The sequence below is a fragment of the Canis aureus genome, chromosome 17 (assembly GCF_053574225.1).
Source record: "Canis aureus isolate CA01 chromosome 17, VMU_Caureus_v.1.0, whole genome shotgun sequence".
Classification (NCBI taxonomy): domain Eukaryota; kingdom Metazoa; phylum Chordata; class Mammalia; order Carnivora; family Canidae; genus Canis; species Canis aureus.
Window position 1 is genome coordinate 41,272,215 of NC_135627.1, and position 64,270 is coordinate 41,336,484.

At 34.9% G+C, this 64,270-nt stretch overlaps 1 long non-coding RNA gene across 1 annotated transcript; it reads right to left on the bottom strand.

The window, feature by feature from the left end:
- Positions 1–26,501: 26,501 nt before the first annotated feature.
- Positions 26,502–60,320, bottom strand: LOC144287541 (uncharacterized). The gene is made up of 4 exons (XR_013355325.1): positions 60,241–60,320; positions 57,559–57,649; positions 37,950–38,059; positions 26,502–26,653 (listed from the first exon to the last, which is right to left on the bottom strand). It is a non-coding gene; the product is annotated as an uncharacterized LOC144287541 (long non-coding RNA).
- Positions 60,321–64,270: the final 3,950 nt, after the last annotated feature.

Here is a 64,270-nt window from a genome sequence, read left to right on the forward strand (position 1 = left end):
TCCTTTAAGCAGTGCTTTCACAGAATCCCACAAATTTTGATAAGGCTGTGGTTTTCATTTTCATTTAGTCCATTAAAAATATGTTTTAAAAGTTATCTGGAGATTTTTTTGACTTAGTGTTATTAGAAGTGTGTTGCTTAATCTCCACTTATCTGTGGAATTTCTACTTAATCATTCTGTTATTTAATTCTAGTTTAATTCTATTGTGGCTTGAGAGCAGACCTTGTATGATGTCTATTTTTTCAAATTTGTTAAGGTATGTTTTATGGCCCACTATGTGATCTATTTTGGTTAATATTCCATTCAAGTGTGAAAAGAATGTACATTCTGCTGTTGTCAGATTAGTCAACAGATTGATGGTGCTATTGAGTTCAACTATGTCTTTTCTTATTTTCTACCAGCTGCAATGGCCCATTTTGAGAAAAGGGTGTTGAAGTCTCCAACTATGATAGTAGATTCATCTATTTCTCCTTATAGTTCAATTGGCTTTTGCCTCATAGTGTGATGCTTTGTTGTCAGGCATCTACTTATTCAGAATGATGTCTACTTGGAGAATTGACCTCTTTCTCATTTTATAATGCCTTTCTTTTTCTGATAATTTTCCCTGTTTTGAAGACTTCTCTGTCTGAAATTAACATAGCTATTTGTGCTTTCTTTTGGTTAGTGTTAGCATGATATTCTTTTCTGCATCCATTTACCTTTAATATATATGTCTTTATATTTACTATGTGTTTCTTGGAGACTATATCTATATGGTAACTAAATCTATGTATCTATGTATCTATGTATCTATTTGTATTTTTTGATATGGTGTGACAATCTCTTTTATTTATTTTTTTAAGATTTTATTTATTTATTCATAAGAGACACAGAGAGACAGAGAGGCAGAGAAACAGGCAGAGGGAGAAGCAGGCTCCATGCAGGAAGCCTGATGTGGGACTCGATCCAGGGACTCCAGGATCATGCCCTGGGCTGAAGGCAGGCACTAAACCTTTGAGCCACCCAGTGATCCTGTGACCATCTCTTTTAATTGTTGCATTTAGACTACTGACATTTAAAATGATTATTGATATACTTGAATTGATATCTACCATATTTGTTACTGTTTTCTATTTGTTGTCCTTGTTGTTTGTTCCTATTTTTGTCTTCCACTTTTTTCCTGTGGTATTAACTGAACATTTTGTATGAGTTCATTCTTTCTTCTTTCTTAGTATATCACTTATTTTTTTTTTGAAACTTTTTTTTTTTATTGTTGTGGTTGCCCTAGAGTTGGCAAAATATATTTACAATTAATTCAAGTCCACTTTCAAGGAATACTATTCCACCTCCTGGGTAGTGTGAGTACCTTATAATAACCAAATCCTAATCCTAATTCCTCCCTCCCATCCCCTATATCTCTGCTGTCTTCATTTCACTTATTTAGAAGCATATGCTAATTTTTAGTCTGAGAAAGTTTTTATTCCTCCTTCACATTTAAAGAATAATTTTCAGGTTACAGAATTCTAGCCGGTGATTTTTTTTTCCTCAATATTTTAAGTATTCTACTCTATTCTCTTCTTGCTTGTATGGTTTCTGAGAAGACAGGTATAATCCTTATTTTTGTTCCTCTGTAGGTAAAGTGTTCCTTTCCTCTGACTTCTTTCAGGGTTTTTCTTATCTTTGATTTTCTATAGTTTGAAATGATCTGCCTAAGTATATAGTTCTGTTTGTCTATATATTTATTGGCAGTTATCGTGAGATTTCTGATTGTTGGTTTGGTGTCTGATATCAATTTGAGAAAATTCTCAGTTATTGTAGTTTTATATGTTTGATTCTTTTTCTCTTTCTTCTCCTTATAGAATTTCCATTACACATACATTACACCTTTTCATAGTTATCCTACAGTCTTTGGATATAGTTCTGGGGGTTTTGAGTTTATTTTTATGGTCTGTGGTCTCTTTGCTTTTCAGCAAGTTTCTACTGAAATGTCCTCAAGTGCAGAGATTATTTTCTCAGCTATGTCTAGTCTAATAAGTACATCAAAGTCATTGTTGTACTTCAGTTACTTCTATTACAGAATTTTTATTTTCTAGCACTTTTTTAGTTCTTTTTTGTTCTTAGGATTTCTATCCCTGCTTATATGCTCATCTCTTCTTGCATGCTATCTACTTTATGTACTAGAAATCTTTCTCATTCATTATTTGTTGTTATCTTCCTTCACTTATCCCATTAAGCCACATGGCCTCCTTGGTATTTCTAGAACACACCACATTCTCTCCAGTTTTGGAGACTTCCCACTAGCTCTTCTTTCTAGTTGGAATTTGGTTTGCTAGGTGTATATGTAACAACTTTTTCTCCTCCTTCAATGAGTATCTTCTCAAATACCTTCTTTTTTAAAGATTTTATTTATTAATTATATGAAGGAGAGAGTACAAGTGGGGTGTGGGGGGGCAGAGCGCGAGGGAGAAGCAGACTCCCCACTGAGCAAGGAGCCCAATGTGGGGCTCCATCCTAGGGCCCTGAGATCATGACTTGAGCCAAAGGCAAGATGTTTAACTGACCTAGCCGCCCAGGCTCCCCTCAAATACCTTCTTCTTAATGATTCCTATCTTAGCCACTTTTTTAAGATAGTAGCCTGCCAAACCTGTCTTCTAACACTCCTGGCCCTCCTTACCTAGGTCCATTATTTTTTTTTTCCCCATTGCACATATCACCTTCTACCATACTCAATGGCTAATTTATTCAATACATTTATTTTTTTTTTTATCTACCCTAATGAAGGGAAAAAGTCTCTTCCTTGCTTTTGTTTACTGATGTTTCCCCGGAACTTAAAACAGTGCCTGGCACACAAAAGTTTCTCAGTAAATGTTTGTTGACTGAACAAATTAATATTTTATTCTATTTCATGTGGGCCCTTTCACAAAGCACCAAAACTATGCTCACTGACTGAGAGACTACAGATTGAGACAATTTATTCCTTACCTTATGAAACCATTCTTTTCAAAATATTTTATTTTATTGGTTTCATAAACTCCTTACTCTCTTCAGTTTTTGTCTATTTTTTCCACCAATCTCCGAGCATATACCTACTATGCATATGCATTGCTTCTAAATTACATATATCTATATATATATGTATATCTATATCTGTGTACTTACTAAAAAATTACATATATACTCTTTATCATAGAGCCCTGAGTCATCAGTCCCCTAACCAACTCATGAGCTTCCTCTCATGTTTTTGCTTCTTTGGTTTCATGTGTTAGTCAAAATATCAGACATTGGCCATCAATTCAATAGTCTCCATTTTGAGGGGCAGCTCCCCAACTCCACAAAGTATTGTCCTCAAGCTGGCTTTTAGCTGAGCCTTAAACAAATTATTGCACTATTTTATCAAACTGGCTGTTTTAGAATGATGATTCATTTCATAGTATCATGGCATCATGTGGTGATTTTCTTTTTAAAGGCTTTCAAATCAGCTAGCAACAGCCAGGCTATCCCTCAATATTTATACTTATTCTTTTTATATTTATTTATACATATTGATGAAGTACCATAGCCACTGCAAAAGGCAACACTTCACCTTTCACCTGTACCCATCCCAATCAACCACAAATGTAAGCATGCAAGATTATTCCATATTGCTTCTTGCCAGGAATCATCACTTCTGACAAGAATTATTATTGCTATTTGACTGGTGAGTAATTTTGTTTCACAACCCCATTCTAAGTGCCTGCTATTTCAAAGTATTTATGGTGCTCATTATCTTAGCCTGGGTTTCCCCCAAGAGCAGCACCTATAGTAAAGATTTATGTGTATGTAGTCTTTTTGCAAATGTTATCCTGAAGAGCAGGAGTGGAGCAGAGTCAGGGATGGAAAAAAGGGAAATCATTATTTATCAGCTTATATCTCCTATTGGCCACAGTCACCCCAATATTGCTCCCTATCTCTTAAGACCCCTTCGCTTTTGAGTTCTGCATATATAATTGGCAGATGTGTTTGTGTACCTGTGATGACAATAAGACAAAGTTAAGCAAGTCGTGGTTGCAAGACAATCAGGTTGCACAAACACAAAGCTGTGGTGTATAGCCTATGTGGAACTAGACACTGCAGCAGTGGCTGCCATAGGATAAGGCGTAGAGGGTAGGATACTGTATACAAAAAAACCCAACAACAATAACAACAAAAAACCAATGCACTGCTTACTACAAACTCTATTAAATATTTAGGTGTTTTATGTTTTGTTCTCCAACTCGACATATTTCTGTGAAGTTTAGGTCAGCCTTGTTCACTGCTATTGTGTATTAATGCATAGCACAAAATATTTTTTTAAAATATAGTTCTGTTCAATGATATTTTAAAAGAAAAATAAAACAACAAAAAAAGACAACAAAGTTAGTTTTATCCTAAATTCTCCAGTATAACTGTTCTTAAAAATATTTTCTGTATTTATATATAAGATGTAGTTTCATTTCAAAATTTTCCTAATTTAACCTCTAATAATACTAACTAGCTATTCTCTGATAGATGTAAAATGTTAGATTCTACACAAAATATCACATATTCCATAAGGAGGAGGTGTGGAATAATTTAAAGTATTTTAAGCTTGAAGTACTATAAATATCTTACAAATATGCACTTACAGTGCTAGTTTAAAAAAATTAAAAACCTAAATTTTATCTCTTATGGGCTCTCATAGGTAGTAATGATAAATAATACATGTAGTCTCACTTGAATTTCCAGAATTTCTCCAAGGAAAGTAAATTATGTTTTCTTAAGGTATAGTGAATGCATTTCAGGTTCCAGAGGCATCTTAAAAAATGTACTTAGGGGACAATTTTATTCATGCATTTATTAGAGACCAGGATGTTTGATTTAACCTCATGACTTTACATATAGCATATTACTATTATCCTTTGTACTCTTTGTACAAGGTTCTGTATAATGGGGTTTTGTTATGTCAACACAGTATATGACTTCTGCACTTCCACAGGATATAAAAAGCTTCACTCTACCAGTTGCCTGTTATCTACTCACAAAATGAACATTCTGCATTCTGCTGTGCAAAGTTATCAATATTTAACCAAAATTGACAGGACACTTGAAAACCAACTGAACCAAGACTCATTGCGGGCAAGCTGAAGGTCTTCTTTACATGACATACACACCATAATAACCAGTGATCTATGTAACTATAATGTGCTTGGGTCACTCAAACAAATGGGGACAAAGTTTTGGCTTTCATGGGTAGAAATACTGCTTTAACTGAAGGAGTTTGAACCAGAAAAGAAGTTAATTGCATTTGAAAAGAGTTTGAGAATTATATTCTCCTGTGACCTTGTGGATTTGCACAATGAGGCATTATTTCTGTAGAGATCAGTACCACAAAGGACCTCGAAAGACTTTACTTCATAGTAAGTTTAAAATCATATAAAAGTAAAGCAGTCAAATTTATGCCAGTTTAGCATTCTGTTAAGAAAAGTTTCTATAAAATCTCACCTCCTTTATAGGCATAAATTTCCAGAAGAACTAAAAGAGCATGTAAGTATATGGGGTAGGCTAATGAATATGTGATATGGATCAAAATGCACTGAATTTGACATGCTGGGCACTAGTTTTCCAAAAGAAAAAATGACTCTACCAAAAAATATTTCCAGTCTAACTAGGTAATGGAAAAGCAAGGACATAATGCTACTAAATGATCTGTAGCCCAAGATGAGCTACATAAACCTTCCTCGTTTACTTTTATTTTTTCTTCCCTTCAATCAGTCACTGATTTTTTTTCACTCATCTGTTTACTCTTTCATTTTTAAAAGGGGAATTTAAAAAGCTGATTTAAGACACACAAGTCTCTTGCCCTCTTGAAGTTTTCTCATGTTCTTACCTCTTTCCTGTAAAAATAAACAACCACATATGTGCCTCAGTCCCATCATTTCAGTGATATCTAGACTTCCTAGATGATCTATTAGATTTTGATTTAAGGTCTCTTCTCTTGGCAGAGTTTGCCCTTCTAGTTTTGTTAACTCCTTTGATTTTAGTTTAACAACAAAACAAAACAACAACAACAAAAAATCAATCATCACTGTAGTGCTAACCACATCCACAGAAATCCGACTGGCATGTGTTGCTCTCCCCCAGCCAGGGCTTTATGGCATCAAATATTGAGCACTGACTATATACTAAGCAATAGAGTTTGTATTCATTCTACCTACATGTCAATTTCAGAAGCCAAAATTTATTGGTCTTAGCATTACTTTCTAGATAGACATACTGATTGTTTTAATGAAATATCATGGTCAAGGGATCCCTGGGTGGCGCAGTGGTTTAGCGCCTGCCTTTGGCCCAGGGCGCGATCCTGGAGACCCAGGATCGAATCCCACATCGGGCTCCCGGTGCATGGAGCCTACTTCTCCCTCTGCCTATGTCTCTGCCTCTCTCTCTCTCTCTCTGTGACTATCATAAATAAATAAAAATTAAAAAAAAAGAAAGAAATATCATGGTCAAGTAATAATAAAAATAACTATGGCACTTCTTAGTAGGAAAGAAATTAGTGTTTCTTCCAAATTATTTCTTGACCATTTGATTATTTTTAGAACTTATTATCAAAAATGCACTACAATGACAATATATTTCCATATTATGGTGAGATCAGCTTTTCTCTCCTCTGTTAAGCACTATCAATATAACGCAATTCACCTTGTTATTTCTTTGCTTGCATGTTAAAAATATTAAACAAAATATAGGCTAACAAAACTTACAAGTGTCCATAGTTGCAGTTTTATTCTCTCACCATTACAGAACAATAGTGTTTCAAACCTGCAAACAACTTTTCTTCGTGACTGATGTCACTACTATTTAGCCCTTCGAGGTTAGCATTTATTGATTTTGCTTTTACTTTGATTGGATCTTACCTACCTCGGTGCTTCAGTAAATTGAAACCTTCTGCAGTTCATGGAAGAAAGCTAAGAGCAAGGCTATGAGAAAATGTACACTGACCTCAATTTGTTTCAGACTATATTGGTAAAATCATTGTCACTGTGTTGCAGAAGTGACCTTAACTGAATTTGTGTAAATTCAATCCACAATATTCTAGACAGCTGGTGGAAGATTTACCTTAAGTGCAAGAATTAAGATAGTTTTAAAATTAAAAATACAAAAATATTCATGGTTGTTTTATCAAAATATTGTAACATTTCTCACATACATTAACTTTTAAAAATCAATTCAAAAATTTATGTAAGGATGCCTGGGTGGCTCAGGGGTTGAGCTCTGCCTTCAGCTCAGGGCATGATCCCAGGTCTGGGGATTGAGTCCTGCATCCGGCTCCCTGCAAGGAGCCCACTTCTCCCTCTGCCTGTGTCTCTGCTTTTCTCTCTGTGTCTTTCATGAATAAACAAATAAAATCTTTAAAAAAAAAATGTAAATATCTATTGTGCGTTGGGCAATGTGCTTGTTGTAGGGGTTACAAAAAAGGTCATGTTTACAAAATAGTAAAGGAGGCATTTTAAAGTTATTTATTAATGGATTTAAGGTAAAGTTAATTAAAACCATGATGTAGTATAACAAATTACAAACATCATGAAAACTGTAGAAGCACAGATTAAAAGGTGACCATATAAATTTTGTGCAAGCTAAGGCTCTTTAGGGAGCAAAATGGGAGTCATTCCTGAGAATTATGCTGGAACAACAAGGGGAAACAAACTGTACACAGAAACTGAAATAGTGAGACACTAGCCCTAGAGAGGTAAAAGATCCTACAAGGAACTTATTCTTGAACTGGGAGCTACTCAAAGAAAGAAAGTGGGCAAAAAGGAAAGGAAATTCAAGGTATATAGCACCTAGCTCTGAGAAAAGTTGAGAAGGAAAAGGACTTGGGAAATATGATGAATAGAGTAAAAATGTAGAGGCAGATACAATTTGGGAAAAATGAAGTCCAGACATTGAAGTTTATTTTCTATTATGTGTATGTGATTTGATATTAATGCTACCCAAGTACCAAAGATAACTTAAAGCACAACCAAGCTGCCAAACCTTGTTGCCCATAAGAATCAGTTGACAAACTTTAAAAAACTCAGAAGCCTAGACTGCAGGGCATACTAAGCCAGGATGTTCACGGGTAGAATCCAGACATTAATGTTTTTAAAGACCTGGGTTATTCTAATTTATCCACATTTGGGAATCACTGGCAAAAGCCAGACTGTAACATATTACAGGGCATCTGGTAACTTCCTGGAAAAATTTCAGAAGAGTATCCAATCATATGGGCCTTTTATATATTCCTCCAAAAAGCCAGACAAGAATTTGAACACATTTATAAAGCCTATTTATTGTAACTGAAACAATCTTTAAGAAGATATCTTGCATGAGACTCTCCAACTTTATTCAGATCTCTGTTCAACGTTACCTCTCCAGACAGAAAATCCTGACCACCACATCTAAAATAATCCTTTTTTATCCAATAATATAAATTTGTCTTATTACTTAGTGTTACTTGATATTATACCATGTATTTACTTAACTATTTACTTTCTGCCACATATATTACTAGAATATAAGCTCATTGATGGAAAGGATAACACAGACAAGTTTATTTTCATATCTTTAAACAGTGGCTGGCACATAGTAAGCACTCAATAAATTCTTGTTAAATGAGTGAATTATTATGAAAGTCAGGGAGAGTAAAGCAGCCATCCTGAGTCTTAGGTGTAATTAGAATGTTCCCTTTTTCTTAAAAAAAAAAAAAAAAAAAGACAAACTCTCCATCACTTAAACTTGTGTTTTATTATCTCTTTATTTGAAACTGATGTGAGGAAATAAACTTTGTTTTCTTCTTCTAAAAGGATTGTGTTAAATAGAACTTTAAAGTTATAGAAATAATCTATAACCCTTGTTCGACTTGCTGAATTTGAGGCGCATTGTTCATTTTTACCAAAAATTAACTGAAATGAAAGCTGTATGACCCCTAAGTGATAAGTACTGCCCCAACTCATGAATCTGCTGTTTTGAAACAATGTGACAATCCTGTCCACAATTTTTAATGGGTATTGCAATTTTATTTATTTAAAACTTCCAGATCTTGAGAATTCAATATAGCTTCTGTAGCAATAAAATGAAAATTAGAAAATCAGAGACATACAAATCCAGTTTTTATAATTTACTGTTTTTCTCCCTTTATGAATTTGGGTGCTCTGAGATCAGTTGACCAACTCAATACTTTCTTCTCAGGATTTTCCCAGTTTTAACTTTCTAAGTACCATGTCTAGCAAAGCTTCTCAGCTCTGAACAAGATGAAATTATTGATCACTCAATACTTTAGACATGATAGAAGCAAGAAAAAAATGGCTACTATTCAGGTAACATCAATTTATTTTCCTTGCCTCTATAAGTGAACACTTTAATTTGAAAGGTTTGGTTTCATAAGCTCTCTAGGTCAAAAATCATCTAATTCAATAGTACAGCTTCAAATATTGGTAATACGATTCACATGCAAATACTTCCACTTGTAATGATAAAATATTCTCTTAGAATATGAAGTATTATAAAATGGTATCATAAGGAGAGGGAAATGGTGACATACTTGCATAGATATTTATATTTACTTGTGAAAAAAATAAAATTTTCTGTCAGATTGAGAAGTAACGAGGGCTCTGAACAGAGGAGAATTAGACCCAAACCAAACAATCATGGGCAGGACAGTCAGCCATCATCCTATCACTTCAGCAAAATCTTTTAAGAATTACAATTACCAGAATTGTTCTGGACATGTATTAAATCTGCCTTGACGACTGAAGTCAATTTTTGTTCTGCATTTTACCATTTCTCTTTTTTCTCTATTTGAGACAGATGTGAAGGAAAAAAATTAGTATAAATTAAGTGAATTGTGAAATTCATTTAAAAGGTACATGTCTATATGCATATAAATAAATGGATGAATGCATATGTACATATATATGCATATATTATTTAATTAAACATCTTTACCCAATCCTAAATCTCACATATTTTTGCAAACCATATACAAATTTTGGTTTCTCTGAAACAACTGAATCACTATCTCTAGAGATCAACTTCTTTCAAAGTAATATGATTGATCTACTCAATATCAGTAACTACTTCTAGTAAAAAAAGCTCAGTCCCATATGTCTTTACGATCATTATCCAAACAAAATTAAGTGAACACACCTTCTTTTCTGCTCCCTCAGGAAAATGGGAATGCTGCTTTTATTCTCCTTAGACATTGTCTAACTTCCCTTTCCATTCCTGGATCGAGCCTTGCAGTCTTCATCAGGTGTATCAAATTCCACTGAATATTTTCCAACACTTTAAACTGAATTTTATGGTAGATTTTTGGAAGAAAGATAAAATCAGAAAAAGAATGGATAACCTTTCTACTGTAGGGAAAGTAAAATTATTGATAGAACAATAATATAATTCTAACAATTGTTTTAAAAAAGAAATCTTATGGATCTATATGCCCAGATTATTAGAGATATTTGTTTTAAAAATATTTTCATTAGTGTTCATAGCACTTGCCAATCTTTAAAATGTAGTTAGTTTTATATAGTCGAAACATGATCAAAACTTGAAAACCATCCCTTTCATACACACAATAAAAAAGCTAAACACACTGAAAATCAGCCCTTTTTGCTTAGACATAATGGAATTGAGGTCTCAGGGCAAAATTTTTGCCATGAAAACTAGAAAAACAGATATATACAGAGAATCACAACTTACCAGGAGTAGAAGTTGCTCATCAGCAGAAGCCTGAGCTGCAGTCAATATGAATAGGAACCTTTGAACCTGTAAATGACAAATAGGGAGAGGCTCATTATAGATTCAAGAGTTTAAAAAAATCTAGTAGGACCCAGTCTTAAAGAAGCCAGAATATCACCGTGTGTTTCACTTCCAGGAGCTCTAGCAAAATTTTAATGTGAGGGTTGGGAGGAAAAATTCTGGTGCTTCCCAGCAGTATGGGAAAAGTAACTCTTTTGATATAGGCTCATTCACAGTTCTCTGTTTAACAAGATGTGTACTCAAGAGAAACTATTTTTCTAGAGCCTGGGAAAATGGAAGTACCCAATCCTAGACCCCTTTAGCCTTTCACTTGGGGGAAGCAAACTTGGGCTCACTAGAAGACTGCGGATGAATCATAAATCTACAGAACACTTTCTCTACCTCCATGCTTTACCACTGCATTGATGGGACTTCTATTTAATTGCAGGATATTAGACCTAAAAGAACTGCAAACTTCAGACCCGAATTAAAAATTCTCTAGGAGGGCAGCCTGGGTGCCTCAGAGGTTCAGCGCTGCTTTCAGCCCAGGGCGTGATCCTGGAGACCCGGGATAGTGTCCCAAGTCGGGCTCCCTGCATGGAGCCTGCTTCTTCCTCTGCCTGTGTCTCTGTCTCTGTCTCTCTCTCTCTCTGTCTCTCATGAATTAAGTAAATAAAATCTTAAAAAAAAAAAATTCTAGGAAAACCCAGACAAAGGGAAAACAAAGACACCATAGGAAATTTTAGCCTCTGACACCACAGCTACAGTAAATAGTAAACACACCATAACTCTGAGTAAGAAAAACATAAATGTCTCACTAAGGCTTGTCTGCCTTAGTTCCATTTACCTAATGCATCATGTTTGGTTTTCAACAAAAAAATAGATGGTATGCTAAAAAGGCAATAAAACACAGGTAATGAGATACATCATCAAAACCAGATTCAGATATAGCTTATATTTTAGAATTATCTGGATGGAAATTTAGAATAACTATGTTTAATATGCTGAGGCTCTAATGGAAATGGTGGATAATATGAAGAACAATGGGTAGTGCAAACAGAAGGATGAAATAAAAGAAATACTAGGAAAAATTGTAATAAAAAATACTGTTGATGATTCATCACCTTGGACACAATGAATCAATGAAGTTGAATATGTCACTAGATATTTCCAAAACTGAAATTCAGAGATGAAAGAGTGAAAAAGAATATTGGGGAGATGAAAGAGAATATTCAAGAATTATGGGACAATCACAAAAGGTATAACATACACATAATAATAATGCCAAAAAAGAGAAGAAAGAAACAGAAGAAATATTTGCAGTAATAATGACTAATAAGTTTCCAAAATTACATCAAACCAGAGATTCAAGAAGGTCAGAGAATATCAATCAAGATAAATTTCAAAATGTCTTGACAGAAGCATATCATATTCAAAGTACACAAAATCAAAGATAAACACACAATCTTAAAAGTATCTATAGGGGGTAAAATCTTACCTATAAAGAGCCAAAGAAAAAATTACATCAGACTTCTCTTAAGAAACAACATAAGCAAACATAAGCAAAAGTATAGTGAAATATTTGAAGTGCTGAAGGAGAAGGGAAACACTAACTTAGAATTCTGTGTTCAGAGAAATTATCTTTCAAACGTGAAAAAGAATTTATGATTTTCTCAGACAAATATTGAGGAGATTGCAAAACTGTTAAAAGAAGTTCTTCAGTGAGAAGGAAATAATATAGTCAGAAACTTGGTCTATATAAAGTACAGTGTCTAAGAAAGAATGAATAAAGGTAAAATAAAATATTTTTATTTTTCTTAATTCATATAACATATAAGAATTTTCAAAATACCAATAACAGCAAGTTATTTAGTAAGATCGACTTATGTGTAAGTGCAATGAATGAAGCAATATTATAAGTGATGGGAGGAAATAATAAACTATACTCTGTAATAAGGTACTCGCACTACCCGTCAAGTGGTATAGTATTATTTTAAAAAGGGTTTGGCTTAATTATAAACATACATTGCAATTTCTAGGACAACTGCTAAAGAATTAAAAATAAAGGAAATATAACTGATATGCTAATATGGAAAAGAAAATAGAGTAAATGAAGTGCTCAATTCGAATCACAGAAGGCAGAAAAAGAGAAGACAAGAAAAAGAATCAAAGAACAGCAATAAATAAAAAATAGCCATAAATGCAGATATTAACGCAACAATATTATAATCAATATAAGTGTGAATGGTCTAAATACATCAAATGAAATACAGAGACTGTAAGAATAGGAAAAACCAACACCCAATTTTACATTGTTGACAAGAAGTCTACTTTAAATACAAAATAAAAGGATGAAGAAAAATATCTCATGGTCTCACTAATCAAAAGTGAGGTGAAGTGTCTATATTAATTTCAGTCAAAGAAGACTTCAAGGGAAGGAAAATTATTAGTGTAAAGAGGTACATTGCATTATTTTAAATAATTGTCCAAGAAGACATAATAATCTTTAATGGGTAAGTCCTAAAGACTGAATAATAAAATACATGAGGCAAAAACTGATAGAATTGCAGGAGAAATAGACAAATATACCATTATATTTGGAGACTGCAATACCTTCCATGAGCAATTGAGAGAAACAGCATTCAGAAAATCATTAAGAAAATAACTGAATAAAGCAGCAAGTCAATCAAATCAAGTTGACACACAATTGTGTGTCATATATGAAATACTTCATCCAACATTGTGTGAATACATATTATCCTCATCCTGAAACACTCAACAGTATAGACCACATTCTTGGTCATAAAACATATTTGATCAAATTTTAAAATATAAACAATATATAACACATGTTCTCAAAAGCCAGTAAATAACAGAAAGATAGCTAGAAATTCCCCCAAATACTTGGGAATGAAAATGTGTCTTCTAAATTACATGTGGGTCAGGAAAAAATCTCAAAAAGTTTTCAAATATTTTGAAAAAAGTGAAAATGAATACACAACCTATCAAAATTTATGAAATGCAAAAAAGGCAAAGCTTAGAGGTAACCTACAGCATCAGATGTATATATTAGAAAAGAAAAAAAAAAAAAGAGAGGTTTAATGTTCATAAGCTAAGCTTCTACTCTGAGAACCAGAAAAAAAAAAAAAAAAAAAGAGCAAATTAAATTCAATGTAAGCTTAAGAACAGAAATAAAACCGAAGAGCACAAATCAATAAAAGCAAAGCCAGATACACAATAAAGAAAATCAATTAGACAAAAAAACAGGTTATTTGAAAAGATCAACAAAATTGATAACCTCCTGGAGAATTTAACCAAGAAAAAGCAGATAAGATACAAATCACGGAAAACAGAAATAAGAGAAACCATCACTAGCAAAACCATGGACATATGGTTAACAAAAAAAAAAAAAAACTCTGAACAACTCTAGGCCCACAAATCTGAAAACAGATGAAATATACCAATTCTTTGAAAGGAACAATAAATCAAAAAGTGATAAAAGAAATATGAATATGAATAGGTTAATATTTATTTTAAAAATTGAACTGATAACCATTTTTTAATAATACATTTATTTTTTATTGGGGTTCAATTTGCCAACACACAGAATAACACCCAGTGCTAATCCAGTCAAGTGCCCCCTAAGTGTCCTTCACCCATTCACCCCCACCCCCCGCCTTCCTCCCCTTCCACCACCCCTGCTTCTTTTCCCAGAGTTAGGAGTCTTTATGTTCTGTCTCTCTTTCTGATATTTCCTACCCATTTCTTCACCCTTCCCTTCTAATCCCTTTCACTATTATATATATTCCCCAAATGAATGAAAACATATAATGTTTGCCCTCCTCCGATTTACTTACTTCACTCAGCATAATACTATCCAGTTCCATCCATGTTGAAGAAAATGGTGGGTATTTGTCATTTCTAATGGCTGAGTAATATTCCATTGTATACACAGACCACATCTTCTTTATCCACTCATCTTTCGATGGACACCGAGGCTCCTTCCACAGTTTGGCTATTGTGGACATTGCTGCTAGAAACATCGGGGTGCAGGTGTCCTGGCGTTTCATTGCATCTGTATCTTTGGGGTAAATCCCCAACAGTGCAATTGCTGGGTCGTAGGGCAGGTATATTTTTAACTCTTTGAGGAACCTCCACACAGTTTTCCAGAGTGGCTGCACCAGTTCACATTCCCATCAACTGTGCAGGAGGGTTCCTTTTTCTCCACATCCTCTCCAACATTTGTGGTTTCCTGCCTTGTTAATTTGCCCCATTCTCACTGGTGTGAGGTGGTATCTCATGGTGGTTTTGATTTGTATTTCCCTGATGGCAAGTGATGCAGAGCATTTTCTCATGTGCATGTTGGCCATGTCTATGTCTTCCTCTGTGAGATTTCTGTTCAAGTCTTTTGCCCATTTCATGATTGGATTGTTTGCTTCTTTGGTGTTGAGTTTAAGAAGTTCTTTATAGATCTTGGAAACTAGCCCTTTATCTGATACGTCATTTGCAAATATCTTCTCCCATTCTGTAGGTTGTCTTTTAGTTTTGTTGACTGTATCCTTTGCTGTGCAAAAGCTTCTTATCTTGATGAAGTCCCAATAGTTCATTTTTGCTTTTGTTTCTTTTGCCTTCGTGGATGTATCTTGCAAGAAGTTACTGTGGCCGAGTTCAAAAAGGGTGTTGCCTGTGTTCTCCTCTAGGATTTTGATGGAATCTTGTCTCACATTTAGATCTTTCATCCATTTTGAGTTTATCTTTGTGTATGGTGAAAGAGAGTGGTCTAGTTTCATTCTTCTGCATGTGGATGTCCAATTTTCCCAGCACCATTTATTGAAGAGACAGTCTTTCTTCCAGTGGATACTCTTTCCTCCTTTATCGAATATTAGTTGACCATAAAGTTCAGGGTCCACTTCTGGGTTCTCTATTCTGTTCCATTGATCTATGTGTCTGTTTTTGTGCCAGTACCACACTGTCTTGATGACCACAGCTTTGTAGTACAACCTGAAATCTGGCATTGTGATGCCCCCAGAAATGGTTTTCTTTTTAAAAATTCCCCTGGCTATTCGGGGTCTTTTCTGATTCCACACAAATCTTAAAATAATTTGTTCTAACTCTCTGAAAAAAGTCCATGGTATTTTGATAGGGATTGCATTAAACGTGTAAATTGCCCTGGGTAACACTGACATTTTCACAATATAAATTATTCCAATCCATGAGCATGGAATATTATATTTTTCTATTTCTTTGTGTCTTCCTCAATTTCTTTCGGAAGTGTTCTATAGTTTTTAGGGTATAGATCCTTTACCTCTTTGGTTAGGTTTATTCCTAGGTATCTTATGCTTTTGGGTGCAATTGTAGATGGGATTGACTCCTTAATTTCTCTTTGTTCAGTCTCATTGTTAGTGTATAGAAATGCCACTGATTTCTGGGCATTGATTTTGTATCCTGCCACGCTACCAAACTGGTATATGAGTTCTAACAATCTTGAGGTGGAAGCTTTTGGGTTTTCTACGTAGAGTATCATGTCATCGGCGAAGAGGGAGAGTTTGACTTCTTCTTTGCCAATTTGAATGCCTTTAATATCATTTTGTTGTCTGATTGCTGAGGCTAGGACTTCCAGTACTATGTTGAATAGCAGTGGTGAGAGTGGACATCCCTGTCTTGTTCCTGATCTGAGGGGAAAGGCTCCCAGTGCTTCCCCATTGAGAATGATACTTGCTGTGGGCTTTTCATAGATGGCTTTTAAGATGTCGAGGAATGTGCCCTCTATCCCTACACTCTGAAGAGTTTTGACCAGGAATGGATGCTGTATTTTGTCAAATGATTTCTCTGCATCTATTGAGAGGATCATATGGTTCTTGGTTTTTCTCTTGCTGATATGATGAATCACATTGATTGTTTTACGGTGTTGAACCAGCCTTGTGTTCTGGGGATAAATCCTACTTGGTCATGGTGAATAATTTTCTTAATGTACTTTTGGATCCATTGGCTAGTATCTTGCTGAGAATTTTTGCATCCATGTTCATCAGGGATATTGGTCTGTAATTCTCCTTTTTGGTGGGGTCTTTGGTTTTGGAATTAAAGTGATGCTGGCCTCATAGAAGGAATTTGGAATTACTCCATCTCTTTCTATCTTTCCAAACAGCTTTAGGAGAATAGGTATGGTTTCTTCTTTAAACGTTTGATGGAATTCCCCTGGGAAGCCATCTGGCCCTGGACTTTTGTGTCTTGGGAGGATTTTGATGACTGCTTCAATTTCCTCCCTGGTTATTGGCCTGTTCAGGTTTTCTATTTCTTCCTGTTCCAGTTTTGATAGTTGTGGCTTTCCAGGAATGCATCCATTTCTTCTAGATTGCCTAATTTATTGGCGTATAGCTGTTCATAATACGTTTTTAAAATCGTTTGTATTTCCTTGGTGTTGGTAGTGATCTCTCCTTTCTCATTCATGATTTTATTAATTTGAGTCTTCTCTCTCTTCTTTTTAATAAGGCTGGCTAATGGTTTATCTATCTATAAATTCTTTCAAAGAACCAACTCCTCGTTTTGTTGATCTGTTCACAGTTCTTCTGGTCTCGATTTCATTGAGTTCTGCTCGAATCTTTATTAACTCTCTTCTTCTGCAGGGTGTAGGATATATTTGCTGTTTTTTCTCTAGCTCCTTTATGTGTAAGGTTAGCTTTTGTGTTTGAGGTCTTTCCAGTTTTTGAATGGATGCGTGTATTGCAATGTATTTCCCCCTTAGGACTGCTTTTGCTGCATCCCAAAGATTTTGAATGGTTGTATCCTCATTCTCATTAGTTTCCATGAATCTTTTTAATTCTTCCTTAATTTCCTGGTTGACCTTTTCATCTTTTAGCAGGATGGTCCTTAACCTCCACGTGTTTGAGGTCCTTCCAAACTTCTTGTTGTGATTTAGTTCTAATTTCAAGGCATTATGGTCTGAGAATATGCAGGGGACGATCCCAATCTTTGGTATCGGTTCAGACCCGGTTTATGACCCAGTATGTGGTCTATTCTGGAGAAAGTTCCATGTGCACTTCAGAAGAATGTGTATCCAGTTGAGTTTGGATGTAAAGTTCTGTAGATATCTGTGAAATCGATCTGGTCCAGTGTATCATTTAAAGCTCTCATTTCTTTGGAGATGTTGTGCTTAGAAGACCTATCGAGTATAGAAAGAGCTAGATTGAAGTCACCAAGTATACGTGTATTATTATCTAAGTATTTCTTAACTTTGGTTATTAATTGATTGATATATTTGGCAGCTCCCACATTCAGGGCATATATATTGAGGATTGTTAATTCCTCTTGTTGGATAGATCCTTTAAGTATGATATAGTGTCCCTCTTCATCTCTCACTACAGTCTTTGGGGGTAAATTTTCGTTTGTCTGATATAAGGATGGCTACCCCTGCTTTCTTTTGAGGACCATTTGAATGGTAAATGGTTCTCCAAACTTTTATTTTCAGGCTTTAGGTGTCCTTCTGTCTAAAATGAGTCTCTTGTAGACAGCAAATAGATGGGTCCTGCTTTTTTATCCAGTCTGAAACCCTGCGCCTTTTGATGGGGTCATTAAGCCCGTTCACGTTCAGAGTTACTATTGAAAGATATGAGTTTAGTGTCATCATGATATCTATTCAGTCCTTGTTTTTGTGGATTGTTCCACTGACCTTCTTCTTAAAGGGGAATTTTGAGAGTCCCCCTTAAAATTTCTTGCAGAGCTGGTTTGGAGGTCACATATTCTTTCATTTCCTGCCTGTCTTGGAAGCTCTTTATCTCTCCTTCCATTCTGAATGAGAACCTTGCTGGATAAAGTATCTTGGTTGCATGTTCTTCTCATTTAGGACCCTGAATATATCCTGCCAGCCCTTTCTGGCCTGCCAGGTCTCTGTGGAGAGGTCTGCTGTTACCCTAATACTGGTCCCCATAAAAGTCAGGGATTTCTTGTCTCTTGCTGCTTTAAGGATCTTCTCTTTATCTTTGGAATTTGCAAGCTTAACTATTAAATGTCGAGGTGTTGAATGGTTTTTATTGATCTTAGGGGGGGGAAATCTCTCTATTTCCTGGATCTGAACACCTGTTTCCCTTCCCAGATTAGGAATGTTTTCAGCTATGATTTCTTCAAATAGATATTCTGGACCTCTGTCCCTTTCAGCATCCTCGGGAACCCCAATTAAGCGTAGGTTTTTCTTCCTCAGGCTGTCGTTTATTTCCCTTAATCTATCCTCCTGGTCTTTTAATTGTCTCTTTTTTCCTGTTTCCCTCTTTGCCATCAACGTGTCTTCTATGTCACTCACTCGTTCCTCTACCTCATTAACCCTTGTCGTTAGAACTTCTAGTTTGGATTGCATCTCATTCAATTTTTAATTTCTGGCTGATTAGCTCTAAATTCTGCAGTCATGAAGTCTCTTTAGTCCTTTATGCTTTTTTATAGAGCCACCAGTAGCTGTATAACAGTGCTTCTGAACTGGCTTTCTGACATTGAATTGTCATCCAGATTTTGTAACTCTGTGGGAGAGAGGACTGTTTCTGATTCTTTCTTTTGAGGTGAGGTTTTCATTCTAGTCATTTTGCTCAGTTCAGAGTGGCCATAAACAAGTTGTATTGGGAAAAGGAGAAAAAGAAAGGAGAGAAAGGAAAAAAAAAAGAGAAAAAAAAAGGAAAAAAGGAAGAAAAAAGATGAAAAAGAGAAAAAAAGTAAAGAAAGGAATAAAAAGAGTGAGGAAGGCAACAGAAATTTAAAAAAAAGAAAAACACGGGGAGTATCTTCTGATTCTGTATACTTTAAGTCCCTTGGCTTCCCCTGGAACTTGTCCGTCCAGTTGGTCTTCTGGGGGAGGGGCCTGTTTGCTGATTTCCAGGTGTTAGCACTTGGGGGAGCTGCTCTGCCCCTGCCTGGTGCAGGGCTCAGTGGGGGTTGTTTACCCGGTGAGGCCGCAGGAGGAACAGCCCCAGTGGCGGGGCCAGCTCTGTAGCCCTGGAGTCAGCCCCCGCAGTAGCTCCGGAGCTCTCCGTCTGCAGGGCCTGGAGGCTCCGGGGCGGGGCCGCTGATCTGCTCAGCTGGGGCAGGAGCGTCCTCGCTGTCCTGGGCCCTCCCGGCCTCTGCCTGTCCCGGGGGAGGCCGGATCCTGGGCTGTGTCCCGGCGCCCTGTGCTGGGGCCCGGGCTGTTGGATTCGCGCTCCCGCCCCGCAGCCCCCTCCGCGGAGCCGCCGCCGAGGCCCCCGAGCTGCTCCCGCCCCGCAGCCCCCTCCGCGGAGCCGCCCCCGAGCCCCCCGAGCTGCTCCCGCCCCGCAGCCCCTCCGCGGAGCCGCCCCCGAGCCCCCCCGAGCTGCTCCGGGTCCCGCCGTGCGCGCTGCAGCCCTTAGGGAGCTCGGCCGCGGGGTGTGGGGCTCTCCCGGGGCGCAGGTGTCTGTTACTGTCCCGGGGAGCCCGAGGGCATCCCCGCCCTCCTGGGTCCTGCTCCACCTCCCCGCGAGCCCCTTTCCCCCGGGAAGGTCGGTGCAGCTCCTGCTCCTCCGGGACGGGGCTCTCCTGTCCTGGGGACACTCGCCCCGGCCTCAGCCCGGCTCCTCGCGGGCCCCTCCCCCTCGGAGGCCTTTGTTTCTTTATTTCTTTCTCCCCGTCTTCCTACCTTGATAGAAGCGCGAACTCTTCTCTCTGTAGCGTTCCAGGTGTTCTCTCTTTAAATCTCAGGCCGAATTCGTAGATTTTCAGGATGATTTGAAGGTTTTCTAGGTAATTTGGTGGAGACAGGTGACTTGGGGCCCTACTCTCCCGCCATCTTCCCCTCCCCCCTGAACTGAGAATTCTCCAAATTAAGAAGATAAAAGTCCAAATGTTCTTATTGGTGAATTCTTCCAAAAAGTTAAGGAACAAATTCTACCATTTTTTTAAAATTTGATTTGGGAAACAGAATCAGACAGAGCATTTCCTAATTCATTCTATGAGGCTACCATTGCCCTAATACCAAAGCGAGACAAATGAATTCCAAAAAGAAGAAGGAAAACTACAGTAACTCTCATGAACATCAATATAAAAATCCTCAACAAAATATTACTGAATCAAATCTAACAATGACTTAAAAAATTATATACCATGATCAAGTAAGATGTAGTCCAGGTATGCAAGGCAGGTTCATAGTTTTTAAAAATCAAATAATGTAATTCATCACATCAATTGGCTAAAGGGAAAATATAATATGGTCTTAAGATGCAGAAATAACATTTGACAAAAAATAGAGAAAAGAAAAATTAGTTCATAAAATCTAACATCCATTCCGGATAAAACTGACACACAAAAAGAACTAAAAATAGAGGTGACTTCATCAACCTGGACATCTCCCAAGTCCTACAACTAATATATAATCCTATAGCTAATATACTTCGGGTGAGAAACTTGACACTTTCTTACTGAGATCAAGAAAAAGGCAAGGATGCTCCCTCTCACCACTCCTTTTCCACATTATCCTCAGAGTCCTAGCCAACACAAATATATAAGAAAAATAAATAAATATTGCAAAGAAAGAAATAAAATTGCGTTTGCATATGACATTATTAATGTAGAAAATTCAAAAGAATTGACAAAAATAATCTGGGAAAATTATGATAGGTGCTTATAGCACCTTGTAAAATACAAGGTTAATATATGTGAGTCACTTTCCTATGTTCCAGTGAAGAACAATGGTACTTGAAATTTAAAACACAACACTAAGGATGCCTGGCTGGGGGTGGGGTTGGGGGTTGGTTAGCTATTGAGCATCTTCCTTCAGCTCAAGTCGTGATCCCAGGACTGAATCTAGTCCTTGCTTCTCCCTCTGCCTGTATCTCTGCCTCTGCATCTCTCATGAATAAAAAAAAAAAAAATCTTTCAAAAAAATTAAAAACACAACACTATTTAATGACTCCCTCCCCCAAAAAGAAATACTTGGGTAAAAATCCAACAAAATATATATAGGATGTGTAAGAGAGAAACTACAAACTTTGATGAAAAAAAGTAAATAAATGGAGAGGTATTCCATGTTCACAGATTTGAAAACTCGGTATCATTTAAGATGTCAGTTATCCTCAAATTCATTTATGTATTTAATACAATTCTAGTAAAATTCCCAGCAAGTTTCTTTGTGGATATTGATAGAGTGATTATACAGTTTATATAGACATACTAGAGACTTAGAATAGCCAAGATGCTATTGAAGAACCAAGTGAGAAGACTAATACTACTCAAATTGCAAACTTACTATGTAGCTTCAGTAATTGAGACAGTATGGTATTAATGAAAGAACATACAAAAAGATCAATGGAATGAAATGGTGTGCCCAGAAATAGATCCACAAAAATATAGTCAATTGATCTATGATGTAAGAGCAAAGAAAATCCAATTGACAAAGTATATTCTTTTCCACAAACGGTCCTGAAGCAACTAAATATCTGCATTAGTGTAGGAGTGCCTGGGTGGCTCAGTTGGTTGAGCATCTGTGGGCTTTCAGATAAGGTCATGTTCCCAGCATCCTGGGATGGAGTATTGCATTGTGCTCTCTGTTCATCTCATTGGAATATCTTCTTCTCCCTCTCTCCCTCTGCGCCTCCCCTCACCATGCTCTTTTGCTCCCTTGCTTGCTTTCTCTCTCTCTCAGATAAATAAAATCTTTCTAAAAAATAATGTAGCCACTAACCATATGCCTTTCATGAAAATTAACTCAAAATAGATCACCAACTTAAATGTAAGTGGAAAATTATAAAACTTCTAGAAAATAACATATGGAGAATATAATAGAGAAAATCTATGTGACCTTCTTTTGACAATGCATTTTTTTATACAACACAGAAGCACAATCCATGAAAGGAAAAACTGCAAAGCTGGACTTCATTAAAATGAAAATTTTCTGCTCTGTGAAAGACATGGTTAAGAGAATTAATAGATTAGCCACAACTGGAAGAAACTCTTTATGAAAGAAATATCTGATAAAGTACTTGCACCTAAAACATACAATGAATTTTTGAAGTTCCACCCTAAGAAAACAAAGAAACCAATTCAAAAGTAGCAAAAAATCTGCTTGGAAACCTCACCAAAGAAAATATGCAGATAGGAAATAAGAGCAGGGAAAGATGCTCACCACCATATGTCTTCTGGGAATTATAAAATAAAACAACAGTGAAATAGTACTAGGGAGCTATTAGAAGGCTAAAATCCAAAAAAACACCTATAGTACCTAATGTAAGTGAGGAAGTGGAGCAACAAAAATGCATATTCATTGCTTGGTGGGAATGCAGAAAAATACAACCACTTTGGAAAACAGTTTCTTATATGTGACTAAACATAATTTTACCATCCTCTCCAGAAATCAGTCTCCTAGGTATCTGAAAACATCCACACAAAATCATGCATGCAAATATTTACAACATCTTTATTCATAATTATCGAAACTTGGAAATTTTCAATACGTCCTTAACTTTAGGTGAATGGACAAACTGTGGTACATTCATAAAATGGAATATTATTTAGCTATGAAAAAAAATGAGCTACCCAGTCATGAAAATACATGGAGGAACCTTAAATATATATTGCAGAGTGAAAAAAGCCAGTCTGAAAAGGTCATATACTATATAATTTCTATTATATAAGATTCTGAGAAAAACAAAACTATAGAGCAAGTAAAAGTATCAGTGATTATTAGGGGTTGGTAACAAATGAAAGGATGCACAGTGGAACAGGGACTTTTAAGACAGTGAAACTAGTCTGGATGATACTATAAAGGTGCATACATGGTCTTATGCATTCACAAAATCATAACTGTACAACACAAAAAATGAACAATAACATAAACTATAGACTTCAGTTAATAATACATCAACACTGGTTAATTAAATGTAGCAAATGTACTTTATCAAAAAAAGATGTTAATAATGGAGAACACTGGATTTATAAAGCAATATATGGGAACTCCTCACTCTCTGTTCACTATTTCAGTATACCTATAACTACTCTAAGATATAAAGTCTACAAATTAAAAAAAAATGCTTCAACATGCTAATGTCTATAATTATAATATAAAAAGAAATAATTATTAAAATGTGGGCTGTAACCATTTTGTTTATCACTGCTGCCATTTATTAAACACTAAACTGTTGCAGAACCTTGTAATTTGAAACTTGAGAACAATTACAATTTAATATTGCTCTTAAGATAAAGAATCATTTACTATAAATTGTATTTATTTCTCAATGTACCTATCATTTTACTAAATTAACTTTTTTGGCCACAATGAAGAAAAGATTGAGATAACAGTTACTTCTAACTCTAGTGCCAAACTAAAAGTTAAACATTAAAATATTCGGGATCCCTGGGTGGCGCAGCGGTTTGGCGCCTGCCTTTGGCCCAGGGCGCGATCCCGGAGACCCGGGATCGAATCCTACATTGGGCTCCCGGTGCATGGAGCCTGCTTCTCCCTCTGCTTGTGTCTCTGCCTCTCTCTCTCTCTGTGTGACTATCATAAATAAATAAAAATTTTAAAAAAATGCTTTATGGTTGCTTCAAATCCAAAAGCATTAAAAAAAAATTTAAAGTATTCAAAATTTGTAAGCAGGATATTCCATAAGAGCAGTGATTTCTTATTTTCTATACAAGCTAATTGAAAATTAAAATATTGATATAATTTAATATATAATATATTATATATTTCATTAGTTTTTTTGTTGTTGTTGTTTTTTCCTTATTCTGAATTCAGCAATAATATCCATTACCCTCATATATAACTAGCGGTATTATAAATTTATTGTGTGTTTGTTACAGGATTATGTTATTTAATAACAATAAATTTAGGTGTCAAAAAGTGAGGGGCAGAAGAAGAGGTAGTTGCAACAGCAAAAATGGTAGGGTCTGATTGGCAGGGAGCAAAGATTCTTGAATAATGCATTTGACATGTTGAAGAATCTATATGAATATCTCCACATGATTGGGGAGAATTTAAAATCTGCAGAAAAATTCAAGGGACATAGAATGCAATCTGACTTACTGAAACATTCACTGATAGAGACAAACATTGTTTAGATTTATATAAACTTTACTAAAAATATTAGTTTTGTGGATGTCAAGGCTTTTATGCATAACACTATGGCCATAACTGCATCTGATTCAGCTGCAATTTATGCATATTCCTACAGTCATAATTTCATCTGATACAAAATGATTCACAATAGTCAATGTTTTATTACACATTTGCCTCTTTTGAACTTATACATTCACATACAAACAAAACTGAGAATACTACAAGAAGAATAAAAACAAATATTTTCTATTGTATATTCTAATTGCTCCACGACAAAGGATTTTAGTTTGTTTTTAATCTTAAAATTTTCACCCTTAATTTTCTACCACCTTTTATGTAAGATGGGACTCTATCTCAAATTAAGTTATGCTCATCACCTAAAATCAGATCTCACTGAAAGGAATATGATTGATGTAATATGACAAGGGCAGACAAATATGACACACCAGCTTCAAAATATTAAATGTCTTTGTGGATGAAAACAAAAATAAAATGCCTGTTTTTTAACGGCTTAGAGAAAATAAATTTAAACTTCTCCATAATCAAAGCCATGAATGTAATTAATTATAACATTCCTAAGCAAATAGATTCCAAATTCAAATATATAAAAAATGTAAGAAACAAGTGATCCTCATTAAAATACATTTAATATAAGTTCCATTTTTAAAGAAACTATTAGAAAATAGTAAAATTGGAAGAAAAATTTAACAAGTTAACAATTAGGGAATATTTTTAATTAAATATATGCTAAGATAAAACTACTCACATTTGATTTGTTTTTCTGAACATTACCTGTTTCTAGCCTTATTTCATTATGTGCTTTACTTTATGAATTACATGAGAAAGTACTTTGTAGGAATTATATAAAAATTTAAATAAAAAATAATTTTAAAATAATGGCATCACACAGTTTTAATTACTGTGGAAACTGGAGTTTTGAAAATAATCGTAAAATTTTTGTTTTGAAATTTGTTATACATACATATGTACATAGTATATATTTCCATATATATGCTATCTCTTGATCCTAGAATTGTCTCTTTTCTTCACTTCCTCTTTGCATATTCCAAAGATATTAGAATGTAGACACGGTTTAAAAATTAGTTAATTTGCACAATCCCATAATATTGCACATAAAGAATGTCTGAGGTGACTTGCCCTTGGTTATACAGCTAACTAAAATGATTGTTCATTCCAGCAATTAATGTATATAATATAAACTCAGAGTTGTATATGATATTTTCATTATAAGAAGTAATCAAGATCTAAATATAAACTTACATAATGATGTTATTAAATATGTGGGCCACCACAGCCTCATAGGATTACATGTAGTGTATTTCACATTATTAATGAACAAAAAACATTTCCACTATACGTAAGCATATACATATATACAAATAAACAAGATATAATATAAATATATTTAAGTATATATAAATATAAATATAAATATAAATGTAGCACCTCTGGCTCTTTTTGCTTCAGTGATTTTTAGAAATGTAAGGAAAGCGTTAAGTACAACAGCATACATACTGTTAGGTACTGATTAAGAAGGCATAAAAGGTAACATGAAATAGAAAACAATGCACTTTTGTAATCCAAAACTAGTACATCTATATTCTTACGCTGTGCTGAATAAAATAAAAGACAAAGTCATTAAATCTATATTGTAATGTTTTTTTTTTATTTTCTGTTTTGTAGAAGATTACTATAATATATTCAGCCAGCTGACTTCTCAGAAATTCTCACTATAATATAACAATAATAATAATGATGACACTATAGTTTTATAGAGTATTTGTCTTCCAAGATGCTCTGTGCATTGTGTACATTGCCTCATCCATTTTAACAACATTCCTGTAAAAAAAGTGAGGTCAGGCATTATTTTCTTCATTTGCTATACATGTAAAGGCAGCAAAGAGAAGCTAAATGACTTACAAGTTCATTTACAAAACTGAAGTCGGAATCTAGGCCTACTGATCTCAGTGTTTTCAACTTCTTAAAGAGTTATTCACCCTATTCAATGTTCCCTAATAATAGGTGGTTATATCTTACAAATAAAGACACAGTATATGGATGGCCAGTTAAATTAGAATTTCAAATAAAAATAAATATTTAGTATAAGTGTATGCCATGCAATATTGGGGACATATTTACACAGAAAAAAAAAATTGTTCTTTATGTAAAATTCCATTATTTTTTTCTGGAAATCCTACCTGGTAACCAGAACTAAAATATGAAAATGAGTACATAATTTAACTAGTGAAACAACAACAAAAAATATACATTGAACTATAGCCAAATTAAAAATGTTTGTCCTACAAAAATACTACCAAAAACTGGAAAAAAAAAACAAAAAACACAGAGGACAGAAAATACTTACAAATCATATATACAAATAGGGATTTTACTCACTTCATATATGGAACTCTTACAACTTACTTAGAAAAAGACATAAAATGCAATTAAAAATAGAGTTTAAATTATTTTAAAAGTAACTTGAATAGTTATTTCTCCAAGGAAGATATTCAAATGGCCAAGTAGCAAGACAAATAATAACTAAGTGCTGGCAAGGTGTGCAGTAATTAAAACAATCATATACTGCTAGTTAGACTATAATATAGTATAGCACTTTTTAAATGAACGCCTTGACATTTCCTCAAATATTAAAAATAGTTTTCATATGACCCACCAATTTAAGTCCAATTTTATACCCAAGACAATTGAAAATATATGCCCACAAAAGTATTTTATTTGTATGTCCATAGAAATTGTATTCATTAAGCTAAAAGTTGGAAATAATCCAAATGTCCATTAGTTAACAGATGGATAAACACCATGTGGCATATGTCCGTACAATAGCATATAATTTGGCACTAAAAAGAATAATGTACTGATACATGCTACAACATGAATGAACCTAAAAAACAGTAAGTAACATAAGCCAAGCACTAAAAATTTCATATTATGAGAATACATTTAAAAGGAATGTCAAGGGCAGCCCGGGTGGCTCAGTGGCTTAGCGCCGCCTTCAGCCCAGGACCTGATCCTGGAGACCTGAGATCTAGTCCCACGTCCGGCTCCCTGCATGGAGCCTGCTTCTCCCTCTGCCTGTGTCTCTGCCTCTTTCTCTCTCTCTCTTTCTCTCTCTGTGTCTTTCATGAATAAATAGATAAAAACTTTAAAAAAAATAAAGGAAATGTCAAATGTCAAGAATGGAGAAATATACATCAGGTAGACATTTGAGGAATGACTGCCAAGGAATAGAGCATAGCAAAATGGGGGAAAGGAGAATGACTGTTAATGAGCAACTGTTTATTTTAGGGGTTATCAAAAGGTTCTTTCTAAACTTATACTGCAGTGATGGTTTCACAACTCTCTGAATATACAAAATCATTGAAATCTACATTATAAATGGGTAAATTTTATACAAAATGAGTTATAACTGAATAAAGATGTACAGATTAAAGAAAAATACTTTCCTCGAGGATTTTTATGGTTTTAGTCTCACATCTAAGTCTTTAATTCATTTTGATTTTATTTTTCTGCGTGGTGTAAGAAAGTAGTCCAGTTTTACTCTTACGTAGCTATTCTATTTTTCCAGCACCATTTGTGGAAGAGGCTCTCTTTTTTCCATTGCATATTCTTGTCTCCTTTGTTGAAGACTGACTATGTAATAGTGGGTTTATTTCTAAGCTCCCTGTTCTGTTCTGTGGATTTATGGATTGTTTTTGTGCCAGTACCATACTGTTTTTTAAAAAATATTTTATTTATTTATTCATGAGACACAGAGAGGCAGACACATAGGCAGAGGGAGAAGCAGGTTCTTCCAGGGGAGTCCAATGTGGGACTCGATCCCAGGACTCTGGGACCACGCCCTGAGCCAAAGGCAGATGCTCAACCACTGATCCACCCAGATGTACCATACTGTTTTGATTAATACAACTTTGTAGTATATCTTGAAGTCTGTGATTGTAATATCTCTTGTTTTGTTCTGTTTTTTGAAAGCTGTTTAGCTATTCAGGGTCTTTTGTAATTCCATACAAATTTTAGGATTATCTATTCTAGTTCTGTGAAAAATGCTATTGATCTTTTGATTCTTTTGATAGAGATTGCATGAAATCTTTACATTCCTTTGGGCAGAATGGGCACTTTAACAATATTAGTTATTCCAATCTATGAACATGGAATATCTTTCCATTTATTCCTCTCATCTTCAATTTCTTTCCTCTCATCTTCAATTTCTTTCATCAATGTTATACAGTATTCAGAGTACAGGTCTTTTACATACTCAGGTTTATTCCTATGTATCTCATTACATTTGGTGCAACCTTAAATGGGATTGTTTTCTTAATTTCTCTTTCTGCTACTTCATTATTAGTGTATAGAAATGCAATACATTTCTGTACATTGATTTTGTATCCTGCAACTTTATTAAATTCATTGATTAGTTCTAGTGTTTTTTTTTTTTAATGGAGTCTTTAGGGTTTTCAATATATAGTATCATATCTTCTGCAAATAGTGAGAGTTTTACTTCTTCCTTACAAATTTAGATGACTTTTATTTCTTTATGTTATCCTGCTGCTGTGGCTAGGACTTACAGTACTATGTTGAATAAAAAGTATTGAAAGTGGACATCCTTGTCTTGTTTCCTGACCTTAGGGGAAAAACTTAGTTTTTCACCATTGAGTATGATGTTGGCTGTGGGTTTTTCATATAAGGCCTTCATAATGTTAAGATATGTTCTCTCTAAATCAACTTTGTGAAAGTTTTTATCATGAATGGATGTTATACTTTATCAGATGTTTTTTTCTGCATCTACTGAAATAATCATACAGTTTTTATCCTTTCTCTCATTGATGTGCTGCATCCTATTGATTGATTTGTAAACATCGAACAAACATCTCAGGAATAAATCTTACTTCATTGTGGTGAATTATTATTTCAATGTACAGTTGGATTTTGTTTCCTAATATTTTGTTGAGGAATTTTGCATCCATGTCCATCAGAGATAAGGCCTGCATGTACTTTTCTTTTTTATAGTATCTTTATCTTGTTTTAGTATCAGGGTTATGCTGGCCTCATAGAATGAATTTGGAAATTTCCTTACTTTTCTATTTTTTAAGAATAATTTCAGAAAAATAGGTATTAACTATTTTTTAAATGTTTAGTAGAATTCACCTGTGAAGCTGTCTGGTCCTGGACTTCTGTTTTTTGGGAGTCCTTAGTATACTAATTAAATTTCATAGCTAGTCTGTTCAAATTTTTGCATTCTTCCTAATTCAGTATTGAGGGGCAGGGGGTTATAGGTTTCTAGGAATTATTCATTTCTAGGTTGTTCAATTTTTTGTCATACAATTTTTTCATAATATTCTCATATAATCCTATGTGTTTCTGTGGTGTCATTAGTTACTTCTCCTCTTTCTTTTCTGAGTCCTCTCTCTCTCTCTCTCTCTCTCTCTCATGACTCTGTGTCACGGTCTATCAATTTTGTGGATCTTTTCAAAGAAAAAGCTCCTGGTTTCATTGATCTGTTCTATTTGCTTTTTAGTGTTTATTTGGTTCATTTCTACTCTAATCTTTATTATTTTCTTCCTCCTACTGGTTTTTTGGTTTTGTTCTTTTCCTAGCTCTTTGAGGTATAAGATTAGATTGAGATTTTTCTTAATTCCTGAGGTAGGCCAGTATTGCTATAAACATCCCTCTCAGACTAGCTTTGGCTACATCCCAAAGATTTGAACCACTGAGTTTTCATTTTCATGTTTCTGCATATTTTTTTTATTTCCCCTTTGATTTCTTAGTAAAATTATTTATTGTTTAGTAGCATGTTATTTAATCTCCATGTATTTATATTCATTCCAGGTTTTTTCTGGTGGTTAATTTCTATTTTCATATCACTGCATTCAGAAAAATTGAATGGCATGACTTCGGTCTCTGAATTTGTTGATACCTGATTTGTGGTCTAGCATGTGATCTATTTTGGAGAATGTACCATGTGCACGTGAAAAGAACGTGTATTCTGTTTTAGGATGGGATGTTTTTAAATATGTCTGTTAGATCCATTTGGTCCAATGTGTCATTCAAAGCCACTGCTCCTTATTAATTTTCTGTTTGGATGATTTGCCCATCAATATAAGTGGGGTATTAAAGTCACCTAGTATTATTGAATTGCTATTGATTACTTCTTTTATATTTGTTATTAGCTGCTTTGTGTATTTGATTGCTCTCATGCTGGGTGCATAAATACTTAACAATCATTATATCTTCTTGTTGAATTGCTTCCTTTATGAATATGTAATGTCCTTCTTCATCTCTTGTTACTGTCTTTGTTTTAAAATCTATTTAGGGGGCACCTGGGTAGTTCAGTGGTTGAGCATCTGTCTTTGGCTGAGGTCATGATCCCAGAGTCCTGGGATCAAGTCCTGCATCATATTCCCTGCAAGAAGCCTGCTTTTCCCTCCACCTGTGTCTCTGCATCTCTCTCTGTGTCTCTCATGAATAAATAAATAAAATGTTTTTTAAAAATTTAAAAAAAGTCTGTTTGGGCCAATATAAGTATTGCTACCATGGCTTTCTTTATATTTATTTCACACGAAAAAATGCTTCTCCATTCCCTCACTTTCAATCTGCATGTGTCTCTAGGTCTGAAATGAGTCTCTGGTAGATAACCTTATGGGTCTTTCTTTTTATCCATTCCATCATTCTATGTTTTTTTATTGGAGCAGTTCATCCATTTAAATTCAAACTAATGATTGGTCACTATGTACTTATTGCCATTTTGTTACTTGTTTTATGGTTGTTTTGTAGTTCTTCTCTGTTCCTATCTTCTCTTGCTCACTTCTCTTACATTTTACTGACTTTCTTTAGTGATATATTTAGATTCCTTTTCTTATTTTTTGCATATCTATTACTGGTTTTAATTCGTGGTTACCATTAAATGTATATATATCATCTTCTGAGTATAGGAGTCTGTATTAAGTTGATGATCACTTAGGCTTGAACCCATTCTTTATTCCTCCCCCATGTTTTAGGTATATGGGGTCATACTTTACATCCTTTTATTTTGCAAATCCTTTGACTGGTCTTTCTTATAACTCTACTGCTTCTTTGCTTCCTACTTTTTTTTTACTCCTACATATTGTCTTTCCTTTCCACTAAAAAAGTCCCCATTAACATTTCTTGTAGAGCTGATTTAGCAGTCATGAATGCCTTTATTTATTTATTTATTTATTTATTTATTTATTTATTTATTAAGAAAGAGAGAGAGAAAGTATGCAGGGGGAAAGGAGAGCAGAGGGAGAGAGAATCTCAAGACCCCACAACCTGAGCCAAAACCACGAAACCAAGAGTTGGACACTAAGCTGACTGCACTACTCAAGTGCCCCGGTCTCAGAAACTCTTTATCTCTCCTTCTTGACTAAATGATAGCCTTGCTGGATACAGTATTCTGGACTGCAAGTTTTCTCCTTTTAGCACTTTGAATATCATGCCTCTCTTTCTGGCTTGCAAAGTTTCTGCTGAAAATCAGCTGATAGTCTTATGGGGTATTCCTTATATTTAACTTTTTCCCCCTCTTGCTGCTTTTAAAATTCTCTCTTTATCACTACTTTTTGCCACTTTAATTATTATGTTTCTTAGTATAGACATCCTTGGGTTGACTTTGTTGGGGGCTCTCTGTGCCTCCTTGATCTAGATTTGTTTCTTTCCCAACATTCAGAAACTTTTCAGCTTATTTGTTCAGGTAAATTTTCTGATCCCTTTTTTCTCTCTTCTCCTTTGGGATCCCTATAATGCAAATGTTATTACACTTAATGCTTTTGCTGAGTTCCCTAAGACAATTTTCATTTTTTATTATTTTTTTTCCTCTCTACTATTTAGCTTGATTGCTTTCCATTATTCTGTTCTCTGAGTCATTGATCCATTTTGCTTCCTATTCTACTATTGATTCCATTGACTGTATTGTTAATTTCAGTTATCAAGTTTTTCATCCGTGATTCTTTTTTATGTTGTGTCTCTTTGTTGAGGGTCTCAGTGAGGTCCTACACCCTTTTCTAGCCCTTTAAATATCTTCATGATCATAACTTTAAATTCTCTTTTTTAAATTTCATTTATTTACTCATGAGAAAGAGAGAGAGAGAGAGAGAGAGAGAGAAAGAGGTAGAGACACAGGCAGAGGGAGAGGGAGAAGCAGGCTCCATGTAGGGTGCCTGACATGGGACTCGATCCCAGGTCTCCAGGACCACGACCCAGGCCGAAGGCAGCACTTAACCACTGAGCCACCCGGGCTGCCCTAAATTCTTATCACACATATTACTTCTGTTTCATTTAGCTCTTGCTATGATTTTGTCCTGTTCATTTGGAACATATTCCTCTGTCTCCTCTTTTTGTCTAACACTCTGTTTCTATGTGTTAGGGAAGGCAGCCATGTGTTCTGCTCTTGCAAGTAGTGGTCTTATGAAGATTTCCTGTAGTGTACTGCAGTGCAGTGTCTCTGTTCACCTGGAGCTTCAGAGGTACCTTCTATGTGTGCTATGTACACCTACTGTTATGGCTGATCTGCTTTTTCCATCAGTCCAGTATTCTACAATGGCTCTCCACCTGTTGTTGGCAGGGTTTGTTCCCTGTGTCATTAGTGGGCCAGTCAGGGGCTACCTTGGGTTGGAGTTGATGCAGACTAGGTGTTTGCAAGAGATGAAGTAGTACCAAACTGCAAGGCACTTTTCTTGTTTTGTTTCCTGAGTTTTCATTAGTGGGCAGGGCCTGCAGTCAAACCCAATGTCTGCCCCCGCCCCACTACTGGCACTGTAGTGGGACTGATGTGTGTGCTTAGCTTCCCCTCTCTCCAAGGCAGGAGTCACTTTAGAGTGGTACTGGCCTCTTCTGGGGCTGTTTACACATTGTAAGGGTTATAGCACTGCTTTAGATGGGTTTTGGCCAAAGATATATTGGAGGGGACATGTATAGAGGATAATGTGGGGGCTGAACATGTAGTGTTAGCAAGGTCCACACACTGGTCCATTGTGGGAGAGGACCTGCAGAAACTCAAACCTCCTGCTAAGGCAGGCATGGTTGGTGGGAGTGGATCCACAGAAGCACATGAGGGCAGCATAAGCTGTTAGCAAACTAGGTGGAGAGTGCTGCTCTGTGTGGTTCCTGCAGTTGTCTTGCATCTAGGCTTGGGGACAGCAGGAGAAAGTGGCACCCACCAGCTTCTCTTTTCCTGGAGAAGTCTCTCCAGGACAAGTTCTGAGATTAGTAAACAAATCTCCCTCCTATATTCCCCAGGCATTTTTCAAACCGTGGCTTTCATGCTGTACCTCCATGGAAATGTTTGTTATATGCTCTCTTTATATGCCAGGACTCAGTTTCTTATTGACTTCCTGGCTCTTCCAGAGCTGAGCACACTGATTTTTAAAGTTCCAGGTGTTAAGCACTGTTGATTGTAAGAACTCACAAAATTATGCCCTCTGGTTTTCATGTGGGTTCACCATGCCTGGGGTGCTTGGTGTGAGGGTTTGGTCCTCTTCCCTCTCCATGCCCATAGTGTCTCTTCCTCCTGGGGACAGTTGCATAGACCCATTTAGCTCCTGACCACACCTCTGCCCTTTCTATTCTCTTCAACATGGCCTCTTTTCTACATTTAGCTGTGGAAAGTCTATTCTGTCAGTCTTAGGGTCATTTTCTGGGTTATTTACACTAATATGTACTACCCATAATATATTATTGTTGTATCCATGGGAGAGGTGAGCTTAGGATCCTTCGACACTGCCATCTTCCCTGGAAGTCACCCTGTAACATCTTGATTTCAGACTTCTAGTCTCCAAAACTGTTGTTTTAAGCAACCAAGTTTGTGTTGTTACAGTAGTCCTCAGAAACTAAATACACATACACAAATGTATGCATGAATACATATGTATGCACAGGAGTATAAATTATATTAAAATAATATATATCTGACTAGATATATGATTATAAAACATATAGTTCATTTGAATTGCAGATAAAGACATAAAGAAAACTCATCCAGGATAGCAACATAAGTATATATCAATTCAAAAGTATGTTCTTTCAAATAAACTGTGGCCTAATTTTGAATCTAACATGTAGTCTTCTGACATTATTTTATTTTAAATATGTTTATATTAACATAACTTAAATTTATCAAATACAAAGCATATATGTAATCTAGATAAAAAAATAAAACTTCAGAAGGATGACTTTCGAAGTTCATTACATCTGAATCCTGAAAACATTTTTTTAATAGTTTCATCAGTTTATATCCACAAGGTGTTGAAAAAAAGATGCAGCCAAGAAAGGACAAACAAAAGAGCAAACTAACATCACTATATTTACAACCTTGATATTATTTATCTAAATTTTCAAACTATATGTTAAAGAAAGTTTCTGATATGAAGACTTAAGTAATATCTGATCATTAAGTAAATGATGAGATAATAAAAAGATTCAACTCAAATATATACACATAATAAAAGTATTAATTTATATTACGGCCAAAAAAAAGAAAATGTTATCTTAATGTTGACAGTTTTGCTAATATTATTTTATATCATCCATATTCCCTAGATTTATAGAGAAAAACATAATTTTAAATCCAACTTAATATTAAATCTACTGAAAATTAGACTTATTTTTTGCTTCTATACATACTACCCATTTTTTTATTTTCTAAAAAACTACTTGTGATTTCAAACTAATATGAAAAAAATATTTGCAGTGTTTTCCATTGTATTGGAAATTAATGACTTTTTGTTTGCATAGAATATTTTATCAGTAGATGTGGGAATGCAGAATGCTAAATAACTGTTAAATTGGAATATTTTATTTGTAAGCAAGATGTAATTTCTTACTATAATTCTGTAATATCTTACAAACATACATTAAAACACTCAAACGCACACTGTAGATACCTTCTATGTGTGTGTGTGAAAATATACATGTATCTGTGTATTTGTGTGATGTAAATGCATATGTGTGTAATGTCTATGTAAATGTTTTTTCAGTGGATGCACGTATTTCAATATGCTGGTAATTAGTAACCACTAAAAATAACCTTGGATTATTTTAATAAGTGGCTTTTCAATTTTTAATAATTTATCCTCCAATTATTTCCTTTCTGCAAGTATTTCTCATAAATAGAGACTAGGCAAAAAGATGCATATAAATCCATAGGTATTGTGTTAAAACCAATCATAAACATACTGTGAACTGGTGTTAAGTTATACACCAGGCCAGCTTCAAAAATGATGATCAAACTGTGTAAGGATAACTGAAACCTGTAACAGAGTAAACACTGTGTTAGGATAATACGGTGCTGACAGGGCAGATGCCTTCCAGCTGAATCATTTTTCCATTCCTGGAAGATTTTGAAATGGAGAATTAAGCATTGTCTACCTCAGGGTTACTCAGTCAGAATGTATTTCTGCAGATGAGGTTGCTGATATGACACAGAAACGCACAGTGATAAGTCTTATAAAGTCCCAGTGCTTGCAGGCATGAGTCCTGCACATTGAGCAGCCTGGGTCAATGCTACATCCTCAGTTTGTTCTAGACAACGGCAAATAGAAAACGCCATGTAGCTGTAGAACAATACTTGATGGGAAAATAAGCCAAGCATTATACTGTGATGTCTTATGACACAATTGAGAAATGAATCCTTCAGGGGGCCTGTGGAGAAATTCATAAATATGTAAAACAGTTAAGTCTTTGGAAAGTATATTACTTTGTAGGATTAGATTTAGAAATGGGGCAGGCTATAGCTTTCTTATATATAAGAGCTTGGTGACTGAAAACAAGACTTTTGATAAATAGCACACACATAATGGCAAATAGCAATTCAGGAGATACAATCTATAAACTGGTGTTTAGCCAGTGTACTTGTAACATTGCTTATTATCAGATCATACAATCAGAAAAGTTAAAAACTTCTATTTTCTTCAATTAAACTATAAATGTAGGAAAACTCTTACTTGTTCATGTGTATTTATTCACTTAGAGGATATTTTATGTTAAATTTTTAATCTTAAACTAAGTTCCCTCAGCTTCCAGAACTCAAAGATCATCCTTGCCCTCGTCCATAATACAAGTTTTAATAGACAAGGCAGACAATTCTAGCTTTAATTCAAGCAAAACATATATCAGATAATTATTTATTCTACTGCTTCAAATTGTATTAAATATTCCAAAATAAAATGTAAATGGTTTTAAAAGATTTGTTTTGAGAATTATGTATACCCCAAAATACATGCACAGATAAGAGATTTATCCATATCTGTGAACATAATTCTCTTTTACTATGCAATCTCAAAATGAACTCTCTTGAGCTATAAAACACCAAAACAAATGCATGTATAAATGGTTTATTTCTTCAACTATATTATATGCATCAAGTTGGCCTAGTACCTGCAGGAGGTATCATAGTACTCTGAGAATAATTGGTACTCAAAAGTACTGGCTGAACTATTCAAGTTAACTACACAGAAGTGTTTTATTTTAGATAAAATTGAGAAAATGGTTGAAAGTTTATATAAAGGAATATAATGTGATATGGCTGTGCTATGTTGTACAGAAGTGTTGATACAGCACATAATGATAAGATAAAACTGTATAAATACCAAAGGATTCACTTCAGATTCCTTTTTATTAACCTCAGGAAATAATGCAAAACACATGATTTCTTTCTAAAGAAAAGGACTTTAAAAGATAAAGTCTAGGAAATGCATTTTGTAAACGACAAAAGATATAGATGCTCCCTAAAATTTTTGGCAATTTTCAAATATTGTTTTTCTCAATAACAAAAAAGACATTTGAATTTACTCATTTCCTCATACTGAAGTGTGTAGAAAAAAGTAAACTATGTAATTTTGAAATATAAAATATAATTTGAAAGATATACATGTCTTAAGTATTAAAGTCAGCTAATCATTAAAAAATATTATCTAAAATAACTTAAAAAATTAAAAACAAGAAGCTAAATAATGAGTAAACAGATTTGCCTTTTATAAATATTTATACCTATATAACATAAATATAAATGCATGTATCATGAACACAGACACATATAATATCCTATGATACCCAATCACAATATCATAGCAAAAAAGTTGGAACAACAAGCTGAAAAAAATTATACTACCTTGAAGAATTTGTACAAGGAGAGAGAAATTATTTAGAACGAGAAACAGACATGAAGGTCATTTCTTCATGCACATGTTCAGTGATTGATGGCCTGTTTTGAAGAGTTTCCTGCAAATCAAGAAAAAGTGTTATAAAGAAATCACAGGAGTATAATGAATTATAGTTAGAATGTAAGAGAAAACTGTGTAGTCCAGCTCATGACAGAATTCATTGAAAAAGTAACCTGAACATAGAAAGTTAGAAATGCCCACGGTACTAATCAAAAGTTTATTGGTGTCCTTGAAGAGATATAGGTAGGAAATGGAGAAGAAAAAGTAATATATTTACATAAAGTCCTGTTGCACATTATAAAATCTCTTAAAATATTTGGTAAGTTAGTAACACAAAGAAATATTTTATAAGTGTATGCTTCACAGAGGCCATATCCCTGGTTCTGTCCAGACTTTTGAGTATCCAACATAAGGATACTGTTTTTGTGCATTAAACTTAATGCACTAGCAATTATTTTCTGTGTTACCATTTCAAATATCAAATGTGAAATTAGCATTTTTAAGAAACACAGAAATCTCTTATGTTGTAAGATTCTAAAATATTTAAAATAATTTAGAAAGATTCAAATTACTTATAAAACAAATAAGATGCATTGATAGACAAAGTCAAATTTATTTAGAGAGCCTGACATCAAGGCCCAGAAATCTCTGGTGGCCCCAGAGCTAGTACTAGAACAAATTCATACCCAAAGTGGCAGTTTGGATGTTTACCTGTGAGTATGTGGGCATATCTGAATGCACATATTTATGTATATCTGTGTGTGTGTGTGTTTGAGGTGGTACCAAACATAAACACTTTACAATACGCTATTTTATTTAATCCAATTGTCAGTTCTAATCCATTTGTATGGAATATGGAAAACTTCAATAAAGTGTTGCTGAGAGAATGAAAAGATACAGTTCACAGTAGGAAAAGGTCACAGACAAACTATTTTTCAACCCATAACTAACAAAAAATTACCACTAGTTAGGAGGATAATTGTGAAAAGAATAAAACTAAGAAAATGGGAAAAACCCAAAAGGAGATAGCAAACAAAGAGTAAAGAATGCCTATTCCCCATCTCCAAAATTTGGTAACATTTTATTTGCCTGAAAAGCCAAAGGGACACCAACACATATCAGAAAGGAATGCTTACCAGGGTGAATATTTCAAATTGTGTTCTCTTTGCCTACTTCACTGATGTATAGTGGAGTTGAACAAAAACTTTATTTCTGATCTTCCATCTACACTGCATTTGTCTAATGATGGATACATGAATGAATGGAATTTATCTCCTAAATGTGCTTTGAGCAATGCTAAAAATCAGCATATCAAAGAATCTATCCATGGAAACTGAAAAGTAATACAAGTTTTACCATGTCTCATATCTTACTCATCAGCAATCTCAAATATTTTTAAAAGATTTTACTTATTTATTCATGAGAGACACAGAAAGAAAGAGAGAGGCAAAGACACAGGCAGAGGGAGAAGCAGGCTCCATGCAGGGAACCTGACGTGGGACTTGATCCCGGGTCTCCAGGATCATGTTCTGGGCTGAAGGGGACGCTAAATTGCTGAGCCACCCGGGCTGCCCAGCAATCTCAAACTTAAGCTAGGTTATCTCAGTGTCAGATTAGCAGAAATTGCATAGTTTTTAGAACCCTAAGGATCCGTTTTGAATTCTGAACCCGGAGTCTTAACTTTAAATGATATGTTATTTATTTGACTTGTTTTAAAAATATTTTATTTATTTATGAGAGAGAGAGAGAGAGAGAGAGAGAGAAGCAGAGACACAGGCAGAGGGAGAAGCAGGCTCCACGCAGGGAGCTGAACATGGGACTCAATCCCAGGTCTTCAGGATCAGGCCCTGGGCTGAAGGTGGCGCTAAACTGCTGAGCCACCCGGGCTGCGGTTTTTATTTGACTTTTTGAGCTTCATTTGCCATCTTTGTAAAAGCAATTATTAAAACTGCAAGATGCAAAGTTAAAGATACTGGTTTCCATGCTTTTTGAAAGGTCCTTTAGAAAGGACCTACATGAATACCTGTTTCCACTAACTAAAAGACATCCAAAGAGGATTTTTCCTCTTACAAAAAAAGGCTAAAAGCAAAAGTAGCATTCATTATTGTTTTACAGCAAGCCATTATAAACTGAACATACATCCTGAGCAGTGAGAGAGGTACTGCCAAGCTCCTTCTCTGGGAACTACACTCAGCACCTTAGCATCAAACCACCAGAGCTTCACACTGTGTGTGTGTCTGTGTGTGTGTGTTTAATCTCCATTTATTTTGTGCATCCATTAGTAATATATGTCCTAAGGTGTCAGAAAAGCCTAAGAGGTTATTTTGGGGGTCTGAAAATGCTCAAAAAATTTTCCACTTAAATTAACAACAATTCCTTCTTCACTTTACTACATTTGGCTTATGGAAGTTTTCATAGGAATGTTCTACTGTCAGGTAGCAGAAGAAGCCTGTACAAGGATCTGGGATATAAGGATCTGACACAGAATGTTTCCCTGATAATCACGTAAAAGTGAAAGTCATATTGTTAAAGGATAACCACTGCAAAATGGTATTCTCTACTTTATCATTGTTACTCTTCAACTAATGAATAAACATCTTAATATGATAGGAGGGTCCTTTGCGATAGGGAATATTTAATTTTATAAGTAACTCAAGGGCTGAAATTGAGAAAATAAATTGTCTTAGTAGCACTTCATTCATCTCCTGAGAATTTCCCAGGATCAGAGGCCTGGGAAAATGAACAATCAATGATAGGACAGAGTTTGGGGATCTATGAAGCATGAGAAAAGAGAAGGCAAATTTACCTTCAATTATGCTGACATATCTAACAATTTCAAATGGATGTCTAATGACAATAAATGAACATAGTAGAAGAGCAATATTCTTTTTTTTTAGATAGTAATGAAAGGATGGGATAAAACATGGGGAAAATGTAGATGTTTAAATAAATGATGTTTTTAAAACTTTAATTATGTCTATCAATCTTATCATTTTGTGTTTTCATGAAATTCAACAGGTCACTCAGCTTATCTTGAGTTTTTACCGAGGCTTAATATTTTAGCAGGGCTAAATAATTGCTAGTGCTATGAAAGTGCCTGCTAACATAAAACATTGTTCCTTTATAAGCTTTTAGATGTATTACTAAAATCAAGCTACTTCATATATTTTAAGGTCTATCAAATAAATTTGGACACTGTGTGTGGATTTCTATCATGATATCCAGTTTGTAACATACTGTTCACCATCTTCCAAATGAATAGTTCCCATAAGTCTGGATTTTTATAAGACATTTCAAATCTCTCTAATAAACCAAAATAAGTATTCCTGGTTTAACTTTTAGTAGGTATTAACAGAGAAATCTGTTTATTTTCTTTTGTTTTTGTTTTAAATTCTCAACAAATATAAAATTGTAAGTAACAGTATTACCCTAGTAATTTTAATTAAGAGTCTATGACCCAAAGTTTTTAATGCACAGATATTCAACTAGTAGTCACATAAAGACGTGACATTAAGGGACAAACCAAAACAAAACAACATAACAAGAACAAAATCTAAAGCATTCACAGATAGTATTGGTCAGTCATTTCCACTTATTTCTTTGTATTGTAAGCAAATTAATGAAAGAAATTGAGGGCAGTGACCTTCTTCTCCTTCACTCTCTATTTTTCATTTCAGTCCCCCAAGAGCCATGCTTTACTCAAAGACTTTAAGAAGTAAATGAGGTTAAAAGTCATCACTGATGATGATCTCATCTTGCTTAGTATTGATTACCTCCCCTGTTGGTAGTAATCATATGAGTTGGTTACAAAGAGTATTTCAAATTCATCCTCACATTATTAACTCCAGATAGGTGGAGAAAAAGCTGGCCCTGGTCTTTTCATTCTGCTTGAAGTTCAACAGGAACAGAAAAAACTGGATTAGCTTTTCTACATACCCAACAAGATTTTCTTTACCCATTTTGTTTCAGCCATTGGAATAGTACTACTCACATTTTCAGAGATCCATATACTTTTAGCCACATCCAGCAGACATGGAAAGAACTATCATAAATACATAAAAATTGCCTTTGAGAAAGCAGCAAAAATGGTCAAAAAGTACACTCCTATATTTCTGCTTCCTAAGCAAACATACAATTCTTTAATTCTACCATCCTATAATAATAATGTGTTACTAAACTTTCAAACTTCTGTATACTAGAGATCAAAAATACATTTAAACTCAGAAGAATGTTGCTGCCTATAGAGAACCCCTTACACATCTGTAGAAGCAATTGTCTTCCCCTGGACAGTCAACTACTGTCTCTGTCTAATTCGCCTGATGCTGACTGATATTTATGCCCAGCCTGAGATGTTTAAAGTCACAACTTTCAATGTTTTCCATGGTGAAAGTAAATATATAAAATCTTTTTTAAAAAAATGCATCCAACTCTTGGTCTCAGCTCAGGTCTTGATCTCAAGGTCGTGAGTTTTTTTTTTTTTTTTTTAAGATTTTATTTATTTATTCCTGAGAGACACACACAGAGAGAGAGAGAGAGAGATAAAGAGAGAGAGAAAGGCAGAGGCACAGGCAGAGGGAGAAGCAGGCTCCATTCTATGCAGGAAGCCTGACATGGGACTCAATTCCGGGTCTCCAGGATCACACCCCAGGCTGAAGGCGGTGCTAAATCGCTGAGCCACTGGGGCTGCCGGGGTTGTGAGTTTAAAGCCTCACATTGGACTCCACTTTTACCTAAAAATAAATAAAGTAGAATAAAATAAAATGTAATCTTTTAGATTTCAACATATTTTGAAAAATTCTACTTTCTCTTAAAGCAGACAGAGAGCTGTGCTACACAAATGGTAGCAAGGGAAAAAATGTGGGTACCAGAGAAACAACTTCAACATCTCAGGTTTCAATGGTGGTATCCATAGCCTCATGGATAACATTCCACTTACAGAAATAGTTTCATATGTGGAATTAGAGCAAGGTATTTTAAGTGTGAAGTGTGAAGAAAGGCAATAAGCTTTTGTCATCAACTTTTGGAAAGGCTTATTGAGCACAACCAGTTCTCCTTGTTACTGAATAAAACTGGGTAATCAGAATACATTTAGATCATAATCCTTGCATTGTGTTGGCATGCTGATACTTTTATCCTGTGAATTCTCTGCAAATCCTATAGACCAAAGTTTCTAGCTGGGTCACTTATAGTAATAGAAAGTGCAGAAATCTCAGATAACCTTGAAGTATGCCATTGATAGCCAATGGCTCTGTATAACTACTTAGTTGTCTGCAACTTGAAGTATGTGGATGGGCCACCTTGAAATTCTTTTTTGATTATATAGTGGTTTGCATGCACCACTGTTTCCACATAGTTGCAACAGCAGGAAGAAAAAATAAGATAAATTATAAAATCCACTTTTTAAATTTATTTATGAGAGACACAAAGACACAGAGACACAGGCAGAGGGAGAAGCAGACTCCTCACAGGGAGCCCGATGTGGGACTTGATCCCTGATCCTGAATCATGCCCTAAGCCAAAGGCAGACGCTCAACCACTGAGCCACCCAGGCTTCCCAACAAAATCCACTTGAGTACAACTATATCCATCTTCAATTTGATTCTGAAATAATATTTCCAGACTCTCTTAATTTGTGGTTCAAAAATTCTAGCAGCAGTAAACCTTGCATATTCCCCCAAAGGCTTCCAATTTCTAACTAAATTTCTGGGTTTTTGTTTGTTTGCTAGTTTGTTGAGTAAGATCTATGTTCAACATGGGCCTTGAACTCATGACCTCGAGATCAAGAGTCGCATGTTCTACTAAGTCAGCCAGGCACCCCAATAATTGAATTTCTGGATTATTTCATATTGGCAATTGTTCCCAATTTAAAAAGACTAGCATTATTACCAAATTTTTGCTGATTAAGATGTAATTATTTTATCATTTTATTCAAAAGTTCTACGAGTTGTTACATAAAAGATATTTAACAGAGTTGTGGCTACAGGAGTTTTCATGAGAGGCAACTACTCTGTATGTGTTTGTGTGCACAAGTGAATGCATGCATGTGTGTAAAAGAAGCTTCTTTCATTAGTACCCTGAAAATGCTGAACTTATCTGAGTATTAATTATAAATTTCTGGTTTCCTCAATTAATACTAACTACAGGCGTACCCTACTACTCTATACACTTTACATTTGAATATTTAAAATTCTCTTTTCTAGTAGAGCTCTTCCATTACAAATGTAATGGATTTATAAGCCTAAACAGATTAGCCTAAAAAGAATGGGCAGAGAAAACTGAGACCACCTGTATTCCTATGTTAATTAATAGGACTGAAAAAACATATTCATTTAGGTCAACATAAATAAAGAGTTGTTCTGGAAAATTGTTGCCTAGGATGATAATGAACAAAATAATAACTTTACTGAGTTTTTGGAGGGAAGAATCTTCCAAATTATATTAATAAAGATCAAACTGTTCACAAGAGTAAACAACTTATCAAACCACTCACTTTAAGACTCCCACTTCTTTGTCTACAATTCCTTAATATTATGCTATAAACTTGTCCTGATTCCTTAATATTATGCTATAAACTTGTCCTTATGCTATAAACTTGTCCCAATTTTTGGCTTAAGATTACTTGAACTCAGATATAAAACCCCTATTAAAAAATCTTCTGGTAAATGTCTCCTTCTGAAACAGTACTAGGACTCTGTCCAGGAGGTAATCTACTCACTTGATCAATGGGTTATTCAGGTGGTCATTAAGGGAAGTCAATAGTCAACAGTACTTTTAACATTTTGAAGAAGCTACTAATTTTTTTCCACTTTGAAAACTATGATGTGCCACAAGTATTAGAAATCGTTTGAACACTTAAATATAGAGCTAATGGTATTCAATGCCTTTTAACTTTTCAAAAATCATGTATGTGGGTATCAGCTTTCTCTGAAAATGTTTTCCTGGGGTACATTTATGTATCTGAATACTCAAGAGTGCTAATTTACTTTTAAGCTATTTAAGTAGAAAATGGATCCAGATTTATAAAAACTCTAAGTAAGTATTATTTTCTATCTTCTGAAAATAGGATACTACTGGGAATTTCCATAAGATGTAGAAGAAACAATTTCTTTAACATAGTAACTACTTTAATATCACAGGTCTCCAAAACTTCATGTATGTATATTCACTCTTCTATGGGTCTCTGTAATTAATGATTTCACTTGAAGTGTTCTCATCAGTCTACATGTATATTACCTTATTGATATTCAATATTTTTTAGTATCTGACAACTCTTAAATCTTAGTTTCTACAGTAACTAATTTGTCTTTTTAAGGCAACCACTATCTATTATTTTCTCAATAATTGCATTCTTTATAATGCCAAACATTTTTCATACCGATATTGTAACAACTATTTGTTCAATTAATGAATAAACTAATCCTTAGAAAAACAAACATAAACAAGGCAAGTTTTCATAAAGCCAAAGCACCAGGTCTAGGGTATCATTTTTAGGACATGGCAGAAAACATATAGCAAAAGGCTTTCTTAATTCTTCTCATGAAGTAACTTATTAAGAAATTCATACCATGGGCCAACTGGGCGGCTCAGTGGTTGAGCATCTGCCTTTGGCTCAGGTCGTGATCCTGGGGTCATGGGATCCAGTCCTGCATCAGGTTCCCCACAGGAAGCCTGCTTTTCCCTCTGCCTATGTCTCTGCTTCTCTCTGTGAGAAAGAGAAAGATGAAAAAGAGAAAGAGAAAGAGAAAGAGAAAGAGAAAGAGAAAGAGAAAGAGAAAGAGAGAGAGAGAGAAAGAGAAAGAGAGAGAAAGAGAAAGAGAAAAGAAAAGACAGAAAAGAGGAAAAAAAGAAAAGAAAAAAAAGAAAGAAAAGAAGAGAAAAGGAGGGTCACCTGGTGGCTCAGTGGTTAGGTGTCTGCCTTTGGCCCAGGGCGTGATCCTGGAATCCCAGGATCGAGTCCCGCATCAAGCTCCCTGTGAGGAACTTGCTTCTCCCTCTACCTGTGTCTCTGCCTCTCTCTGTGTGTGTCTCTCATGAATAAATAAATAAACTCTGAAAGGAAGGAAGGAAGGAAGGAAGGAAGGAAGGAAGGAAGGAAGGAAGGAAGGAAGGAAGGAGAGAGAAAGAAAGAAAGAAAGAAAGAAAGAAAGAAAGAAAGAAGAAAAGAGAAAGAAAGAAGAAAGAAAGAAAGAAAGAAAGAAAGAAAGAAAGAAAGAAAGAAAGAAAGAAAAACTAATTCATATCAAAGTTTGCTAATAACATAACAACATACAAGGCAAAATGCTAAATATCTCATGCATAATCTCATGTAATACTCAGAAAGTTATTTATTATTAATGTTGTTATTTTATAAGGAAAGGATCCAAAACTTCTAAGGGCTTAAAATTTTGCCAAAGTCACATAAATATTGGTAGTACTTGAATTTGAACCCAGGTTCATGTTGATCCAAAGCTCATACTGTCAAGCAGCACCAAAGTACATCAATTCCAGGGTACAACCCATAATGACTTAAAAAGAAGGTTATTAGAAAGTATTTTAAAGCTTTGACTTAATGACATTTCTAGCTTAACAAATTTAGTTTCATTTTACAAGTATGCACTTAAAAGAAAATGAATTCAAGTACCTCTTCTCATTTCTGAAACAGTAAAAGTCTTAATACTAATAAGTATACATTTTGGTCATTTTATTAAAGACTGTTAGTGTGCTTGAATTCTTTTATATATTTAAAATGTGGTAACTTTGAAATATGTATTTTATGTACTTGTTTATCATTTACAGAAACTAAACAAATTGTACAATTTAAACATAACCTACATGCATGTTATACTGGTATTTAATTAATTTATTTAATTAATATCCAAGACTATTTTTCCAGGTACTCTTCTAGGCACAGGAGTCATAGCAGTGTACAAAAAAAAAAAAAAATGCATTCCCTACTCTTATAAAATGTATACCTAGTAAGACAAAATTAAAAATAAGCAAGTTAATATATGAAATAAGGTAGGGAGAATGGATTGTACCAATGTATTTAAATATAATATTAAGAACAGATATATTAAAAAAAAGGAATAGATATATTTATGAGACCATGTAGATAAAAACACAATGCCTCAGGCTTTGTTTTAAATTATGATAACTAAAGAATTAAACAAAGTGTAAAATTTGCAATAGTATCTCACTTTTAAGTTTTTTTCTACTTGGGTTGCATGTTGCCTTTCTGCTTTATTTGTCTCTTTCTAGTGCTAAGTTTCTGTGCAAATGCCACCTTTTCCTATCTAGTATCTGGTCTGTGTAACAGCCATGCTATGAGCAGCCATGGTCATTCTCAGTTGAAAATCACAATCTGGGACACCTGGGTGACTCAGTGGTTGAGCATCTGCCTTTGGCTCAGGGTGTGATCCAGGGATCCGGGATCAAGTCCCACATCAGGCTTCCTGCAAGGAGCCTGCTTCTCCCTTTCTGTGTCTCTCATGAATAAATAAATAAAATCTTTAAAAGAAAGAAAATCACAATCTTTTTCCTAGTTCTGTAAGGAAGCAAAAAAAATTAAAAATAAAAAAAATTAAAAATTAAAAGTATCGTCACTGGGGGTAATAGAAAACAGAAAAAATAAAACTGAAATGGCACAAATCAAGTGCTGAATGGATCTGTGTCTCCTGAAGCAATAAAAAATGCAGGTTAATTTCTTCAGAAGTAATAAGAGAAGACTATCCTACCTTACAGAAAACATTTAGCAATGGAATGCTTCAATTTAAATCAAATATCATGCTGTCCTTGTTATAACCAAAAGACATTGTCAGTGTCCAAGGGTTGTTGGAAGACAATTATTCATAGGTCTTTTCTGTTTTTGTACATCTTAACAACAGAGGTACTGACTGCCTTTTTTTTTAAGACCAACTATTCAAGAATGTTTTTTATAGCAAATTATCTTGTAATATGGAGATAGTTTTTCCCTTCAGGGCAAAGATCAGACATTTCCAGGTTGGAAAATAGAATTAATGTTTCCTTCCTGTGCAAAAACCAGGCAGGCTTACTATCTGTTATAAAAGATTGGTTTCCATAAGTTCAGGGCTCCTGCCATGGAATGAATCCTACTGCATGTACAGATGCCTCTTGGCATGCTTAATGTTATCCTGTAAGAGCAAGCTCAGAGAACCCAGGTATTGTTATTTTTTATCTGACCAAGGAGTCTTGCGTCTTCTGTAGTATCCATGTAACTGTGGCAGGCTAATCTGTTAAAGCAGACCAAAATATCTCAGATACATTGTAGTTCTTGATCAGGGCAGTTAAAATCTTCAAATTTCGATATCCATGTAAATAAATATAACCATATCTTTCTTTCTACAGACAGAGAAAGGATGCAGGGTTTCAGTATGCTTTATAGCATTTGATTCAAGTGAGAAACATCACAAAAATAGAACAGTGACATTTTTCTCAAGGGATAAAAAAATAAATTTGCTCTGCCCTTTACATATACTCTTTAAATAACTTTTTTTTCCTGTTATTTACTCAATTTATATTACATGTTTCATGGGAGATATGAATTGGAAGGATCTAATGGTTATCCTCAGACACCTTACATAGTATTTGGGAATATTAGACACAAACACATATGAAGTTACTAAACATATAAAGATGCAATAAAATATGAATAGAAAATCACCAATAAATTTGCAATCACCATCATTTCTTCAAGAGTCTCTTCATCATCATTATCATTTTTCAGAAATGTTTAAATAAACATCACAATTCAGTAGTAGAAACAACTGAAGTAAGAAAATGGAGTTTTATTTATTAACACAACACAAAAGCATTATAATAGGGGTTATACATCAGTGATATTTGGTGTTCTCAATAGCACAATTAACTTGATAATATTATCCATATCATCTGTGTTTTAAAGAAGAAGGTAATATAAAATATGGCAAATGTTTTTTTCACTTGACAAATAATGCAAAGCCTATACACAGAACTCTAACTACACAGCAAAAATTCCAAAGCTGAATTCTGTACTCTTAAATCTGAACCTGAGGGTAGGGAGCTAAGACAGTGGTACAGTAGAAGAACCCTAGACTTATCTCATCCCTCAAACACAGCTAGGTAACTATCAAATCATTCTAAATATTCAAAAAATCTGCCTGAGGACTGATAGAACAAACTGCACAATTACAGAAAGTGAAGAGGCCACCTTGAGGAAGATAGGAAGTGCAAATATGTGGTTTGGGAGAGAAATAGCTCACAGATCTGCAGAGGGGCAGAAGCCCTAGTCACAGAGACATGCGAGAAACAGTGGAGCTCACAGGGATATGCACAGGAGAACACTTCCTCAAAGCCATTGTCTGGGAGAAAGAGAAGGGCTAAATTTTGTGAGTTTTTGCAACTAGCAGGGCAAAGGATTGGAGTTTAGAGGTCCCCAGGCTCTGCTGGGATAGAGAACTGAGGATGCAGCCCTGCTCCTGAAAAAGAGACAGGCAAACAACCCTGGGACAGACTTGGTGATTTGAGGACCATCTAAGGGGCATGATGAGAAGCACACTTATGAAAGGGGGCATTGCCTCTCTGGGAGCAAAAGAACTTATAGGTGCCATTTCTCTCCTGCAATCCTCAGCAAAGGTGCAGAGCCACCTGCTGAGGGCAGCTAACTGGCACACTGGCTATATAGCCAGCTTGCTCTAAAACTCATGCCCCAACACTCTGGCACTACTGCCCTTTTGGGTCAAACCTGCATCAGTCCCAATACAGTGAGATCCTTTCCCAGAGGACCAGTGCAGATCCCTGCCTCATCAGGTTCCTGAAGTTTGGAATACTTAAAGACAGCAAGCCTGGCTAGGGTAGAGTCCAAGGTGTGCTACACTGTTTCAGGCAGGCAAGTGACCCAGAGACAGATAATGTGAAATAGTGACCTGAAAAATGTCTATGAATAAAAGGAGTAAATTATTTACTCTGTGAGTGCTTCCCTGAGAGCAGCAAACACAGATTCCCCTCTCTAGGGATAAAGAGGAGGCTGGCACCATTTCCCTTTCCTATCCCTCAACATAAACCAAATTCAGTAATCAACACAGTATCAACACTAACTACCTACGTAAACTGCTTATACCAAGTTCTACCCCCTTGTGCTCTGTTGGGACTGCTTTTCTTGGGCAAGTGTGCCTAGGAATCATCACAGTGGGCTCCTCCCACAGAAGATAAGCACAAACCCCCACAAGCACCACATCTATTGACCATAGACTTCTACAAAGCTTCAGGTCTAGTGGAAATAGCTTCAGGTCTCTTTTAGCAAGCAGACCAGAGCACACATAGTTAAAACTCACCATACTGGGCCAAAATCCAAACACTCCCTGTTACAGGCAAGGAGAAAATGCAGAACACTGAACACAGCATCAGAGTGCACACAGCACACACACCAGAGACACTTCCTGAAGCACCAGATTCTGTTTATTACATGACCTTTTCTTTATAAAGCTGTTATTCTCAGGAGTAGGAAACATAACAGATTTTCCTAACAAACAGAAGACAAAGACCTAGACAAAACATCAAGACAGAGGAATTCATCCTAAAAGAAAGAACAAGAAAAGGCCATGGACAGGGATCTAATGGAAACAGGTATAAGTAATATGCCTGACTCAGAATTTAAAGCAACAATCCTAAGAATACTAGCTGGGTGTGAGAAAATTATAGAAGACACCAGAGAGACCCTTACTGTAAAGATAAAAAACTAAAAAAGAATCAGGCTAAATGAAAATCGCAATAACTGAGATTTGAAAATGACTCAATGTAATGACTACAAGGATGAAAAAGTCAGAGGAACAAATAAATGAAATAGAAGACAAAATTATAGAAAATAATGAAGCTGAACAAATGAGGAAAAGGAAAAGGAAAAATTTTGGATCACGAAAGTATTAGGAAACTCAGTGACTCAATGAATAATATTCCTATCATAGGAGTCCCAGAAGAACAAAGAGAAAAGGAGGCAGAATGTTTGAGTAAGTTATAACTGAAAATTTCCCTACTCTGGAGAAGGAAACAGACATCTAAATCCAGAAGGCACAAAGAACTCTCACCAAAATCAACAAAAGCAGGCCAACACCAAAGCATATTGCACTTAAACTTGCAAAATATAGTGATAAAGAAAAAATCCTAAAACCAGCTAAATTAGACAAGTCCCTAGCTTACAAGGGAAGACAAAAAAGGTTAGCAGCAGATCTCTCCACAGCAACTCAGCAAGCCAGAAGAAAGTGGCATGATATATTCAACATGCTGAAGGGGAAAACTCTGCAACCAAGAATAGTTTATCCACCAAGGCTATCATTCAGAATAGATGGAGAGATAATTTTCCAGACAAACAAAAACAAAAAGAGTTCATGCCCACTAAACCAGTCCTGCAAAAAATACTAAAGGGAAATCTTTGAGTGGGAAAGAAAGATCAAAAGTAACAAAGACTAGAAAGAAACAGAGAAAATCTCCAGAAACTACAACAAAACACATAATAAAATGGCACTAAATATGTAACTATTAATAATTACTCTGAATGCAAATGGAATAAATGTTTCAATCAAAAGACATAGGGTATCAGAATGGATTTTAAAAAAACAACATCGATCTACACACTACCTACAGGAGACTCGTTTTAGACATATGGACACCTGCAGATTGAAAGTGAGAGAACAGAGAAACATTTATCATTCAAAAGAAAGCCAGAATAGCAATATTTGTATCAGACAAACTAGATTTTTAACAAAGACTGTAACAAGAGATGGAGAAGGGCACTATATCATAATAAATGGGTCTGTCCAACAAGAAAGTCTAACAATTGTATTTATTTATGCCCTTCAACTTAGTGGTGCCCAAATATATAAATTAATTAATGACAAACACAAAGGAACTCACTGATAATAAAACAATAATAGTAGAGGACTTTAACACCTCAGTTACAACAATGGACAGATCATCCAAGCAGAAGATCAACAAGGAAACAAGGCTCTGAATGACACACTGGACCAGATGGACTTAACAGATATATTCATAACATTTTATCCTAAAGCAGCAGAATACAAGTGCACATGGGACATTCTCACATTGTAACAAATTTGGCCTCAATAAGTACAAAATGATTAAGATCATATCATGCGTAATTTCTGATCACAACACTATGAAACTTGATGTCAACCACAAGAAAAAATTTGGAAAGACCACAAATACATGGAGGCTAAAGAATATGCTACTAAAGAATGAATGTGTCAACCAGGAAATTAAATAAGAAATAAAGATACATGGAAATGAATGAAAATGAAAATATAACAGTTCAAAACTTTTGGGATGCAGCAAAAGTGTCACAAAAGGGAAGTATAAACCAATACAGGTCTACCTCAAGAAGCAAGAAAAATCTCAATTATGCAACCTATCTTACACTTAAAGGGGCTAGTAAAAAACAACAAATAAAGCCTAAAACCAGCAGAAAAAGGGAAATAATAAATATTAGAGAAGAAATAAATGATATAGATGATATAGAAAAAAATGAGAAGAGATCAATAAAATCATGAGCTATTTCTTTGGAACAATTAATACAATTGATAAACACCCTAGCCAGACTTATCAAAAAGAAAAGAGAAAGGACCCAGATAAATAAAATCATAAATGAGTGAACAGAAATCACAACCAACACCAGAGAAATACAAACCATTATAAGAGGATATTATGAGCAATTATATGCCCATAAATTAGGCAATCTGGAAGAAACAGATGCATTCCTAGAGACACATAAACCAGCAAAACTGAAACAGGAAGAAATAGAAAACTTGAACAGACCAATAACTAGCAAAGAAATTGAATCAGTAATCAAAAATCTCCCAACAAACAAAAGTCCAGGGCCAGATGGCTTCCCAGGGGAATTCTACCAAATATTTAAAGAACAGTTAATACCTCTTCTTCTGAAGCTGTTTCATAAAATAGAAATGCAAGGAAAACTTCCAAACTCATTTTATGCAGGCAGCATTACCTTGATTCCAAAACCAGACAAAGACCAAACTATAAAAAAGAGTTACAGGTGAATATCCCTGATGAATATGGATCCAAAAACTATATTTTTTAAGATTTTATTTATCTTTTCATGAGAGACACAGAGACAAACAGAGAGAGAGGCAGAGACACAGGCAGAGGAAGAAGCAGGCTCCATGCAGGAAGCCTGATGTGGGACTCAATCCCAGATCCTGGGATCACACCCTGAGCGGAAGGCAGACGCTCAACAGCTGAGCCACCCAGGCATCCCTGAATCCAAAAATTCTTAAAAAAGTACTAGCAAATCAAATCCAACAGGACATTAAAAGAATCATTCACCATGAGCAAATGGGATTTATTCTTGGATTGCAAAGGTGGTTCAATATTCACAAATCAAAAAGACAACACCACATTTGTTAAAGAAACAAGAACCAAATGATCCTCTTAAAAATGCAGAAAAAACATTTGGTGAAGGACAGCATTCATTCTTGATAGAAACCCTCAACAAAGGAGGTTCAGAGAGAATATACCTCAACATAATAAATATCATATATGAAAAACCCATGGCTACTATCATTTTCAATGGGGAAAATCTAAGAGATTATCTTCTACAGTCAGGAACAAGACAGACAAGGATGTCCACTCTCACCAATGATATTTAACATACTGCTGAAAGTCCTAGACTCAGCAATCAAACAACAGAAGGAAATAAAAGGCATCCAGATCAGCAGAGAAGAAGTCAAACTTGCACTATTTTCAGATGACATGATTCTATATAGAAAACCCAAAAGATTCTACCAAAAAATTGCTAGAACTGATAAACAAATTCAGTAGTTGCAGGATACAAAAAAAAACATACAGAAATCTTCTGCATTGCTATACACCAAAAATGAAGCAGTAGAAAGAGAAATCAAGGACTCAATCTCATTTATAATTGTACTAAAAACTGTAAGATAACCTAGGAATAAACTTAACCAAAGAGGTAAAAGATCTATACCCTGAAAAGTATGGAACACTTATGAAAGAAATTGAAGATGACACAAAGAAATGGAAAAACATTCTATGCTTCTTGGAAGGGCAAATATTGTTAAAATGTCTATATTACCCAAATCAATCTACACATTTAATGCAATCCCTATCGAAATATCACAAGCATTCTTCGTAGACCTAGAATGAGCCACCTTAAAATTTGTATGGAACCAGAAAAGACCAAAAATAACCAAAGCAATCTTGTTTTTTTGGTGTGTGTCTGTTTTTTTTTTAACATTTTATTTATTTATTCATGAGAGATAGAGAGAGAGACAGGCAGAGGGAGAAGCAGGCTTCATGCAGGGAGCCCGATGTGGGAGTCGATTCTGGAACTCCAGATACACTCAACCACTGAGCAACCCAGGCATCCCCCAAAGCAATCTTGTAAAACTGGACTTCAACTTATATTACAAAACTGTATTGATTAAGACAGTATGGTCCTGGCACAAAAACAGACACATAGATCAATGAAACAGAATAGAAAACTCAGAAATGAATTCACAACAATATGATCAACTAATCTTTGACAAAGTAGGAAATAATATCCAGTGGAAAAAAGACAGTCTCTTTAACCAATGTTGCTGAGAAAACTAGACAGCCACATGCAGAAGAATGAAACTGGACCACTTTCTTTTTTTTTTTTTTCCACTTTCTGACACCATACACAAAAATAAATTCAAAATGGATGAAAGACCTAAAATAATACAAGAAACTATAAATTCTAGAGAACACAGACAATAATCTCTTTGACATTGGAGGCAGCAACTTGTTACTAGATACATCTCCAAAGGAAAGGGAAACAAAAGCAAAAATGTACTACTGGGACTTCATCAAGATAAAAAGTTTCTCCACAGCAAAGGAAACAATTTAGTGATTCAACACTTACATCCAACACCCAGTGCTCATCACAAGTTCCCTCCTTAATCCCCATCACCTAATTAGCCATCTCCTCCTACCTCTTCTCTGGTAACCATCAGTTTGTTCCCTATAGTAAAGAGTCCGTTTCTTGGTTTGCCTCTCTCTCTTTTTCTCTATGCTCATTTGCTTTATTTCTTAAATTCCACATGAGTAAAATCATATGGCATCTCTTTCTTTGACTGACTTATTTCACTTAGCAGAATACTCTTTATCCTATCATTGCAAATGGCAAGACTGCATTATTTTTGGTAGCTGAATAATATTCCATTGCAGATAGATAGATAGATAGATAGATAGATAGATAGATAGATAGATGGCACCTCTTCCTTATCCATTGGACATTCAGGCTCTTTCCCTAATTTGGCTACTGTTGATAATAATATTGCTATAAACATCAGGGTTCATGTATCCTTTAGCAACAGCATTTTTATATTATTTGGATAAATGCCTAATAGTGCAATTGCAGAGGGTAGGGTAGTTCTATTTTTAACTTTTTGAGGAACCTCCATATTGTTTTCCAGAGTGGCTGCATTCACACTAATGGTGCAAGAGGGTAGTAAATAAAAACACCCTTCTCTATATCTGTGCGAACACCTATTATTTCTTGTGTTTTTGACTTAACCATTCTGACAGGTATGAGTCATATCTCATTATAGTTTTGATTTGTATTCCCTTGATGATGAGTGATGTTGAGTAATTTTCTATGTGTCCATTGGCCATCTGTATGTCTTCTTTGGAAAAATGTCTATTCATGTTTTCTGCCCATTTTTCAATTGGATTATTTATTTTTTGAAGTGTTGAGTTTTATACACTCTTTATGTATTTCGGATAATGAGTAGCTACTCTTAAGTTGCTGTAATGAGTAGGAATTACTGTAGACAATTCTATCATTCTCATGAATACTTATAAATAAATAAATAAACTAACAAATAATCAGCTCCAAAATTTGATAAGAGAAAATGAAATGAAAAAAAATTTAATGTGACAGAAAATAAATGGGTGTGATATTTGGGAATCTGGTAAGATTTCTTGAGTATTTATTTTTTTAATTTTTTAATTTTTTAAAAGATTTTATGCATTTATTAATGAGAGACACAGAGAAAGAGAGAGAGAGAGAGAGAGAGAGAGGCAGAGACACAGGAAGAGGGAAAAGCAGGCTCCATGCAAGGAGCCCGATATGGGACTCGATTCCGAGTCTCCAGGATCAGGCAGGCCCTGGGCTGAAGGCGGCGCTAAACCGCTGAGCCACCCGGGCTGCCCGATTTCTTGAGTATTTAACACATAAACTGAAAATCTTAAGTCAAAAAGATAACAAATCCATGAAGCACTTGAATAAGATATTTAAATGAAGAGTGAAATCTTAGGAAGATTAAGAGTTAAAAGCTTATGAAAGAATGTTCAAATAACAGGAGGGTCAGTGTGGCTGATGGTAATTGCAAGACTGAATTATAACAGTTCACACTTACTAAGTGTTCACTATGTACCAGGCACTGTTCTAAGCACTTTACACATATTGACTCATTTAACCCTACAAAACTATGAGGCAGGTATAATTTTATGCACAATTTAGGGATGAGGTAATTGTGGAATAGAGAAGTATAATAACACACTCAAGATTATGTAGTAAATAAAAACACCAGATTTTTACTCAGGGAGTCTGCATTTGAAACAGAAGCTTTGACTCTTTCCCATTGCACACGACTACTTGGTAAACAGCGTCCAAATCACCCAGGATGTTAGGGATAAAAATTGGAATTGGGGCATTAAATGATACATGAATCATAATCTGATTTGGCTTTTATATGTACTCTGGCATTGGGAATATAAATATAGAAAAGTAACTGAAATTAAAAAGGAAGCAAATGAAGATAAAATAATCAAACAGCAAATAGCAAACACAAAAGAGGAAAAAATGTACAGGGATGAGCTAGAATCTTTTAATCAAGACATTATAAAGGTTGTGGGAAAAGAGTAACAGGAAGAAAATAAAGAACTCAATGGTGGAAAGGGCTCTCTACACTTGTAAGCACTTAGGACATTCTAGGTCTATCTCAGCTATGGGCTATGTGTGTTGCTCTTGGGAAATTAGCTAAAAATTCTGTACCTGTGTTATTTTATCTGTAAAATAAAAGTTGAACTACTCCAGTGTTTTGCAATTCAAAATATATTACAAATAAGTAAACTAATTAAATTCTACATTTTTTACATAAAGAAGGATTAGCAGATATGGGGAAAGCTGGCAAAAATCACTTTGTTAATGAAGAAAAACAAAAACAGAAATGAATGGTAAACAGATTGTTTTTTTTTAGCACTATAAGCCTTGAAAAATGCTAGAATAGATGATCTCTATGGTCTCTAGTTTTAAAATCTATGATTCTATAATGAAAGTTTATATAGAGTAAACTTTTTAAAACATTTTATGTAAGAATAGTTTCTCCTATACCTCAAAAATATCTAAGAAGAAAAGCTGTTCTTACATGAAAAGCAAAGCAAATTGAATCCGTTAAAATAACTCTAGGGCACCTCTAGGGCATCCGGCATTGAACCCAACATTGTTCCCTGTCAAAATGGGTGCAAAAGAGAGAAACTATAAAAATTGCAAAAAAAATATTCACTTACATTAATCTAAGATGGCATCTGCTGTTATTGCTGAAGCTCTGTTGCTATCTGATACAGAGCTATATGACCTTGAGAAAAAAAGTACAGGTTTCTGCAAAGAAGAAAAAAAAAGTGATATACTTTCAAACAGTGAATTATGAATATTACTTAAATTAAAATAATTTTGTAAGAAATTTCTTAGATATGGTGTTGAATATAATTCATTCAGAATATGAACTGAAATACTAGTTGTTTACACAATTAATGTGTATTTCCCCAGCTTATGAAACAAAAATTTTATCAAAGAAAAATACAATAAAATCTGAATATAATGATTCATGATTATAAAATATATATTTGTGAAGCTATATACATTTATGAATTATGTGAACAGACGTTCATATAAAACATATAACAAATACAAGCCCCTTACAACTAAAGGCTGATAAAATATACATTGTTAATGGCAACAAGTTTTGTTTTTTTTCAAGTTTTTATTTAAATTACAGTTAGTTAACATACTGTGTAATATTAGTTTCAGGAGTACGATACAGTGATTCAACACTTCCAGACATCACTCAGTGCTCATCACAAGTGCACTCTTTAATCCTCATCACCTATTTCAACATCCTCCCACCCACCTCCTTTGTAGTTAAGAGTCTGTTTCTTGGTTTGCCTCTCTCTTTTTTCTGTTTGTTTTGTTTCTTAAATTCCACATTTTTAAACAAGCTAGATTCCTCTAAACCATTTTGCATTAAAATTACAGAAAGAATGTTCTTTACTATGATATTACACATCAGAATCTTTCAAAGGGAAAGACAGACTCAACTTCTACTAATAAACATATTAGCCGAAATTAGTCAGCATAAAAAAATTCAGACAATCAAGTACTTTCTTCTTTGCTAGGGATTTTCATCTCCAGCCTCACATATGACAGAATGAGAGCCTAAATTCTGGGGCTTTAGGTACTTCTCCTGACTCTGGTGTCTACAAAGTCTTGGATTGCCTTTGCTGGTACTTTAAAGGTGTTCTCTTAATCCTACAAAATACTCCTGACCAACAAATTTTATAATGATCTACTAGAGAGGTAAAATCTATATATTGTTTGAAACTAAAATGACTAATCTCTCAAATAAGTGAGATAAGAAAGTTAAGTCTCTGAACTTATACATGAATTTAGTTATAAATTCAGAGACTTAATTTTATTTTATTTTATTTTTTTTTTATTTATTTATGATAGTCACAGAGAGAGAGGCAGAGACATAGGCAGAGGGAGAAGCAGGCTCCATGCACCGGGAGCCCGATGTGGGATTCGATGCCAGGTCTCCAGGATCGCGCCCTGGGCCAAAGGCAGGCGCCAAACAGCTGTGCCACCCAGGGATCCCTTAATTTTAAATAAAAACTAATATTTCTAAAATTTTTTAAAATGTAGGTACACTGGCTGGCTCAGTGGTTGAGCGTCTGCTTTTGGCTCAGGGCATGATCCCAGAGTCCCATGATCGAGTCCCTGGGGGGAGCCTGCTTCTCTCTCTGCCTGTGTCTCTGTCTCTGTGTGTCTCTCATGAATAAACAAAATCTTTTTTAAAAGTTTTTTTAAATACAAACTAAATTTTAAATATAAAATCAAGATAAATATGGTACTGATTGCTGGGCTTTCTATACTTCAGTTAGTGAGTATAAGATCCTGAATCCACAAAAAGAAGTGATATTTCACTTAGTATTAGGTACAACTATGGAACTTACATGGATGGCTGACTAAGCCATGAGACATGCTAATTTCTAATATTTCTTGTCAAGCAAGTTGACATCAATTAGGAGAAACAGGATCTTTAATTCCTGGGTCCTATAGGAAGCCTTACTTGTCATGACAATATTTAACCAATTTTACTCATATCATAGCAAATGCTCAGATACTCAAATTATCAGAATTGTGTGTTTTTCAAAGTGATATGAATACTCTCAGATATAGACTTGACAGACCAATTGCCAGGACAAAAAAGTATTGTAAAGCAAGGATAGAAGCAAACCAGTCCATGATAAACTGTGCATGTTTAACATGACGGCTCATGTAATTAATCATAAGGTTACTGAGGGAAATATCGAGGGCTATGATAAAATGTAAAGGATGAAACTGTTAGGCAGACAGGGTGGAGGTACTGACCTTGAATTTCTTTATTTCAACATCTGTGCCTGGTTCCATCTACCATCTTTCCTTACGCTGTGCGTGGGGGGCTGCCCAGTTAGAGGTTGCTTTTTAACTTCAACTTCAAACTAGTAAGATGTGGGTAAATGGCATACCCCAAATGATTCAATGAATATGTTTCTCAAGTAAGTACAGCTTCTTCATTCACTGAAGTGCATAGAAAAGTGGAACAATGCAGAGGCTAGATGGCTTAGCAATGTGTTCAAGCATTATAAGTATTAAGTGGTTTGGGTTTTTTGTTGTCTTTTTGTTTTGGTTTGGTTTTTTTGTTTTGTTTGTTTTTATTGAGACTCTTAGGGAATATCTGTTCTGAAAACTTTTAGAATTAAAAAAATAATTGAGAGGGAGAAATATTATTGTGAAAATTCTGTGCTGCTTCAGGCACTTAAATGCAATAACAAAAAGTTTTATTTTGAAATGTGCCAAGTACCCCTACAAGGTGTACTGTGTGCAAGTGTGTGTGTATACGTACTGCCAAGAATAAAATCAACTGATATTACCATGTTGACTCAGGTATCTGCAGCTGACAGTGCACTCTTCAGGCATTTTGGAAATCTTCAACCAACAGTGCAGACAGCTGACAAAAGAAGAATGATGAATCAAAGGGAAGAATAATAGCAGAGAGGGACTGCTAAGAAAGTTTGGTAAGCTGGCTTATAAATACAATAGATCTATTAATTTTCACAGAGCTCCTAATCTGAAAGATATAGGAGAAAGTACACTCTATCTGAAATATCTATCATTAATATCATTTCTAGCAACAGTAAAATCTTTTATTGATTAAACAATACCCATGGAATACACAGATTTTAGTAATAAGTTAATATTGGGTTTAGGAGGTATTGAATACCACCTGATCAGGAAATTATCTTGATATTCTGAACATGAAAATATGCACATCTATACAATAAAACATAATCAAGATATCCTTGTTTGGTGAGACAACAGAACTAGGGTATATCCATTCAGTTAAAGTACAATGCTGTTTAATAATCCACACAATTTTAGAGTAGTAGAATTTTTAAAAATGAAACTTATAAGCTAAGTAGTTGTTTATATCTATTGAATAAAATTTATCACTAAGAATTCTGAAGAATGTTTATATTGGTTCTCCTCTAAGTTTCTCTATTTCTTTTTTTATTCAAGATTATATTTACAAGAAAAAAGCACAAGTGGGCTTGAGTCCAGTAAGAACAATTGATTTTTTTCAAAAGGTTGGTATAGAATTAATACTTCTCTGGCACCAAAGATAAATCAAAATTACCACAAAAAATACTTTAAAATTAAGGTAAAATTGATGTAAATTTGAAGCATCATGCTTATGTGTACCCCATGTTCCATCTCTTTAAGGAAATTTGTCTGCTATTCTTTTAAAATGCATATAATACGTATTTCTTCATTCATTCTTCTACTTAATATAGCCTTCATTTTTAATCATACATTTCACATTTATCTTACAAGGATGTTGCTTTTCCCTATTTTAACCTTCTGGCACAGAGGGAATACATAACCCTTCACTCTTTACATCTTGTATAAACTCCTCCAGGTCTTTGGGCTTATCTTACATGAACAATGAATAGGCTTTATAAAAATTGAATTGAATTCAGTACTTTCAGAGAAATTCAGTATCTCAGACCAAGCCTATGGATGGGTCTTCGAAATATAGGTAACTATTTTGGGGTAGTTATTTGAAAATCAACCTACAGTAAATTTAGGAGAAAACATTTTAAAGTGGCATTAAAGCATACTGCTATGTGCTGCTTTCTATTCGGGACATAAACTCCAGTTTGATTGCTAAACAAAACCACATATGACAAGAAGGAAAAGTAGAGAAACAGAAATTGTAAAACATATATAAATTGTATAGCAATTCCACCATATTAAGAAATGAATGTCAATTGCTTATAAAACCACATCAACTTCCTAGGGTACATAGGTGAAACATTAGTAAGAGTTAACATTGTTATCTGACTTTCCACTAAAGAAACCTCTATAAGCTGCAGATATATTGTGTGGTAGATATTGCTAGAGGCAGAGCTGAGTTAAGCATCTCACCATGACATGTAGACCATTTCCTCCAACGCTGATTGCATAAATGTCAAAACAGGCTACAGAACACACTATTGTTTCTCCTTGTATGATAGTCATAATTCTAGAAAATGGCAGCATTTCAGCAAGAAGGTTAAGTATTAAAGCAAAACTCAAAATGCCAACAGTTTTTATTCAGTCTAACCCCATTAAAAGGTATTTAATGAGGGGCGCCTCAATGGCTCCGTTGGTTGAGTGTCTGACTTTTGATTTTGCTTCAGGTCATAATCTCAGGGTTGTGAGATCAAGTCCTACCTCCAGCTCCATGCTCTGCGTGGATCCTGTTTAAGATTCTGTCTCTCCTGGGCAGCCCCAGTAGCCCAGCAGTTTAGCGCTGCCTTCAGCTCAGGGCATGATCCTGGAGACTCAGGATTGAGTCCCATGTCAGGCTCCCTCCATGGAGCCTGCTTTTCCCTCTGTCTTTGTCTCTGCCCCTCAGTCTGTGTGTGTGTGTGTATGTGTGTGTGTCATGGATAAATAAATAAAATCTTAAAAAAAAAAAAAAGATTCTCTCTCTCCCTTCCAGCCCTTCCAGCTACCAACCCCCCTCTCTCTCCTCTAAAGAAAAGAAAGTATTTAATAAATGCCTATAAAAAGTCTTATGAAGGCATATGCTATATCAAATTTAAAAGATAAGAAGGACAAGAATATGCAGTGTTTTTTGAGTGCTTTATATAAATTAACTTTTTATTTCTTATGAAAGGCCTCTGCAGTACTATCATTCTTCTCATGCTATAGATGGATAACTGGACACAGAAAGTTTAAGCAAATTTTCTAAGGTCACACAGCTAGCAAAGTCTGGAAAATATCTCTTAATTCAGAGGCTCTACATTTAGTAAAATTCCAAAGATTACAGCTTCCTGAATCTTTATGAATAAGGTCAAATTATAGTTAATGGAATTTATTCAGTTTATCTAACTATTTACAGGAATTTTACTTTACAGCTAAGAAAATATTTTAACATTCCACAAACTTCAGCTTATTAAATAAATCACTTATTGGGACACCTGGGTGGCTCAGCAGTTGAGCATCTGCCTTTGGCTCAGGGCGTGATTCAGGAATGCCTGGATCAGGTCCCACATCGGGGTCGCTGCATGGAACCTGCTTCCCTTCCCCCCAATATCTCTGTCTCTCATGAATAAATAAAATCTTTAAAAATAAAAATAAATAAATAAATAAACAAATAACTTATTCAATATACATGGGACATACAAAACATCTATCTCATATAAATAAAAGCATTTCTTGGCTCTAAGGAGATGATAAAATTCATTAAATAATAATTATTTATTTCTTATTAGTGTGGACACAATTTATTTAGGTCAAATTAACAATATGGTTCTCATGTATCTTTTATAAGTATCTGTGAAATATCTCTAAGTTATAATAAGAATTTATAAGTGACCTATTAGAAATAAATAAAAATAACTACTCTTCAAAGTCAAAGAAAGTGAATTCTCAGCCAGAATTCCGTTAAAATTTGTCATGTGACGTTGGACAATTTATTCATCATATATATCATAATTTTATTCACTTCAACTAAAGTAAAAAGTTTTATTTACATAAATTGTAATCAAGATTCTTCTCACAGATCAAAACATACATGATTTTTAAATGTTTCAGTACATTTTCAGTTATGATATCCTCTTCTACTGAAGCAAAATTTTCTTTGAAGAACATCACGTTAGGAAGACAGTGGCTTGAGACTCAAATAGATATGGGTTTATATCAGAGCTATACCTTCAGTTTGTTTCTAAGCTTGAGCAAGTGCCCAGATGCCTTACATTTTAGGTTTGGTTTGGTTTTTGGTTTTGTTTTATCCATACTTTATCTTTTTTTTTTAAAGATTTTATTTATTTATTCATGACAGACACAGAGAGAGAGGCAGAGACACAGGCAGGGGGAGAAGCAGGCTCCATGCAGGGAGCCCAAGGCAGGACTCGATCCGGGGATTCCAGGACCACGCCCTGGGTGGAAGGCAGGCGCCAAACCACTGAGCCACCCAGGGACCCCCTATCCATACTTTATACCAACTTTGAAAAGTTTTCTGAGGAGTATATTACAGTCAATAAAAGTAGCTATGATGATGACAATTACATGGTTTTTGTTTTGAGATGATAAAAAAGCATGTAAAAAAAGTGGAACCAATGACTATTTTATTAAAATTTTCCAAAAGGTAGGGCACATAGGTGGCTCAGTCAGTTAAATGATGGAGTCTTGATTTCAGCTCAGGACATGATCTCACAGTGATGAGATGGAGCCCCAAGTAGAGCTTCATGCTGGGCATGGAGCCTGATTATGAGTCTCTCTCTCTTTGCCCCACTCCTCCCCCACTCAAGATTCTCTCTCTCTCTCTCTCTCTCACAAAAAAAAAAAAAAAAAAAAAAAAAAAATTTCCAAAAGGCAATGTTCTGTATTGTGAATTTTTAAAATATGGTCACT